Here is a 72089-nt window from a genome sequence, read left to right as displayed (position 1 = left end):
TACTCGTTTTAATGATCGATAGCGTTTGAAAGTCACTCTTGACAGCGCCCATGGTTTTGTGATGCGAGAAACGATTCCTATTGCGAGCTGTGATCATATTTCATAGCTAATCCGCACCTCTCACCGTCGATCTTTCAATGTGGTGACAAATCACGTGATGAATAGACGTAATGGATTGAGCGCCGGTTTTGGTGTTTGTGATTGTAATTGGTTGTAATTGGTTGACACTGATTTTCATCCGGTGCATCCAGCCCAGGTTGGTCTGCAAACTCTGATGACCTCAACCAAAATGAAACCTCGCTGATGTGGTCATCTGAAAGTATTCGTCTTCGGAAGTCATGGTGTTACTGTTGCCATTAGTACTAATTCGCCCGCTTAGAGGACAGTCTTTATGACAGCTTTTTTTTTACCAAATGCGAACTCCACTCTGAAAATCCAAGACAATAAATGACTAGTTTGGTCCCCAAGACCATCACAGAACGTGTGGTTAGCCTAGGTTCTTTAGTCCTCAGTTACGCGAAAAACCGACGTTGTCATAATTTGGTCTGTGCCTAACTGAATAAGTGGTTCACCATCTTAGTGGCTCAGCAATCACCTCACACTTATGATAAAATGTATTTACCTCAAATTCGGGTGATTTTACCGTTCTATCATGAGCTAGTCTGCTAATATTGAGCCTTCTTTATAACAGCCGAGATATAGCAAACACTTCTTTATAACGACCACCATCGTCCACGAAAACTGCCACTGATGAAATTCGCCATAGTATAGTTCCATAATGAAGCCAACGTGGTTTAAGCACCAACTGAAGTTGCACGATCTCAGTGTGTTGCGCGTGTTCCATCTAGTGCGTGGTAACCCTAGCGTGGAAATTGACCAATTCCATGTTAATTGCACACCATTGTATTGAAACTTTGGCGGGTGATAACAGTGAATAACATGGTGTGGTATCATCAAACGATATTCTAGTCATAGAAATCCGAGACCGAAGTCGTTCGATTTCGGCCGCCCATCTCTGTAATGTCTACTCTCACGTAAGACCACCTGTGAGGTCCATTTCAGTAGTAAACTCCCTACAACCCCCCCCCCTCAAGGGACAGTAGTGAGGGGAGGCCGCCCTCAAACGGTCCTTTGAACTGGCTTGTCGGGAGAAACGCACGACACTATCCTTTCAAAGAGAGTTCCTGACCAGGAATCGCCTCTACGCGGTCTTCCTAGAGTGAGGGTAATGAAGTTGCTCCATCTTTGAAACGGCCCGCATAGACCCGCCTATATTTCAACAACCGGTTTCCTACAGAAAGTACCGAAACGATCGAAAAACTCACAGTGGAACAACCATAAATGACCTATGTTAAAGGTGGTCTTTATAGAGGAAGGAAAGCTGTTTTCTAGTCTTTTGAGTTTGGATTTTGTATGTTCTATTGAATCGATTTCTTTATCGCAATCGGTCTTGTAAGTCTTTTGAAAACATGTCAAGGTGCAACCCAGAGGCTTAGGTGTGAACGGAGTAGTGACTTGGAAATTTCTAGCTAAGTATCCATTGCAAAACACTACGACCTTCACAGATTCCAATGAAACTGAAAAGAACTCAAGTTAAAGTTTGTTGCACACAACTACAGTTCAGAGGAACCAAAATTTATGATCTGAGAGCTTTCGCAAAAATGGTAAAATGCATAGAGGGTGTACATGCGAACGTAAATATCGTGGTGGTTCGAAAAAGTGCACAGTAACTCGGTGCTGAGAGAGCTCGGTGTTTCTAGTATATGGTAAAATGATGACGGGGGTTCAGGAGATGGCTTGGCCTGAAGAAGAAGCGTGTTGAACAAATGGACCTTGTACGGCAATGGCCAGTTTGTACAGTTAAAAGACTGGAAAATAGGTATAGAACGGACGGTGAACCCGCATATTTTGTAGCAGTAGTAGTAGTTCAAATAAATTCAGACAGGCTGCATCCCGATAATGAGAGTTTTACAGGCCATCCTTTTGAAAAAGTGTAACAATCGAGCGTATAGTTTTACGATGAACAGGGTTCATTTAGTGACGATAAGACAGTGCCTCCCAACTCAGTTCGTAATCTTATTTCACACAACACGTGCTTCGTGCTGTCTTTTGGACTGCCCTTTATTGGTCTTTCTGGCATGGTTGACCCTCTGCTAGTGCAGCTCATAGAGTCAGTGCGAAAGCGAATGCCGTAATGAACGGCGACTCCCAGAGACCGCGACAGTAATATTCTGGAGTGGAACAGATTTGAGCCGCGGTGTGCGCGAGCTTGAGATAAAATCCCACCATTTCAGAGCTAAAAAACGCAAAATCTGACCTCAACGAAACGGGAGAGGTTGTAGGTAAAAGGAACAAAAAGGATACAAGAAAGAGTGGGAAATAATCGTTGGTCCAGTCGAAATGTGGAGATTGTCAGGTAGCGATGTATAGCTTACCAGAGTCCCAGTGAAATCAGTGTTTCGGGCTGTGATGGCCAGTGCACGGTTATCGCATCATCGTGAGTGGCAGCAAGGCGTGATGAACGATGATGAGGGTCAGTGTTGTCAGGTGAGATTTGAATGCAGAGACGAAAATGAAACAATACGTTAATGATGCAAACAAAGAAACTAATGGAGAACCGTAGATATCCTCAAGGTTCTCCCCAGGTATTGTGTTCTGGATCCGAGAGTCAGCACCAGCATTCACATGTGAATGAAGTGGCCGCTCATTGAACTTCCAATCCATTTAGTCAGGGCGGAAAACAGCCTATAAATCGGGAGTTTTACGAGCAGATTCCAGGCCAGATAAAATTTCACGTCATCGAAATGTGAAAAGGAATGTGCTCCATGAAACTAGCACAAAAGTCCATGGTTTTGACACAAGCCCGTGGAGATGTCATACAAACCTATATTGATGATCACTTGGTAGAAATTCGTCTTCAGGTTCGCAAAAATTTTGTATGAAAGCCCCATAACTTTGTATAGAATAATAGTGATGAAAACTGTACAACGTTCGCTGAAATGGGGGTCGCGAATGCGTGATACGTGTGAGTCCTAGAATGACGTGAAAAAACTTGAAGATTTCAAACCAAGGGAGCGTTCTCGAATAGATTCTAGGGCGAAATTTGGGGCTCATTGTTGCAGAAGTGTCGGGAGCGCCAAAGGACGCTGAACTTACCTTGTGACAGCAGGCAGTGGATTGGTGAGAGAAGGTGAATATGCTGGAAACGTGTAGAAGAATAGCCCTCGAAATTCCGAGCGAAAACCACGCCTTTAATCGGAAGCGATTACCATCGAAACTGACGACGAAGGATGAGGAGTCATGGCTGCGGCCGGCTGCGCTGCACAAGATTCCGGACGATTCTGTTCCGAATAACGCTTTTGATCTTTTATGTACCTCCCTACCTATGAACAACTCTGACTTTAGAGCTGTTGGTGACAAAAAGTCAGCGCATGTTAAAGGGAATAACTGTACCCCTCATTGGCTCTTCATTTTTTCTTCACTACGCGAAAAAAGCGTGACGAGTTCGAATGAGTTATGGACCGAATTCTACGGAATCGGTGAACTGAAAGCTCATTTGACGAATAAGCATCCCTATGTATGGGTACTGAACCCGGTCGCGGAAGAATATCATAACATTATCTAATGATGGAATTGAGTGTTTACAAACTTTAAGATAGTGGTCGGAAAGACCGAAACAGCACAACAGCAAACATTGCGAGAATGCTTCGTGACAGATTTAGGTTTTGAAATGTACCGCACTTTTGGCCAGGCATGCATGTTTAAAAGTGAACAGTTTGCTTATTAGATGTTTTAGGAAGACGAGCTTGAATGAATCTTGCATGAATATTGCGGCCATTTTCCCCGATAAGCATTTTTTAAGATCTTTTTCGCCGACGATTTGAATTGTATCATCATCATCATCGACAGCATGACATCAGTGTTCAGCACCGATGCTTCACTGCCGTACAACCATGACTTATCTGAAAGCTTTACGGTAAAGAAAAGAGTAAAGGTGAACGGGGGAGGGACTTGTTGCTAGCTTAACACAATCATTCCGAGGTGCCCACACCTCCAGACACTCACTCAGGCAATCTGGATAGAAACTGACAACAAGAACGCCACTGACATCGGTTGGCAGCCATATCTTGTAGTGTCTCCAACCAGGCACAGTGAGGATCACGCGGTCCCCATCCTGGAAGGCGAGTAGCACCGACAGCACCCAAGCGTTTCGTCATCTCCTTCATACTCCTCTGCCAGGTCATGCTGTGGAAAAAGCATTCTCTTCGGCAAACGATGGTTAAGCATGCGCAACACATGTCCCAACAAACGCAGCTGCTGGCGTTGGACACATTCTTTAATGGAAGTTGCACAACCAAAACGTGCTTTCTAACTGCCTCGTTACGGATCCACCGACACCAACCCACACGAGCTATGGTTCTGAGATGATTGTCAAACACCTGAAGACGTCTCAGTTCCGCTGCTCTAACAGACCAAGTCTCACAGTTATACAACGAAACAGCCCGCACTGTAGCTTGATACACACGTCCCTTGAGATTCAGGGATAAACCACTTTGACGCCATAGGTGTCCCACATTAGCATACACCGCCCGAGCCTTGCAGATTCTTGCGCTGACCTGCGCTGTCAAACTACAATCAGAACCAATACAACTTCCAAGATACGCGAAACGCTCCACAACTTCCAATTCCTCTCCCTGGATTGTAAGTGGTGTGTTCAATGACTGCATGTCCAGAAGCATGACCCTACACTTTGTGGGTGCAAAGCTAGTTGCCAAGCCAGCTTCCCCAAGCGACCTGAAACCAACTACCTGGGGGGAAGGTTATATTTCACATGACCCATTCTTTTACGTCATCTCTCCCACGTGTTAGATTTGGATAACATGAACCTAAAAGTGTTATTTTCTCTATTCTTGTCCAAAATGCAATGTGCTGAGATTCCAGATATTCACTGACATAGCCCTGTCCAACTTTGCATGTGTTATTGTCACGTTATTCAGATTTTCGGCTAGTTCATAGCCGTTGGGTAACGCCTTAGTAACGTGACGAAATATACTCCCGTTGAGTTTGAATATATTTTGTTTGTCAGTGCCTAATTCATTGATTAATGAGTTAACAGCTCGCTTATTCGTTATAATCCCGTTAGTCCGTGTCGAAGTTCCAGCCAAACATTGCATCCGTAAATGACAAAACAACTGACCTAATGAAAGCTGATTTAAATGGAAAAATGGCAGGTTGGGAAATTGCTTAGAAGAGTAGGTAGGTAAAGCGTAGAATTTAGGAAATTTGCGAAGCGAAATCGTGGCGTTAGTTACCATTTCCGCTTTGGGAAATCCGATCGTGCAAATTGAAGCCTGAAAGTTCAGTGGAGTGTCATTCCGAATTTTTCGGTGAACTGTAAGAGAGCTGGAATGAGAATTAGAACGCAAAAAATATTTACCGTGCTTTAGACGATTGCACCAATTTTCAACGCTTGTCTGCATGTTTTCGACATAGCCTATACTAGCTCAGAAGGCTAGTGGCTGGAGGAGTTCAAATTCGAATATCAGTTTTGTTTATGGTTACTCATCAATTCGTAACCATTCAAAGTGATCCCCAAAACTTGTTTGTATTCTATCTCCACTGCAGTAACCATAGAGTTTGTGATTTGCTTTAGCAAATTATTCCGTAGGGTTAACCAGGTGTTCTAGGTATCTGGACAACGGTACTAACTGAAATTTGTGTGAACCACGCAGAAGGCTTACTAACGGACTTGTCATGCCTGGGCACTAATGAAATCGTAGCTAGGCAAATGTGAGGTTTTAGAGTACGCGAGTGGCACATCGACCTCAATAGTGCAACCGGTAAATTACTTGTCTGTTCGATGCATTCATCTCCAGTTTGAATTTTTCCGTGCTTAGAATTTTTTTGTCCCCCCACCGGCTCGCATTAGGTTGAGTTTCCTTAGTATAAAAGGGAAAATGGTCATCATTGGATGCGGCTTATCCAAAGTGCCGCCATGTCAACTAAGAGTCGTCATCAATTTCAGGAAGTTAACTAACTTGAACAGCAAATACCACATTATAATATTACCAAGAGAAAAGTACAAAGCCATTGTTTTCGATATAGTATAATCCAAGAATCTATTGAAACTCACAAAATGTAGCAACAACCTGTATTGTCAAAAGTGCCGTTGATCATAATGAAGTGCGAAAAATTCGACATAAAACCGAGAAACGCGGTTGTCTTTTCAATCAAAACGAAACCAGAGCAAGCACGAACGAGGAAATTTCCTACCCATCAACATTTCAACACAGAGAGATCCCAAACCACGCGAAAAATCTTCAGAATAATACACGGAGTTGAGGCTCTTCGAAGCTATCTATTTGTATTGAGGCAAGAAAGCAAACGGTACTACTTCTATTTTTGGGCATCAGGAGCGAGACGAAGACAGCAGAACTACGTACTACAATTCAACAAGGAAAAGATCTGAAGGTTGGAGACGATAGAAGTGAGTTCCACACCACACGGAGAATTCCAGTTTTCACCGAAGCATGATTGAACTAGGATATCTTCATCAGATAGATCAAGCACACTGCTTAAGTTCGTGAACTGTAATCCTAAACATTGTGACGTTTTAGAAGCGCAAAACACTACTCATCGGGTTGCCTAAAACTCACCAACAGCCCACAACCAGTTTCTCCTTCCTTGTGGCTCATCAGGTAGGCGCAGCACCAGAGTTTCCGTCAATCTGATATTGTACTTGAACCCAAACTGGCATATCGTACCAACATAAACATGAAGCGCCTGGTGCAGCACATTCAGTTAAAGAAGAACACCGTACCCGAGAGATCCATCTGGGTTCCATATGAGATTTCTGGGAAAACAAAATTGGTATGCATATGAGTGTGCTCGTCGAAGCAGCGAACTTATTCAAGATGATACTTCATGAAGTCGATTCCACCACACATGATCGATCATGCAAACGACTAACAAGCTAATCTGTAGTGTTCTGCATTTAGCATAAAGTTGAGCCGGCATCAATCGCCTGCTGAGCCTTTTCAACTAAAATGTTCGCATCTGAAAAGGAAAGTCCCTGTAAACAAAAGGAATCATACTGCGCTTGAGAATAATGGATGTTCGGGAAAGTAGTGCGTGGTGAATGTTGATGGCTAATGGGCTTCGTTTCCATCTTCTGGCTAGTGTGCACAAGATACGTAGTGCACAACGTAGATAGGATGACTGTAGTTTCTCGTCAAAAATGAGTCCTGGTATCCCAATACAATGCCCTGATACAGTTGCACATTTCTTTGACCCCCAATCGGAAAAACAAACAGATAGTTATACAGCGAGTTTTACTGCACATGCTCAAGTATATTTGTTTTTCCAAAAAATGTACTCCGTTCCCCTGTACACACTGCAACATTTTTCGAATATGCCTCGTCAATATTCCGTAAGGTTCATGGCAGGGAATTGTTCATCTCGCAGATGATTAGCTTCTTCATCTATTCCAACATCGTTGGTCTGGCTCCATACACATTCTTCTAGTATAAACACACCGGGGGGGGGGGTAAACCGAGCAAAGAGAGGTAAGATGAATGTGGTAGATATTGTCTGAATCTGCCTCAACTGATTCACTTCGCAGGAGGTTGTTTGCAAAAAATTGGGAACACGCAAGCAGTGTGTGAATAAGATCCACCGTCGGTGAACAATTCTACCCCAACTAGTATTTTTACAAACTTTTAACTCTGGCATCTTGAAAAACAATTCGCGATGGATGCTGGAGAGAGATCGAAAAGCACAGCAGTTCCGAAAATCCGTTTTGACAATTTTAGCTTGATTAATGATTGGGCACACCATTTCGCAGGAAATCGTTGACTCGAAATTGCGCTCAAACAGAAATCCACTAGAAAATCGGATTACTATCGTTGAATCAGATGTTTATGTACGGCTATTCGCAATTCTCGCGACCCAACCGAGAAGAGAAAGAAGTATGGACAAAAGCGTCTTGTGTGAGTCCGATGTTGTGAGACGCAACGTCTGCAGTCCCAACAAATACTAATTTGCAGGTCGATTTGTTTTTCCTCCACGCGAGATCCAACTGAATCTCTTGCTTATGATATTTGTTATATGGATGCTGCTGCTGATAACAAGTCCTCGGGTCACATTCTGAGTCTGCAAAATACCTCATACGGCGCTTGAGAATAATGGATTTTCGGAGTAGCAGTGTGTGGTGAATGTTGATGGCTAATGGGTTCCGTTCCCATCTTCCGGCTTGTGTGCATGCAATCAAAGCAAACTCAGCAGCAAAAGCGGCAGCTGAATGTGTTGCACGCAGGCCGTCTTGTGCTTCAGTTCGTACGACATTTGAGATCTGGCATTGTGTTTTCCTAGATGAAACTATCCACCAGTTTGCTGGAAACTCCTCAACAGCTTATGACCAGTTTCGCCGTTCTTGGTGAACATCAGGTATGCGTGTCGCGCGAGGTTGCCTCTCAATTCACAACCGAACATATGTCCTGATACGTTTTTTACCAACGGATTTCCCACCAACCATAACGTGGTCGGTTGCATGCACGTATTTAAGGACTACTTTCCACCCAACCATTCACCTGTACATTATTCCTTTTAACGGGCTTCCGTCCACTAGGCCCGCGCAGCTTCCGCTCCATTCATCATTCAAGCGCTCCATTTTCTTCCACGAACTATTCCCATCACTAACCATAACTTCTGGACAGAATGTTGCTACAAGCATTGTGCGGAAACTCCATGTTACCTACCTACATAGTGGAAGCCTGTTGGCGGGTATTCCTGAATTGGACTGAACATGCAAGTTTTCATTGACCACTTAAGGTATGCATAAAAAAATGTTGCTATCTCAACGCAGTCTAAGAGACAATTTGTGTAATACCATGATGGAATAAAACACATCCAGACCCTTGGCAAATTGGTGTTGATATTTCAAATCAAATCCTTACAGCCGACGATATCAGCCTTCGGGGTAGGCAGTTAAGTTTCCAAAGGGGTTTACTGCAGATGCTCGATACCGCTTTCATTGACGCGACCGTACGAGACAACGTGTACGTTATTCCGAACTGGTGGTGTACGTTTATGTTCTTTAATAAAACCTGTGTCTATGGTCGTGCTCGTATGAGTATCTGATTCCACATAGCATGGTTCGGCCAGCAAGTAAAACACATTGCAGAATAGTACAACGGACGATAACGAAATCGCTGCCGCTTTTGCTGCTGAGTTTGCTTTGATTGCATGCACACAAGCCGGAAGATGGGAACGGAACCCATTAGCCATCAACATTCACCACACACTGCTACTCCGAAAATCCATTATTCTCAAGCGCCGTATGAGGTATTTTGCAGACTCAGAATGTGACCCGAGGACTTGTTATCAGCAGCAGCATCCATATAACAAATATCATAAGCAAGAGATTCAGTCCCATTAGCCACATTCACCACACACTGCTACTCCGAAAATCCATTATTCTCAAGCGCCGTATGAGGTATTTTGCAGACTCAGAATGTGACTGACCGACTTGTTATCAGCAGCAGCATTCATATAACAAATATCATAAGCAAGAGATTCAGTTGGATCTCGCGTGGAGGAAAAACAAATCGACCTGCAAATTAGTATTTGTTGGGACTGCAGACGTTGCGTCTCACAACATCGGACTCACACAAGACGCTTTTGTCCATACTTCTTTCTCTTCTCGGCTGGGTCGCGAGAATTGCGAATAGCCGTACATAAACATCTGATTCAACGATAGTAATCCGATTTTCTAGTGGATTTCTGTTTGAGCGCAATTTCGAGTCAACGATTTCCTGCGAAATGGTGTGCCCAATCATTAATCAAGCTAAAATTGTCAAAACGGATTTTCGGAACTGCTGTGCTTTTCGATCTCTCTCCAGCATCCATCGCGAATTGTTTTTCAAGATGCCAGAGTTAAAAGTTTGTAAAAATACTAGTTGGGGTAGAATTGTTCACCGACGGTGGATCTTATTCACACACTGCTTGCGTGTTCCCAATTTTTTGCAAACAACCTCCTGCGAAGTGAATCAGTTGAGGCAGATTCAGACAATATCTACCACATTCATCTTACCTCTCTTTGCTCGGTTTAACCCCTCCCCCCCCCCGGTGTGTTTATACTAGAAGAATGTGTATGGAGCCAGACCAACGATGTTGGAATAGATGAAGAAGCTAATCATCTGCGAGATGAACAATTCCCTGCCATGAACCTTACGGAATATTGACGAGGCATATTCGAAAAATGTTGCAGTGTGTACAGGGGAACGGAGTACATTTTTTGGAAAAACAAATATACTTGAGCATGTGCAGTAAAACTCGCTGTATAACTATCTGTTTGTTTTTCCGATTGGGGGTCAAAGAAATGTGCAACTGTATCAGGGCATTGTATTGGGATACCAGGACTCATTTTTGACGAGAAACTACAGTCATCCTATCTACGTTGTGCACTACGTATCTTGTGCACACTAGCCAGAAGATGGAAACGAAGCCCATTAGCCATCAACATTCACCACACACTGCTACTCCGAAAATCCATTATTCTCAAGCGCCGTATGAGGTATTTTGCAGACTCAGAATGTGACCCGAGGACTTGTTATCAGCAGCAGCATTCATATAACAAATATCATAAGCAAGAGATTCAGTTGGATCTCGCGTGGAGGAAAAACAAATCGACCTGCAAATTAGTATTTGTTGGGACTGCAGACGTTGCGTCTCACAACATCGGACTCACACAAGACGCTTTTGTCCATACTTCTTTCTCTTCTCGGCTGGGTCGCGAGAATTGCGAATAGCCGTACATAAACATCTGATTCAACGATAGTAATCCGATTTTCTAGTGGATTTCTGTTTGAGCGCAATTTCGAGTCAACGATTTCCTGCGAAATGGTGTGCCCAATCATTAATCAAGCTAAAATTGTCAAAACGGATTTTCGGAACTGCTGTGCTTTTCGATCTCTCTCCAGCATCCATCGCGAATTGTTTTTCAAGATGCCAGAGTTAAAAGTTTGTAAAAATACTAGTTGGGGTAGAATTGTTCACCGACGGTGGATCTTATTCACACACTGCTTGCGTGTTCCCAATTTTTTGCAAACAACCTCCTGCGAAGTGAATCAGTTGAGGCAGATTCAGACAATATCTACCACATTCATCTTACCTCTCTTTGCTCGGTTTACCCCCCCCCCGGTGTGTTTATACTAGAAGAATGTGTATGGAGCCAGACCAACGATGTTGGAATAGATGAAGAAGCTAATCATCTGCGAGATGAACAATTCCCTGCCATGAACCTTACGGAATATTGACGAGGCATATTCGAAAAATGTTGCAGTGTGTACAGGGGAACGGAGTACATTTTTTGGAAAAACAAATATACTTGAGCATGTGCAGTAAAACTCGCTGTATAACTATCTGTTTGTTTTTCCGATTGGGGGTCAAAGAAATGTGCAACTGTATCAGAGCATTGTATTGGGATACCAGGACTCATTTTTGACGAGAAACTACAGTCATCCTATCTACGTTGTGCACTACGTATCTTGTGCACACTAGCCAGAAGATGGAAACGAAGCCCATTAGCCATCAACATTCACCACACACTGCTACTCCGAAAATCCATTATTCTCAAGCGCCGTATGAGGTATTTTGCAGACTCAGAATGTGACCCGAGGACTTGTTATCAGCAGCAGCATTCATATAACAAATATCATAAGCAAGAGATTCAGTTGGATCTCGCGTGGAGGAAAAACAAATCGACCTGCAAATTAGTATTTGTTGGGACTGCAGACGTTGCGTCTCACAACATCGGACTCACACAAGACGCTTTTGTCCATACTTCTTTCTCTTCTCGGCTGGGTCGCGAGAATTGCGAATAGCCGTACATAAACATCTGATTCAACGATAGTAATCCGATTTTCTAGTGGATTTCTGTTTGAGCGCAATTTCGAGTCAACGATTTCCTGCGAAATGGTGTGCCCAATCATTAATCAAGCTAAAATTGTCAAAACGGATTTTCGGAACTGCTGTGCTTTTCGATCTCTCTCCAGCATCCATCGCGAATTGTTTTTCAAGATGCCAGAGTTAAAAGTTTGTAAAAATACTAGTTGGGGTAGAATTGTTCACCGACGGTGGATCTTATTCACACACTGCTTGCGTGTTCCCAATTTTTTGCAAACAACCTCCTGCGAAGTGAATCAGTTGAGGCAGATTCAGACAATATCTACCACATTCATCTTACCTCTCTTTGCTCGGTTTACCCCCCCCCCGGTGTGTTTATACTAGAAGAATGTGTATGGAGCCAGACCAACGATGTTGGAATAGATGAAGAAGCTAATCATCTGCGAGATGAACAATTCCCTGCCATGAACCTTACGGAATATTGACGAGGCATATTCGAAAAATGTTGCAGTGTGTACAGGGGAACGGAGTACATTTTTTGGAAAAACAAATATACTTGAGCATGTGCAGTAAAACTCGCTGTATAACTATCTGTTTGTTTTTCCGATTGGGGGTCAAAGAAATGTGCAACTGTATCAGGGCATTGTATTGGGATACCAGGACTCATTTTTGACGAGAAACTACAGTCATCCTATCTACGTTGTGCACTACGTATCTTGTGCACACTAGCCAGAAGATGGAAACGAAGCCCATTAGCCATCAACATTCACCACGCACTACTTTCCCGAACATCCATTATTCTCAAGCGCAGTATGATTCCTTTTGTTTACAGGGACTTTCCTTTTCAGATGNCGTGCGTTTTTTTCGGGTCAGCGTTTACACCAAATGCAATTCCCCACGTATTTTCTTGTTATTTTCTTTTCAGATTATGCAGCATTTTCTTACAGTGGCATATAACTCGCACTGGTTTCGAGCACAGTAAATTTTGAATCTTCTAAAATATTGGCATTTTCTTAAGGCTTTATATGTGAACTCGCTTTCGATAGGTTTTCTGTCACGCGTTGAGTGAAGGGGCACAATACTCCATTTTACCCACTGTTTTATGAACCCTTTGGCTATCAAAAATGCGTTCAACGGATGCTATCTGTCCTATTCAGATGTGTGAAAGTAAGGGGCATCCCAACTGAAGAGGCGTTTCCATACACTACGGTTTTGACCGAACCATTGCTTTGGCTTATTCGGTAAAGATTGCTGTACTGAGTTATCATCTGTCCCTAAGAGAAAACACATCTCCCGGAAAGATTTTGCGACAGAAAACATTTTGTCTGCAACTTTACCCTAAGAATAGAACTCCTGTTAATCACATAAAATAAAAAAATCGTTTTGGATGTGATGGTAGAAACAGTACGATAGCCGTTCGGTTTGCCCAAAACCATGCATAAATATTGGCTGTCGTGTAGATTCATTTGTGCGTACATCATGTTTCTATATCCGTTTCCTGAAAATGAATTTGTAGCTGCGTGGGTGTTAGCGAATGCTAACACATGCGGCCCCCATATTTATTTTATTTAATGAAACAGACTGGTATTAGTAATCGTTCTTGACTCCTTATTTCTAGAGTACACCACAACTCCAGTGTGCACAGTTCCCACGCACTTAACTTTACTCGCTGTCTACTTGGGACTAGACAGGCACTACAAATTTGATGATTTAATGTTGACTACCTTGGTCTGCTCAACTGTTATTGTGTGTACGCCGTTTCTTGGTGGAGTTCTTTTAGAATACTGGATCTGTCTCACTGACCGTGCCTTCGCGCGTTTATTTTTGCGCTGACTACGTTGGAAAGTCGGCAATAAGAATAATCGGTTGGTAATGAATAGGACCATTCCCATTTCTTTCAACCCATTTCCGGAGTGCTCATTCACCAGTGGACTGTTCAATTTGAGATTTGCACTGAGAAGTGCGGAGCGAAGACCACCCGGAGGGTAAGCAGCTAACTGTTCCTGGTTTCGCATGGCTTACCAATCTTATGTCTGCAAAATGGATGGATGATACGTTATCATTTTGTCCGTTGGGCAGAATTAGGATGGCATAGCCTTGAATACCCTGCATTAACTAGAGTAATGCGTTCCTCAAAACAGGCGGCAACACGTTTAGCCTCCAGGTGTATATCTGCCACATCCAGTTTTCTTCGATGGAGCCAAAGGTTAGGATATCGGTATACTAAAAGGGATTCATCTTTTGATTCGACGTTGATTAAATAAGTCCATTCACTCCATTGCATTCAACCGTGTACCTGATTAGAAATGCACTGAATCTCCCGTGTCATGTTTCAGTGCTGACTCTCCTTGTTGTTGGGTTATCGTTATCGCTTCCTGTATGACTGTCAAATAGTATCATACGATGTAAATTCTTCCCGCCATCACCGTTCTTTTTGCAGCTCTTGTACCTTTGTTTCTTCGTCTCCCTGCCTGTGTTTTGAGGGGCAACCATGGTTTTATTATTCTCAGCAATACATGTAATTGTGCGAATAGCAAAAAGACTACGGTAGTTTGATTATGTAGAACTCGGAAGGCATGGTGATCAGGAGAATAAGGAACATCAAAAGGCGATAGTAACAATGAAGAAGCTTCAACTAGTAGTTAGGGATATCGCCAATCGATAGACCGCCAACACGAGTTTCACATCACCTGACACTAAATTTATGCATAGTGCAAACTACTTATGAGTAGCACGGTGAACTAGCACATGCAAAACTACAGCTTTCCGCACTCCAGAAACGAATTACGCGGAACCGCCTCTAAAATCAAGGGTTGGAGAACGAGCTTTCCTTTCTGTGCTTCGCACATACAGAACAGTATATGCAAACGTAGTAAATAAGACAAACGTTCATTGGGAGGCTAGAACAAATGTATGGATCACACCTGGAGGTGCGAAGATTTTTACGTACAAATTAATAATAATAATAATAATAATAATAATAATAATAATAATAATAATAATATCAGTAGCAGGAATTGGCGGTTTTTCGGTTTGCCTTTATGCTGCCTGGTTGTTGGGGATTTGCCGTTTCAATTGCTCTTGTGGACAAAATTCATGTCTGGGAAGCCTTATGGATATCGCTGAGAAAACCGCCGGTATTCATATACATCTTAACTTCGAGAGAAATGTCGGGACGAGAAAATGCATGAAGGTTTTCGGCTGGAATGATAGCATGATTAGAATTGGTTGAATTTATTTGAATTGAACTCTATTTGTTTTTGTATTCTTCGGGTTAAACAAACTTCACGGCCTTTCAAGGGAACTTTCACAATATCTGGTAGCAGCTTGTGCATACCGTAATTTCGCTTTCTGCCAAGAATGGGTTTAGATCGGAATATTGTCAAAAATTTCAAGCTAGTACAATACATATCAAAGATCTGCGTGTTTGGCTACAGGCTAACGCATGTAGACGGGTTTTTCTCAGCTAACATCAACACAAAAACAGGGTCCTTCAAACTCCGGGCCGGAGCCGGTCAGCTGATTAAGTTGGACCAAACTACTGGACCCATACTTTCTGCATGTGTTGCATGTCACAGGACAAAAAACGCGTGACATAGAACAGCATTTCACGTCATAAGCCTATCGATTAGTATATACATTAATAAACTACTCAGAGTTGCAATTCCGGAAAATGGCAAAAAACAGAGAAGTAAAGCCTGGAAAGTTAGCTTGAAAGAGAGCATGCTATGAGGCACTTCCTCCATGATATGCTCACAGCTGAGTTCTTCATGAGAATAAATATTAAATCAGGGAACTTGAAATACGTTAGTAAGGAAAAGTGTAGATTTTAACAACGTTCGATTTTCGTTTGCTCTCTGCAGCGGCATGCGTCTGTCTATTTGTTCGATCGCGCTATATGGTGAAATTCTCTACGCTATCCGCACCTATCGATTATTCGGCATGTGCAACCCTGCCAATGAGACACGATCATCTCGCTTCTAATTGCACAACTTATTTAGCTTCGCTAAGGTTTCGTCAGATTAACATACTATTGGCTCTCACACGTTCGTTCTTCTCTTTGCTTCATACATTCCGAGTGAAAGGCACTATCCAGGTTGTGCGTAGCACGAAGAACGACCCAAATGATGGCAAAATGCTAAGGTCGCTTTGACATGAAATTCTGTTTTTGCTGTTCATGAGTGTACATATGCCCAGCTAACTTCGGGACAAGCAGATCCAGACAATCAGACAGTCAGCCAAAACGGCAGCAGTCACTTGAAAACAGCACTGACTAGAATAATGTGCAAGAGTACAAATAACTGAGAATTCTCGTAACCAACTCTGATGATGATGAGTCCACTAATGTGACGAGTACCTTGCAAACTCTGGTGCTTATCAGCGAGGCGATCCTGAATGCTATGTTGATGTGCGCCTGACATCCATCCGCGGTACGCCAGAAAAGACAAAGGTATGTTTTATCTTCAAATAATAGCATAAACATGCTAAAATAAAAGGCTTATATCTGATGATGATGAGTCCACTAATGTGACGAGTACCTTGCAAACTCTGGTGCTTATCAGCGAGGCGATCCTGAATGCTATGTTGATGTGCGCCTGACATCCATCCGCGGTACGCCAGAAAAGACAAAGGTATGTTTTATCTTCAAATAATAGCATAAACATGCTAAAATAAAAGGCTTATAAGAGTCAAATTTGTGGTTTAATGGCGGATGGCAGAAGAAACTTTTATGATTAAGAGAGGTGTGGTTATCCACCTACAAACATTTTGCAAGAAACTTTTGGACCGAACTTCTACTGCCATCATCACATAGATCAAAATAAACGCCGACATTGATGCTTGACCCCCGTACAACCTTTAGGTTTATTTAAGTATGTTAGAAGCCTTGAATTCAAAAGAAGTAAACCAGTCATCTTCACACTGAACTCCACTACATCCCGAGCATTCCATCACTGTTAGTTTGGGGCTTCTCTTCTAGTGACCGCTCTTGCAGTTTTTCTGGTCACCGAGCTATGTACTTTGAGTAAAAAAAGTTTTATCACCAGCAGAGATGAAATCATCGGGATCAGCCCAAAATGATTACTATGTTGGGATAAATGCTGTAGAACAATATAGAGTAAATGAGCATTACAGTATATTTGTGTCAAATTTGAATCCGTACCATTAATGGAGTTTGGAGGTTAGAACAACGACAGGTGGGACCTTGAAAGTTTCAGGCAATGAACTAAGCAATTACTGAGTGGATATCATAAATTCTAGGTCATGTTTCGAGGCTATGCGGAGCCGAAGTGATAATATACAGTATATACGATAAATCCGCTCACCATGCTTTCTTTTACCCTTGTTTCCTCCACTTCTTGCCTGAGCCTGCATTATGTGAATCAGAGGTGAACAGGGGCGCAAGCATCTTTCGCCACAGACTACACGCACTACAATACCCCCACTTTATTACACTAACACCGTGACAGGGATGTTTACACTGAACACTGTAGTACTGTTTTTGCGGTGACTGCACCATCTGAATGCGTGCTGTGCGCAAATCAGGATCTGTGGTAGAGCACAGCCACCGGGGCCCGCTAGTGACTTGGAAACGCTCAAAGGCTCTGGTGCTTTGAAGTACAGATCCGCGCCATTTATAAAGAACTTTGTTTTCTTTTTATTTGTCTGCATGTTATTGGAGGTGCATCGGCACTGATTGAAGCTGCAGAAGTGTTCATACAATCTTCGACGGAAAGCACATACGGGACAAACTTCTCTAGGTTTCATGGCGCTGAAAACTGCTTATGAATATTCTAATCATCCTCAGGGAGCTGTATTGTATCGCTGTTTATTGTATATGTTATAAATGGCATATTATATTATATGTACATACAGTCAATAACTGCTCGAAATCATCAATTGCGATGTCAGAGTTGAATAGGTGTTAGCCACGATAAGATACGCATGTGTGAGACCCTGATGCCCGTGACATCACATCAAGCGAAAACATTCGCGATCTTTCACACGTCAACAAACTGGATAGTACTACCGAGGTTATATTTAGTAAATTGGCGTGCAATAGGTCCCTCTCTTCCAGCCAACCATTCAGTAAGCGCTTGAAATGGAAACTACAACATACCTAAGGTTGCTGATGCATCAAAAAATATTGATGACCTAGGTGAGCTCATTGGATGCTGATCAGGTGGTTATTAATCTGTAAGCGTTTGGTAACCAAAGGTTGGCAAGTTAATCGCAAAACTCCTTGAACAGGCCAATAGCCACCTGAACAAAAATCAGTTCCATTGGCGAATTATTCTTATGTACTTTTGATTGCTGCAGAAAAGTTGCATTATGATTTCAATCAAGTATGATGCTTAAATTGACTTGTGTAAGTTGTAACATCTCGAGGGGATATATTCTGCTGAGCTTCAGCTCATCAGCCAGTAATTCTATCATTTTCTTGGTGTGATCAGTTTTTGCCGCTACTATAATATGTGTCAAACTTGAGAATATGAATATTCTTGCTCTTTTAAAACACAACAGGCGCAAACGATGCTTTCACTGAAATCCCATCGAACATCTGGTGCGAAAAGTAAGATATTGTTGGTCAGAGCTCAAAAGAAACTGGGTCTCAAACGATTCCTTTAGTATTTCTTAGAGAAGAGTCATTGACCAGACCAGGTGAAGTCAGCGATTTTATTCGCCAGCTCACAAATGCATATAACTAGTGTTGTGAGAGCTACAAGCCATATTGCTCGTATCACAGGCGCCGGGGGAATAATCTACATCATTCTGGATAAATCAAACGTTAACCTCAGCTCATACACTTTGCCAAGACGTCCTGATGTACAAATATGTTCCAAAATCAATATGGTCCAGAAACAAAGTGATAGACAGTAGTACGCTCAAGCTGACTACCTACAGAGCCAATAAACCGAAATCTCCGTGGGTTCCCTTTCACATTTTACGGTCCTTATTTTCTGTGCAATACTGACGACTCCCGACCGACTCCAGAAGACTGCAGTGGTTTGTTTCGTTGACTTTGTTTCTGAGGCCACTGCGGGCGCTTCTGCTTTTCACTGCTAGTCCCCTGAATTTCTGTTAGCACATTTTCAAACTACCCGATCAAATGATATGCCTAATTTGAATGAAAGTAAAAATAATAAGTCACGTGTGAGGTTTTCTTGCTAATTAAGTCCTCTCTCCCAGCACCGGTATTTTGGAACGGCAAAGTTATCCCTTTCGAGTGATAATGTTTGCTACAGCGTTGTTTTTAAAGTTACTTGCGCGTTCTTCATAAGCCTTGAAACACTTATCTTGGTCAGATTACGTTATTCCTGTATGCTAAACTATGAGGCTTATGTGGGGATCAAGTACCTTTTTAGACGGGTTATTGAGCCTGAGATGATTATTAGGACTATATATGAAGGTGATATCCGTTAATACCATGCCGTGGAATTTCGCGTCTTGTTGCATCTTGAGTGGTGAATTTAGCAAATGAGGATCCGCGCCCTGTTAGCTGTCTTCCCTCTCAAAGAGATCACAAAATTCTGAGCCGGTGATGAATGAGATAGTTAAACTCTCCAGCTTCTCATCAACTGTGTACTTTTTATTTGTCTTTCAAAATTCGCACTCTCCCTCAGAAGACCACGAACTAATCATCAGTAGATCTGAAAATATATCCATGATCTGAGCATCCGATTGCTCCTTTCCGGGTGAGGGTGGCAGATTTACCGAGGTGATCAAAATGTGTTGATTTGTGTTCCCCTTAATATTGGATTAATTTCCAAATGAGTGAATAATTCTACTCAAGTGGGAAAACTTGGAGACTATCTATTTGATGTGGCTCAAGTTGAGTAGGACTGGTGCTGAGATGTCAGACTTTTTAGCAATCTTCTACAAGTAGTGTTAAGTCGGGTAAATTTAAGCCATATTTGTGACTGGGTTCGTCAGTCAGCGGATAAGCCTGCGGCACGATTTGCGTCATATCGCACGCAGATAACAATATGTGCCCGAGGGGGTATCACAGAACTACCAACCGCTATAATCTGGACTTTACAACAGCCCATCCCTCAGAAATATTAAACCATAATGTACACTAAACAATGTACACAACACAAAATAGTTCATACAGTGGCTACTAAAGTGAGTGCTTGCCTGTGCGCCTGCAGCCAAAATAACGATGCAATGTATAGCAGTGCGAATGCTTTGACCGAATGATCTCCCTCAGAGGTGAATACTATGTTCTGCACTTCAGCTGTTTTGCAACAAACGCATTATAACAAGTCAACATATCATGATGCTGTATGCAGTCCTGCAATCTTTTAGACCCGGTAGATTTTTAATGAATACGGTACTAACGAAAACTAATAACTATGGGCATTGGATAGTACGATGCTGTGCTACTCATTTCCTCAAAGTTGCCCATATTATTCTTATCAAGAAATATCTCAGTGGCAATAGTTCCTCTCAAACAACTCCAAAAATTCAACACGGGATACTGAAAGCCTAATGCCGAGTGTGTGATATGCCTCAAAAAAGACGAGACGGAATTTTCGCTAAGACCGTCTCACCTTAGTTGTTTTATATTAAGCGCACATAAAAAGAGATAACACGGCTCTGAAAAAATCTGATGGAAGAGTGATCGATTAAAAAGGCCAAATTTGTAGACAAAGTTGCTACAAGGGTCCCAGCAAATTGCATGTGGATAATACATCATCTGTGTCAACTCAGTATAAGATATGTGCAAAGAAGGAAAATTGCGCAAACAAGAACGATGGCTAGTGAGCAGCAAAAATAGTTCTTGCATCCGATGGGACTTGTGGGAAGTCTGGAAACAACCGGCCAATTGGGGTAATCGAAAATTCACAGCCGAAGGCTAGTTGCCAGATTTCACAGAGACAGCGAGGGACCGGAACAATACACAAAGGGATGTCAACCTTCATTCAGTGTCGCCCAGCTGGCAACGGATTGATTTTCGGAACCAACAACAAACTCGGGTCATCCAGGTTGCAACGTCTGATGGTAAAGGTAGCTTGCAGTTTGCAGTCTTTCAATAGCTTCAGTGCTCTAGGTGAACAGAACGAAAGTGGACTCTCATGAGAAAGAATACTAGGATTTCTCAGACTTATAGAATGTACAACTATAGCCAACAATTCCCACATGTTATTGGAGTAATTGCATTATCTATGCAAGGCGCGAGGTATAACATTTTGTGCGCTGCGATCCTGATTACGGTGAGTGCCGTCGCTAAGCTTCTCTAATCTTCTAGAGATGGTGTATTAGGTGGTAGCTTGACTGAGTAGTGGAAACTATGCGTAGCAAAAAGGGAATTATACTGACAGACTTTCTGGTTGGAGTTCACTGTGTAGTCTCCATTACACGAAGAGAGACTTTGCGAGCAATGCGCTCAAACGCATAAAGCAGGTGAGTCGAAATGTGAGTTTCCAAATTCATTAAAATAGATGTGAAGGCAAATTAGAAATAAAATGTTCCAGTTTAGAAGAATTTAAAAAAGAAAAAAGTCAGTGCAGCAAGAGAATAATCCCATTGATCGTAAAACCGAAAAAGTTTCGGTTCAAAGGTAATTTTTTAACTTGTCCTTAGATCTAATTGTGCAATCGCTTTTTCAGTGTGGCTATCAGTCTTACGCATGTGAATCGACTTCCTTTTGGGATGAATATTAATACAGTACACATGTGTTGAACCGTCAATCGTTATGACGGCGCCATAACCTTGCGTCATCAACTGATCGACAGAGTGCACTCATACTATTTCCGACGTTATACCGGGCTCAATTTCGTCACAAGTTTCGTCATAGGTGATCTGGTGCCTAATAGCTGATGGTAAGTCTCTGATGACCGCACCTCTTCTATTATTAATCATGTTACTGGATTTCATGAATCACTGCAGACAACTCACATCACGATTTTGGTCAAAGAATTTAAATATTCACTGACAGCCAAAAGGTTCATCGATCGACCACCCAGAATTTAACTGCGGAACATTTCTGTTCGTTTCGTCATACCTAGCGGATGGATCGGTCAATGTGTGCAGGTGAAGTAGTTATAAGAGTTAACTAGTCCGGCTCTACTGCGAGGAAAACGTGCAAGTGACAATCGTTGTAACATTATTCTTAAAGAAAAAACGGATTGCTGGTTGGGGATCAACGGGCAAGGATTTATCAGTTCATCGCAGAACGGCAGTCTACTACCGTCGGCTTTTTGCGTAGATAGGCGTAGCAGTAAGACTTAAACAATTTTTCAGTGGCACTAGTGGGTTGTTCAGATATTTCCTTGGACGGCGATTATTGTGACAGAAATCACCAAGCAGTCTATGATGCAACAAACTTCCTTCAAAAAGCACGCGTAACGCTAAGCGAATATGCCATTTCATTTGGAATGGAGCGCTCAAAGAGTTAACCGCAGTGGCAAAACCTAGGGTATATAAAATGCTCATATCGCCCACTAGATAATTCCAATAGTGCTCCGGCAAACCACATCATTCTCCCTCTGCAACTTCGGATATACTGACACAGCACGAATTCACTGAAAAATTTATCCCCGCTTTGAATAGGCTCCACTCCGTCAAGATATCAGTCCCACTTTCTGTCATTTTCCCCCAGAAAAACAAGACGCTAGAATAAGGAGAGTCTGTACTGATCCTCGAAAGTTAGTCACTGAAACCTGATTTTTAAGATTTCAATGACGATAGGTATAATCATTGAATACCAGAACATAAAAGACACCAGCAAAAAAATGGATGAACCAAAAGGCGGTCCAGAATGACATGGTTCCTTCTCCTTGCACCTGAACCTATTTCGGGTTGTTGCCCTCTCATTCCTCCAGATCAATCACGTTACACCAGTGTGCTGAACCCTACGAGGAAGGTAAAGTTTTCGGCCGAGAAAAAAATAGACCGGCAATCATTCAAATTATAGGGGTTTAAAACCATGCCTCTTGCGCCATGGAGATGCGCCTTACAAAACTACATCATATTAGACACAGGACAAGACAATTCGCACAGCTTGGCTGGTATCATAAACTGATTTAGAGGCTTACGATACATCAGTTGAGTGCTAAGAACGAAGCTTATCAGGCGGAAGCTCCATAGCAGACAACTAATAAGGCTCATTTACAGCCCAATATCTAATAGGCTATTTTTGTATGACTGAAAACATCTGGCCCGTAAATGTTCCTATCTATCGTTAACTATGTGCATGGTGGCATGGAGGGTTCACTGCTGGAACGAAGCGTGTGGTAAATACTTTCAAGAATAATAGCGCTGTTTACTGTCAAAAGGAACAGCCTTTTCAGTAAACTCACTGATATTCAGTACACACATCTCAAAATGAAACCGCTGATTACATTAGCCTGAAGTTCACATACTCGTCATATGCAGCAGTGCACGCCATTAGAGCTTGTGCTAAGTGAGGGTATTCTGCATGACCTAGTTTCGTGCATGTTGGCCACGTGTTCTACTTTGAGGGATGTATGTTGGAGCAAATGATCACAGTCTGGTAGGCAGGTTGATGAAAATTAAGGTCCTTATCGATCGAAAGTTGATAATCGTGGCTGTTTATTCTGTTAGCACACACAAATGTCTATACAATAACAGAACATATGCACAGAAATAACGCAAACAGCGCATAGATATGAACGACCAGAGAGCAGAGAAAATACTGGGACGTGTTATGTCAGAAACCTCTATCACATGGGTATCAACTCACTCTGAATAAGTTTTCTGGGTCAAATCTTGACCGTTTATTGCGAGTATCTGATCTCCAAACTTGATTTCTCCCTTCTCTGATGCTGCACTGTTTGCAGTGGTTGACTTGACGAACACACCAGGCTGGTCAAGAGAGGTGCGCTTCAGGAAAGACAAAATGGTAAAAAAGACGCTGTATTAGAAGTAGAGTCTTGATTAAAATCTCCGCACAGGGTGATTTCATTGAGCTTCAAAGTGCCAAGTTGGAAAAGTTAAATAACCTGAGATTGATTAGCTTCTAGGCTCATAGAGTCATTTCCAGGGAACTAGTGGCACAACGGCGGACTGTTTGCAGGCGTCTGTGATTATCGTTCAGTTGAGTTGTACTGAGGAACTTAACAAATTTTATCTCTATCACTTAGACTGTTAAATGGTCAAACTAGAACGATTACTATGATCCGGATCTGTTGTTACCCTGGCGGAAATACTCGGCGCGCTAACGATTCTATAGCCAATTTTGTCGGGCACCATAATAATTTTTGTTGCGTATATCACGTAAGCTTACGAAATACGGAGTGCTGACCGGAGTTAAACTGGGATAGAGTTAAAGCCGTATAAAATAATAGTTCTTACTTATTTACGTTTAATTCCTTCTGGTTATTCATCAAGCCTGCGTTGACAGTGTGAACATCTATTAAATCTATTTTCATCGGGGAAGAAGCGTCAGTAAAACTATTATTCCATGCTCACTCTATATCTGGCTAAGAATAGATGCTTTTTAACAGAAACATCTTGATCACACATTCAACAGCACTCCACATGCCTGTAGTGGCAAATCTTATCCAAATGAGGAGGATGCCGTATTCGTTGACCACGTTTGTACACTGATATTAGCGCCTGACTGATCCCAACGTCATGGTACGTTCCCAAATGTTTCTTTGAGCTTGAAGGTAAATTATCCACCCTCTACGGCACATGATTACTCTCACTATTTGAAGCACAAACGCGTTAAGTTCCTTGTATAGCGCTCACTTACCAAGCTCCCATAATACACGATTATCAAACTATACATATCGTTACCAATTTACGTTATGATTTAAAATTATTGCACGTAACAGCACCTGAAAACCTGATTCATTGAATTCTCCCATCCTCATAATTAGCACCCTTCCAATTGAAATCATGTACAGCGTTCTCTAAGACCGGTCTCCCTCGAATAATCATTGTGCTGCAAAATCTATAGGTAACCGATTGTGTAGCTGTACTTAAATAAATTAATCAGTGTCATCCTCATCAGCAGGCGGCAACACCAAAGGGATACCGGTGCTTCACCATCTCATAGCCATGACAATCCATTTGAGTAAAGCTGTTTGATGGTGACCAAAAGGTTAATTGCGGTCAGCGCATCACAATTCTTCAGGAGCCTTTACATCACACATTCAGTCCAGGTGTGGAGAAGCTGATGGTATATATGCCATTGATGTGGGACTGTCACTATATATTTCATTTTTTCCGCCAAGCAGAAGAAAGGTGTTGTTGGTCCCATTGTGGAGGGCGAGCAGAATCGAAAGCACTCAGATTTCTAGTTGTATCATAATCTCTCCGTCTCTAGAACTCCTACACCCTAAATTAGGCATGAAATACAGCGCCCTTCTCAACAGATAGTAACTTGGCATGCACATCGCGTGATCTAGCCACTTCAGTTTGCAGTGCTGCACGCACTTCTTGGGTGGATTCCATTCTGCTTGACCATAGACCCGTTAACTGATCAACTTATTGCCAATCCACAGGTGCAGGCTGGTTTCGATGATAGTTTTTGAGGCATCCGTGTTCAAAGACTCGAAGATACCCCCGATCCCACAACCTTCATGACAAAGACTTCAAGCCACTCAACAATGCAGTTTACATTTAATCCAATGCAGGCATCCTTTGAGACCCAATCGTGCGGTTTTTCGAAGACACAATTGGTGCAAATCGGCAAACGCGAATACGACCTTTGAGATTTGGACGTTTAATTCGTCTGTTGCACTACCGTCAGGATCAACGCAAATCCCAAGATAAGTATTCCATAACATTCAGTTTCCCTTCTAAGATTTTAAGAGGCATGTCCAAACTGGCCGAGTCTGGCAGAATGATTTTGTACTTTGAGAGCGCGGATTATATGTTAGAGAACTGGACGACATCAATCAGCACTTCTAGCAAAGCTTGCTCTTCCATTTCTTCTTTCAAAAATGGCAATATTATGGTCTACATATTTCAATCTAAGGAGACTCTGGCTCGGATAGATCTGAACATGGAGATATCGGAGACTCTCTAGAATCTGTCTCCTTCACTCATCAACGGTGATGTCAAACGATAATGGAGAGGGTGGGCACCTTTGTCAAATATCATGGCTTGTGAAAATGTTTCCGAGAACTATCGGTACAATTTCAAGCGCCCACAAGTTTGCGCATACAAACAGCGTGTGATATTCACACATTTCTGCAGTATGCATCGATGCGCAATGTGCGCTGGTGAAACAGTAGTAGCACGCCCGCTCCACATACCAGTTGTCTGCAGTCCCCATTCCTGAGTGAAAAGCACGCATTGCTGAGAAAGTATCGAGCAAGTGGAGCAGTAGTATAGTACGGAGAAAGTATAGTTTAGTGCATCCCTTTTTCGGCTGGAATCACCAGAACAACTAAACAAGCACAAGAGGAGGACTGCTCAAATGGCGGTAATTTTATTATGAACTCCATGAATCCTCTAACCATCTAAAACTAAACATCAAGAACTTATGACGCCTCTTTGTATGCTGTCGTTATAACACTTGGAGTTTGAAGATGTAGTCCACACATCCTCTTCCCTGTCACAGTCCTGTTTCTGAATCAGGTCTTCAAGTTCGCCCGTAAGGCAACGTAAAATAAACGATACAGTGTCTAGTGGAGGAAATCTGAAATATGTAGTGAACAGCGGTTCTCTTTAAAATATCCTCAATTTAAAATTCCAGAAATGGCCTCATAAATATTTAAATTTCCAAAATCTGCGTCGGTTGCTGCGTTTGGTTCTACCAGAGTGCCCTATTCATAACGTAGAAGGGGTATGAATCTCTGCGCAGCATTTTTGTTCATAAAGGAAACCAAGTAAATGCGGCTTATGTATCAAATTATTGCTCATTGCATTCATGACTTAAAGCACAGCGTATGGTATTTTTAAGGTGCTCCTTCTCATTTCTAAATGTATTTTTTATGTCTCATACTTGTGCGTGCTAAGCAGAACACGACATGATTATAAGCTAACAACAAGACTCTCGGGGTACCACAAAGTACATTCAGAGTTATGCATGGGGCGTATATGAGTAATTCATCCCGAACAGTTAGGAACTTACCTCGCCATCCACAAGCACCAAGCCAAAGCCAGTATCAGCTGTTCGCGTGAGAGTTACATTGACGACGGTGTAACCTTGCTGAACGCGTGACGCAACATTTACCAAATCGTCATCTCGGTACAATCCGTGCTGCAATCGATCACTTACGGATTCCGCTCCTGAAATAGAACTTGCATCCCGAGAGCCTTGAATCCACATTTGAGGCACTGACAAATTTCCCAGACTTCCGCTAACTTGTGGTCGAAGGGGATTGTTAAGCCCAAATTGCTGTAAGGGATCTCTTAGTTTGCTCATTCCCTTTCCAATGGTTGACATTCGAAACTGTTCATAATCTTTACTGACAAGAAGTAGCTCATTAGGATCCGGTGCATTCAAATGACTTTCCTCGTTTTCTCCTAATGGCAGCTGCAGCATACTTTTTGCCAATTTGTTAGTCGAAGAAGCTTGATTGAAAAATCTATTGGACTGGGTGAATACGGGTGAACGAGCGGCAATACTTGCTGGCAACTGCCCGTTTGTAGCCAGAGGCTCCTCATCGCCTTGTTCAAACAGTGAGTTCATATTTGGTTGACTCTCGCACAGCTTATTTCGTTTTCGTGTTCCGCGCGCGGAACTTTTTGCGCGGTCAACTGCGCTTTCAGGGCGCCCGTTTGTCTGCATAAGCTTTCTCATATCGGACTTGGATAGCGAAGACAGAAGTTGATTGAGATGGTAGACGGCATCTTCACGTGCGTCGGGCGGGATTTCTTGCAAGACGGCATCAAGGGAAGTGCGCTGTAAGTAAATGAAAATAGCATACATATTATTTGACGGTATTCATCCGTACTAAAGGGTGCTTACCCAAAGTACTACTTTTTGCAACTTCCAGTTTCCAACTTACTTATCATTACAGGTCGCGGTCTCATTTGGCAGCTGTGATCATAGGATATTAGAAGCCAAGAAGCACTGTACGGCCGTTTCATCCTTAACGGAAACCCTAAGCAGAGCACATCTAAAGAGTACTCGGCAGATTCAAAAAGATCGGTTTCTTGGTAAGGAACAGAAGACGCTACTGTTGGATCAAGATTGGTTGATGAGCACTGCGCTTGACCGGCACCCGAGGATATACAAGGCCGTTGTCCTACAGTGGCATTACTTACATTACGTGCCTTAGTATTGACTGTTTCCTCCAGATGTTAAATATATATGAGCCAAACCAGGATTCAGTGATCTCGCAGGTCAAAAACATCAGGAGCATCGGGTTCACTTTGGGCAATTGTAAGTTTAGGTGGTACCTCTGGAAAAATTTCCTGTTGCTCTATTGACTGTCATGATAATTTACCCTTCTGTGGGAGAACAGCAGGCTACACAACCTACCGGCGCTAGAGCTGCAATACTATTTTTCGTACAGAAGCCACTTTGATAAAATTTCAGTGTTTTTTCAATGGAGATTTTGCCCCGTAAGTGAAGTTTACTTATATCAGAAGGCCTGGAAGCAGTGTTCAGCTACCTCGTTCTCATTAAAAAGACTCAGTAGTGTGCATCTCAAAGATAACCAAGGAGGTTGAAAGTCGCACGTTATTAAACACATTGCTGCCTAGCCGATCATGATCAGACAGCTTAGTTACCACCGTTGATATTACCTAATAAAGAGAAGATATCTGATACAGCATCTCCTGATTTTCGGTATAGATTGGCTCCACCAATAGAGTGAAACCTTAGTTCGAAATTCTGGGATCTCCGCATACTAGCAAATTTACTACCCATTGACTGTCAACTGATTATTCATGAAGAGTCAGACTCCTTTAACAAATGTTGACATCAAGAAGACAGCTTTTGTTTTCACATACGCCATCAGTACGCGAAAGTTTGGTGGCAGTTTGCTGCTTAAGACTTGAAATTCACGTGTCCAACTACTTATTCATCGACCTGATGAGTCTCTTTCAACAACAAAGGCCTGTTTTTCCGTTTTTCCAGAGCTGACTCTTTGTGCTCCATAATTATCCCTTGTATAAATTTCAATCCTACTATTTGACAAATAGCAGATCTCTTATGCCGATTAGGAGAACTCAGGAACCGTTAACTAATTCGCCACTGACAATCAGCTTCCTAACTATTCAGCACATGTGGAAATCAAATGAAAACCTCCTGAGCAATCTTCTTCACCTGGAAGAGTACCCTTAACAAGCTTCGTATTCATGGGGGGGGGGAAGGAACCCAAACGTTTTGTTTCCACCCAGTCGTTTCAAGTAATATTGAGTAAGTCTGATGCAAATGGGGCCGAGGAGACTTATTCGCTGACCTCTTGGGATGGTGTATACCCTGGAATAAATAGAAAAGGTGATTGTAAAAAACCCTTGACCGACTGTAGACAATTGCAAACAGTTGACCACAGAAGTTGGAAACATTGGCTTTCACCATGATCGGTTGGCGATTAGTGCACAATGAGGGCTCTGTGGGAGGTCATTTTAGATTCACTGGCAAGGGCTAAGTGATGGACACACAACTCAGGTTACAGGATTCGACCCCATCAAAAAAATGCATTAGCTGTAAATGGTTATTTACTCTTAATGGGGAGGATATTCAGTGCTTCAAGCATTTACCCAGTGGGTTAGGCAAAGAGAAACCAAATAATTCAGAAAGCTGTTCGTCAGCCAAATCCCTTCCATGGTTTGGATGTCCATATGAAGAATTCCCCCTTATGTAGCGGACGGTGAATTTCCCTAGCATGGCCATCATGAGGCAAAAAAATGGTACACTTTCGGTCCTGCGACAATAATGTATTCAGGTGTGGGACTCTGAAACACATGGGAAATCAAAGCCTAACGACAACCAGTGAGCCAATCAGTGCAAGGAAAGGAAGCCACTGAAAATGGAAAGCTATCCAATCAGTTAATCAAGCGGAACGAAATCAGACCAAAAGACAAAAAGAAAACTGTATGATTATAACAGAGATGCAGAACTAACGAAATGAAAGCTCCCAACGAATCAATCAAATGCAATGAAATGATATCACAAAGCAACTCAGATTCCGAGCTAACCGACCAAATTACGCCAACTCCGGATCAACCTTTTAGTTTGGAGTCATCAGATACAGTCTAGAAACCGCATAAGCGACACAGGCCATTATAGATAAGCTCCGGGCTCCAAATTAGATCGAGGCGGCTGCCACGTTTCTTTGCTTAAAATGTTTCCAGATTTATTTTGGCACATCGATAAGTCGACAACAATCAAATGTTGAACTCATTAGTCAATATCGAGTAAGAACCAAACCGAATGTCGTAATGTAAGGGATTCCGGAATGATTCTGGATCAGTAAAACCCAGCACCAATAGTCTGTTTTTAAAAGAATATCTTTGGTGGCATCATCACAATTTAAAAGTTTGTTCATTGCATATAAAAGTCCCAGAGTGGAACTCGAAAGAATCTGTCCTTTGCATACAACCACATCGCCACGTGTGCGTCACTCGTTCGAATACTCAAAATACGGAGGATCTTTCTTTACATAGATCACACACCACTCCTAAGACGGATGAAAGATTTCCGATAGCTCACCACTAGTTGCTCCACTGTGGGGTCCATGAATTTCCATCCTAGAATACCTCAATGGACGGAGTTGGACACTGACGCTTTAAGAAAGTAGTGTCAAGGTGAGCTACAAAAGATACCATTTGTAATGTTATCAGCAGCGAACTGCTGATAAGTCAAGTTTTACACCAAACTATTAAGTTGGCTATGGCACAAGCAACGCGCCTTAAAATTTAGGCCAGAGCTACATAGGTTTGAAACAGGTTATTCCACGGAAGTTAAAGCTGCTTACCGTCTGATTAGCTCCGCGCCCACGTGAAACTCTCGTAGGTTCTCCTTTGGATTGAGCAGGTTTGTTAAGTGTTGGAAGAGTTGAATCTACAGGTGGTTTTACTTTCATCAATTCACTGTCTGTTGTTCTTCTGTTACGTGGAGACATCAATAAAATATCCGTTGTCGGAGTTTTTCGATGGTGCATTTCATCCTCGGTAGTAGTGGAGGAGCTTGTGGCATGCTGACTTTGGTTGCGCTTAACAATTAAGCGTCGCTGTCGACTTTCCGGGCGGTTTATCATGATACTTTCAGGCTCAGGTGCCGCCTGGATTGCCTGTAGCGGGGAAAATTGTTTCAAAAGTTCCGTCCAGCGAAAACCTATTTTTTGTGCTGTTTGAGAATAAGAGAAAACATGATGGTTTCCGAATGGTTACTGATTGTAAATGGGGATTCTCTAATCATATTAGTCTGGATAAACAAATCAGTGGAAGATTCGTGTAAAAAAATAACTAACACCTTTTTGGCTGGAACAAAAAGCCTGAAACATTAGCATCTGGGATGCGGAATGTTATGCGGTGAGATGGAACCCGGGCCGGGTGTATGTATGTCCACGATGTGTATTACACTGAGCGACAGGGCTATAGTGTTGCCATCTATGGCATATGTGCAACTACAAGATGGTTACAAGTTACCTGAATCCGACATATGGTGAGACCTAATCCATAACGTGAAATGGAAACACCGTTTTTGCACGCAGGTCGACAATTACTTCCCAGGAATTGGGGAAGAAATATTTGCTGATGAAATCGGAGTGCACATGCTGCAAGGCGATGACAGGATTCGAAATGCTTGCTGGGGAGGTATCTAGAGAACTTAGTGAAAAATGCTGTTTCTGTGACCTGGCAAGAGAAATCCCTTCATGCAGACGACTTTTATCTAATGAAGTATCATTGGTTTCAAAAGCCCCTCGAGGATGCACCCCCTACCTAACCAATTTTGGGGGGATTTTTGGCTTCTCATTTACCCCACACAGAAGTTCATGCATTGAAAATATCATGTTCTGTAGCACGTATTCAGAAATGCCAAAGGTAACTACTTGTTACCATTAGCATCGTTGCCAAAATAGTTAAGGGTAATAGTGGCTAAAATCGGCTTCCTTGAAGGAAAGCGGTGAGTTTCGGTAAATTCTGAAAAATTAGGGTAATACTGATCAAGGTTATTGACTATAGAAACTAAAACAGAGCACTGGATTATTAAGAACTAGCTATCTAGATCCCACTATTCAGACTTGCGTTAGCGCATCATCCTTCTGGTTAATATTTTTCAGCTGTTTAATTTCTCTTCTTTCCTCTATCTGTGGCATAAAAACATACTTCTGCATTTATTCGGATGACAAACACCGGTTTTTGCGTTATCCGCAGATATCTTTATTCGCACCATAAGGCAACTGTGGAAAGTCTCATATTCAACTAAATTTTCGTTTGCTTGATGAAGGAAGTGCTTGACCTGCTTCTACCAACGGAATGTAGACAACATTTCAATAATGTTCTCCAGAATTATTTCTGTCTAAGAGTTCTTACGTTGGTGGTGTGCTTCTCACAGCATCAGGTAAGAAGCCTGTATAGTAGGGGTAGCTCTATCTAGCTTGCTTCTCTGATACTTACTTGCAGTCAATGCCTCACTTTTTTTCTCAAGGTCAAAATGACGGTCTGTACTGGTGGCACTCAAATATGTGTAGCTGATAAATCATCGGAAATAACAATGCTTATGTTTTCTGGTTTGTCCCTGCGTACTGTTTTCTGCAGTTCGTATTAGACATCCAGCGGACCTCAAACCTTAGTTCATCCTTTTGGGAACCTCGGATCTGGATCAATCTGGTCGATTAGATGATATGTACTAATTTCAAACTAAAAGTTGTGTATCTGAGTTCTCCGACTGAAGTAAATGATCTCGCATATAAATACACCGGAAGTCAGACTCATTCACCTGACATTCATCTAATAGGTGAGGTGCATACATTTTGGCCCCAGATTCCTTTCATCATATTCAGTTTCAATCGTGGTGAAGGTTTATATCATTACTGTTTTAGTGGTTTCTTCTGGTGTGCGTAAAAGACACCCTACCACGCTTGCCCCAATAAGCACTTTTCAATGCGACCAAAAAACAGAGAAACGCAACTACCTTCTAGTCGTTGATCCAGCCTTTTTAGCAGCTCTTCAGTTTCGGGCATTTTGAACACAGTCCATGGATCTCTTGGTCTATATGTCGGTCCATACCGTTGATGTTGGTTTTGGTACTGAGCGCTCTCCTTGGAGCGCCAGCCTTGTAAAATCTGCCCAATGACATCAGGTGCTGTGGATAAAAAGTACAAACAAATGGATACAACTTCAAACTGAACGTAAAAACGTGCAGTTCAAATAACTTTTGTTCACTTAGTAGGCCTGGGGCTTTTAGCTTTATTTTTCTCACCCTACTCAACCTTGAATGTCTGGGAATATTTAGGTCCAATAACTGCAAAACAACAAATTCATGAATGAAAGAACTTTCCGTTTTCCACCATCTATGGTCCCATTTGAGGTCGGGAAAAGATAAAAATTGTATGACAGAACACGAGAAACACCAATTATTAGCAAACTTCAAGCAACATGACTCGAATGCCCATGATTAGCAGATGAAAATAAGTACAGTGACAACCATGGTAGCGAACTCGTTGGTGGATTTTTAACCAACAAATATGTACTCTGTCTGACGGTCATTTCAGTATCTGATGTTCATGTAGTCTATAGGGTAATCTTGTGCAAATTAAGGTCGTGTAGAAAGCTGAATTTGCGCATTAGACCGGTTTCGGTATTTTAAATGGTCATGATGAATATGACTGAGGACCAAAATATGCCCGGACATATTGCGCTGATCCTAGATGAGAATCGTCCCACAGGCACATGAGAAAATTAAGGAGGTATGGATGATAAATCTAGAAAATATTATGTTGACTGAATAGTGGTGGCATATCGGTTCCATACGTATACCCAAAAGATTGGAATAGTGGTATGGGTCAATTGAATAATGTTAGCTGGGCAGGTAAGACTGTTTAGTGGCGCCTACTAAGCCTTGAACAAGCTAATTTAATTCGTTCTTCAGAATGAATCGGAATGTTGCAATAAACTTCGGGTTAGATGTCTATGTTGCAAATCTCACGCACACAAAGCCGTTTTGTGACCAGTAAATAATCTGTTTGCCTTGTTTTACTTAAGCAATAGTCCGCGAAAATTCCTTGAGACCATATTTCTGGCAGCTGTTTAACGACGATACCTAGTAAGTGCAAAAATGTGCACAAAGTGCCAAATAGTACCAAAATAGTACTTCAGTTTTTCATAGATGTCTTTTGTCTCTCTGGAGTTGCGTAGTCCGAAACCTTTGACCAATTCGCCAAAACATATATCTATTTGTTTTGTGAACTTCAGTCCTCCGATGGTTCTGGTACCACAAGTGGTAGTATGTTAAGAAACTCTGGAAAAACCGACATTTGAATGCAAAGTATTAGTCTTTCTGGTCCTGTTGCTACTATTCAGCACGTACGAGCCTTAAATGATTTCGTTTTTATTGGTTATAGATAACTGAATCAACACCCAAATACTCACGGTCCTCATTTGCCGCAGTGTCATCGTGCGCATCCACTTGCCAAATAGGGTTTGTTATGTGTTCGTCGTCAACCATGTACTCATCCAACATGAACTTAATTAGGGCTGGTGGTACTGAAGGAAAAGTGGAACGTATATTTGTCCAGGTCATCTGAAAAGAGAAGATGAGCAATTACATATCTCAGTTTCCAAACACTTGTTGCTTCTTTTTGTTGTCCCAATTCAACTGACAACCTAAGATTTTGGGGTTGTAACTTAACACCGATTAGTTTCCTAAGACAAAACGAGTGCTCCTGTGCAAAAGGCCGGAAAGTCGGTGTGATTTTTAGCGTGGGTGTGTCAGTCTGTACTTTTCAATCAAACCACTGAGCTAGAATTCTTATTTGATGACTTTCAGACTAAAGTTTGTCTATGCACTTGTCAGTTGAACAACTTATATGTGAATAAGCATACAAGTCCTACAGAGTTGACCTGCAACACTTTTTGGCTGTTTCAGCAGTTGCATCAATTTCCGTCAAATGCCTCATATGAATCAGCGTTCTAATTTCAATTTCTCACTCGCAGTAGATTTAGAATAATCTCGAAATTAAGCTCCGAACCGATGATTCGTCAGTCAACAAGTCAGTGATGAAGGGCGCCGAGATGTTATAGCAACTTTACTCCCAGTAGTGAATTTCGCGCACAATGCGTCATTGTTTCCTGCAAAAATCTGAGTGTGCGCGGGCAAACTGGTTTAAAAGCTCCAAGTGTATGCTTAAGAAGTAACATCAAATCCTTACGTGCTTTCATGTTATCTCAAAGTGTTCTAAACACCGAAAAGGACCCCAGATGTTGCAATTTGATGCACAAGCGTCAACACTCACAAAGCGAACAGAGATATAAATCTTGGTTATAATTCTCTCACACAAGTGAAGCTACTATATGCTGAGAATACGGAAAGTCATATAGAAGTGTTTAGTGGCTGAGTCATATATCTTTCGGTCACGAACAGTTAATCAGTGGTGTGACTTAATCTCACTTAGACAGGTCAAACCGCAACCAGTTCTGAACCATACATTTCATCTCGCATAATTCGATGTTGGTGGCGGGCTCTTAGAGGTGGGCTTTGTGACCTGTAGAATTGACCCTTTTTTGAGCAGACTACTAAAATTTTGTAGGTGGTGAGAGGATCTGAAATCATTCATGGTGAATCCATCTCACAACTGAAGTTACTACATGCTGAACTACTGACAGAGAAAACACAATAGTGCTCCCACCTGTCTGAGGGTAAGGTAATCAGATCGTTGAACAGTCTCTGGAGACCATATAGCACATTGTTTAAATACTAACCAGAAAGTTGCGGGTTTGAATCTCTCGAGTGGATTGTGATATAATGATGGTCCCCAACAAGGAGGTAATAGCGGCACCGCCCACTTTTTTCAGGAGGCTAACTGGCCTTGATTGTTATAGAGAGCTGTATTACTGCAGTTTGCCTAAATCAGATGTAAGATCACTCATTGATTCCCACTTCAGGGGGAAACTTCGTCCGTTAAAACTTCGCTATATGAACAAGTCGGTTGGAAGGAAATTCATAATTAGTGGGTTGCTAGAGTTCGCACTGTTTTCTTTGCTTCTGCTCTCTATCACTTCACAAGAAAACAACTTCTCTTAAGTTGACACTCAAAAGTGTTTCAAACTAACATCTACATCAGTGTACTCCACGCGCTCCAGCCCAAAGCCAACTCCTGCCAGTGAATCCGCTCGGCTACTCTCTTTGCCCTAAACATCTCAAGGATTTGGGTCAAGTCGAAGTACAATGATTTCACCGTGGATGTTCACATTCATCCATTCATCTAGACTACAGTAGCCCAATGACATGACCTTTCGGGTTCCCTGTTGTCCATTTGTACTTTTGACTGTGGGTAAAGCGGTGCTTTAGTTCAGAACTGATGACCTTAATCAAAACAATACCCATCTACCGACCTGCGCCATATAGATGCTCTGAGAACAACTGAAACTCAGTAGGTGTTTGGGACATTCATACCGTTTATTCGAGGTCACCCAGGGGCCGTTCTAAGGACGAGTAGTCAGTGAAATTCATCTAGGCATGTCTGTGTACATATAGATAATTGATCATAGGCAAGCATAAGCCAGACCTCACTAACTCTAGCACCGCTACCGCAGTTTCTTACTTTTTAGGTTATTGTTTAAGGGTGGGACATATGTCGCAAGTTAAAATCATCGTGAAGAAAGAATGAAAGAAAAAGTCAACAACAAGTTGCTGATTCTCACGTGGAGTAAGTCTTCATGGTGCGTAGACATCAGTTTTGCAAACTCCATTATCATTGACAAAGGTCGTCTGTGAATTTCTAGCCCATTATCCTTTAGCCACGTTTGCAGCCAATCGAAACCGGATAACAGTAAACGGCCGGTGTGTTCGTCAATTTTAATCGATGCTGTGCAAAGTAAAATGATGTAGCGAAATTGAGCCGCTTCAAAAAATAATGTTCATGAATAGTCATAAAAGCGTCTGAATTTCATAGTCCTGTTGAAAGAGAAACAGACAGGTACTATGCACCTGAAATGGTTATTACTTCAAGGTCAGTGCGCTAAGATCCTCATTGTCTACCGAAAGTTTCACGTCCGGAAAACCCGAAGACGTTGAGAAATGAAATCTTCATCGAGTGATTTAGTAAATAGTCAAGATTCAAACATCCAGATGTAGGTCATACCCATCAACTCAACACAGTTGACCGATAGTGCATTATGTACTGTCCGCGATGAAAATAATGAACCGAAACTTCGAGGTATAGTGCACCCTCAAATGAATAACACGATACATCGCATGGAAACACACGATTTCCATCAGCTATCATCTCAAGAGGGCACCTCATGCTCATCGCTTCTCACTGAAGCCGTAGTGGGAGCACACCTTTTGGTAATCAAAACGCATGCACTCTAGGGACTCTACGCACTTACTGTTCCACTAAAACACAGTCTTCAGAGTTAAAATGACTCAAGTGAAGTACATCAGAAAATCTCTTGATGGCCAGAATGTTCAAAACAATGGTACTTCAAACTAGAGGTTCATAAGTGCTAGTCCTGCAAGAATTTGACCAAATCCTGTTCACCTTTCATATCGGGGTTAATCAAAACCTCAGACTTTGCTGGGGATGAATTAGAGATCGTATTAGTCAAACACTTCGGTCACCACAAATCTGAGTCAGCTGGGTGAATTATGGACTTTCGGACATTCTCGTGTCAGTGCTAGTTAAGTTACCAATGGACAGCAATTTTTCAAGACATGTTGGATAACTGTAGAGTCATTTGACAGAAGACACTAATTGATAAGAACTCCGCCTTTTTCTAAATCTTTCCTTCGTAAATTCAGTGACAATGAACGCTTATTTACTATCAACCTGCTTCTATGTTGGAAGAATTTATCTCTGCAAAAAGCAGCAGGCAAACCTGAACTCTGATACCAAACCGCTGACACGTATTACAGCTGACTGAACTCATCATTGGACCAAAAGCATATGAAATGAATGTCATTCCTGGCGATAACTTCTTCACCTGTACTTCGGTTATCTAAGAATGTAAGGGCCATGTGGTCCTTAGGGAATGTTGTTACGATACCTATCGAATTACCAAGGTTTTAACTTTTTCCAGGTTTCTTTCTAAAATTTACCCCATGTATTGTACGTATCTACAAGTGACAAAGAGGTCGAGTATGGTTTGTACGGAAAGACCCACCGGTTTGAAGAAGATGGTATTCTAGTCCCGGTTTGTTAGTAACACAGGGAGATGGTACAGGCTGAATTCAAACTAAAAGTATTCGTGGTGAAGTCTGACCCAGGTATGCAGTGGGGTCGTTCGTGGAAAACAGTGGTTGTCTGAAATACTGCACATACACGTCAGTCGACGTAGGACATCTTCAGATGGTCGGATGGTCATGCAACCGAAAGCTCACTTCACCATCATCGTGACTCAACTGATAGAAATTTGTAGTGGTTCCAGCTGGCAAGTCTTCCGCCAATAGACATTGGGGTTGAAGGAATTAGTCAAACACGACAGGTGATAACTGTAACTTCTATCGTTTCTATACGGTGGTGGATGTGCATTTGTTGAAAGCGGGTGTGTAAAGGACGATTGCCACATATGTATGGCTCCCACATAAACATGTCGACACAAGCAGTTACTACACGGTTACACCACACACAGGAGAAAAGCTCGTGTGAAAGAAGTCAGCATGTACTCTGCCAAAAGCATAGTTGTCAGAAGTGCTGTCAGATGATTGCAGACTTTTGCAAACCTAAACACAGTTGAAAATTAAAGGGAATTTGCCCGTTGTGAATCCTTGCATGTCGCTCCAGAGTTATGTCTTGTGTGTGCATACACAACAACCGTAGAATTCCTTAGTGGAGCAATTTGTGTAGCAATTTGGCTTACCAGTTCGTTCATCGTGACGACCGAGTCTTACTCAGATGTGGACAAGATTCGAACCGGTGATTTGATCTCCTATGAGATACGCCAGGACTTTTCAAAGCACCATTTGCTGTTGTTGTTCATGGTCTTTGATTTGCTTGCTGAGCTGGGCTGTTTGATTGCGAGCGTTTCATCACCACTTGGGATGACATCATCAGCGCGTTGTTAAGGAGTGTAGCGGTGCGTAGCAATGGGTTGGTGGTTGTGGTTTACTTTGTCACCTACTACTTTACACTTATATTAGCAATAACGGGAAATCTCAACTTCAGAAGCATTCGAATCTCTCCCGATTGAAGAGTCACAGAGCTTATGTCCATTATTCTAATCTGCTCAGAGGGCGTTTGTGTATTTATCTGGTGGTGCCTGTATTAATTGTTTGTGCTTCTCTATGATATATAAACGCTCCCAGCGGGGAACGTTAGTTATAACCAGTCTAAATCCATATTATATGTTACTGCTATGAGTTTCAAGTGATCTTTGTTATTTTAAATCTAATTGTGAGAAGCATTCTTAGATCTTCCTGTCTTCATCATCATACGCTAGCTTACAAAAATCATGAGAAGAAAGTCAGATTTTGGCCGCATGAGGGATGCCAAAGCCGCATTCCTACAACCGATCAGATGTTACACCAGTGCCATATGAATGTGTTAACCATAGCTAAGTGGCCTATTCATTTCTCTGTGTGCCCAAATCAGCGGATGGGCCTGTTTGCCCACCATGTCGTATTTCCCAGTATAGCGTTCGAAAGAAGTCTGAGAACAGCTTGTTCCTTAGGTGCATAATTTCAAGTGAGGAAGTTTGTAACAAGCAACTGGAAGCCTTTGCCACAGAAAATGGTGTCTAACAAGTGTGCATGTTTCTCCCATCGACGATGCTGTCAGAGAAACGGAGCGAAGTAAAGATGTTCCTCATATGCTAAGGATGAAATTGTTAATCGTGGAAAAAGTGTTCATCTGCATTGTGAGGTTTATGCCATACAACTCTTTGAAAACAAATGATAACATAAAACTTCGTTAGATAATTTATTTACCAAATCAATAATTTTCAGTATGAATTTTGTCATGCTTCTAACTACGCAGCTGCTTGAGTACTCACGATGGGCACTGAGGGGACCTTTACAACTATGCTGTGCGCCATCACTATGAAAACTAATTAGTCGCAAGTGAGCAAGTTCGAAAACACCTAAAACTGTGACTAGCATCCTTGGTTCTCGGCTGGACACGCCACTAACAAGTTAATCGAGGGAATACCGAAGGCTCTGCAAAAACCCGCTAGCTGTTTTGTCATTTTTCGGCATCATGAGTTAAGTATAATACATCGATTTCCATCAAACTTTTGTTCCTACCTGAAGACCAAAGTGGATGCAGCTGGTGAAATACAAACAGCTCCAATTTGCATTTGTGTGCCCGTTTATGTTATCCTAACTCAAACACCACTGTAATCCACAAGTACTCGTAGGCTGACATTTGTGCGCAAGTTGTTACCCGAGTAGGACGTGAAGTCGGCACAATCTTAGGGATCACGCCCAAGTGATGAGACTCGAGAATGATTTTGGGCCCTCGAAGTGTTTTCGGCAGTCTCATGCTTGGTGTGCTGTTATGAAAATATGCTGTCATATCTCAGATATCGTGCCGAATGAAACGTAAATTGACCTTCGTGCAGCATATCTGCTACGGTATACCAAAAACGAGAAATCTCATGAAGGCCCTAGTTAGCACCAAGCTAAATTGCAAATACTTCTTTCGTCAGTTGGTTAAAACCCACTTTCACAATACATACACATGAACAATAATGTATATCCTGGCATAGAGCAAGATTTTGCCTAAAGGTACTTCTAAAACTCCACAAAATGGAGAGATTTTCTAGCGTTTTACCAGGCCTTTTCCCAACTTCTATGAAAACTCCAGTCCAAGAATATTAGGGTTTCCGAGTACTTTAAAAACCTCATTGGTAAGCTGGAATTCATCACTTTAGTTAACCACTGGAAAGGGTAGAATAAGGCTCCTAGAAAGAATGACTTCCTTTACTGTGGGATGGTCGCACACTTAGGTATTCTTGAGTTCGGGTGCTTCTGTGTATTCTTCAGGAGGACTTGCTTCTACAGTACAAAACCTGATAGAATCTCAAACCTCGTTCTTCCTTCGGGTAGCATGGCAGCTAGGAACTGAAAGAGCGTTACTGATGAACGGCTTTTTATACAAAAAGGAGTGGACAGTTACGTTATGAATAGGTTGATACAAGGAGTGAAAAGACAAGGAACCCCTGCACTGGGCTGTGAACTCCTAGAATACATGTTCACATTCACCGATGTTTCTTTGGTTATGTGGCTGTGAAATATTGGGATTCACGGTAACCGTTTGCGCCAGCATGATTCGGGTTAACCACTCCCGGATCGAACTTATAGTATGCCCACACTGAATGTTGATGTATCGTCCAAAACTATGGGTGCTTAGTCCAAGGGATGATTGCCTAAAAACGTGAGAACACAACAAAAATTTCCCGGGAAAACTCTAGATTTGTTAGTTGTTCCGAAAAGTGAAGTATCCATTACTAATACTTGGCACCGTGGAAGGTGCTTCAGTGGAGGGTATCCAATAACAATATGATGGCGAATGAGGAAAACTCCAAAGAAATCTACTCCTAAAACTGATATTCTGGCGAATCCACCTTGCGTGCTTCATATTATTAGAGATCGTTTGGCCAGTGCAGCAGCTGATAGTGCACGGAGCTGGCTAAAACACTGTTAACAGGTAAAGGCAGAAAAGCTGTTGGTCATGATAAATTGCTCACAAAGATACCTATTTAAACTAGTAACTGAAACTTCATACCACTGAATATGACCCATTTTCAGTATTTCATTCAGTATATCAAGTCTCTAACTGTCTCACCTCTCTCAGTCTGCTGTTGGTGAAACTTGATAAGACGTTACTGTGACTGGAATTACCCGAGAAAAACCAAACGGGTTAGATTGCTATCGTATAATGCCACAGAATGCACCGATCTCCCTTCGTCCCAAAGGTGTTAAAGTGGTGCAGGTTAAACGTCACCACAATGCTTGAACCAGCTCAAGTGATTCATTTTGTCGCCACTCCTTGTTTTAGACTGGTGCGAATTTGATGTAAGCCTGATAACCATAGCCCACAATGTAGTCCCCAAACTAGATTTTAAGTGATATCACAATCTGAACAACGCAGTGTGAGAAACACCACACACCTATGACTCCATCATTGTGATGAAATTCAAGAATAGCGATGACATCCGAAATTTCACTCTTTAGCCGGTAGATGGTACCTGATTTACTCTCCTCGACTCAACATGCTTCGTCTGAGAGGTTGATGAGAGAGAAAATGGTTTTAAAAAGTGGTGGCATCAGCCGTAGCAGGCCTCTTCAATAGATGTATTTTTATCGCCGTTAAACTTACAAACATCAGCTTGGTCATCATCACCAAGGAAATTCTACTAGCACATGCACTTTCGCACAAGTCTGTGAGAAAGAAAGGAAACTGCTCCCTCCTAACTGGACGACTTCAACTATGCGGAGCAAGTTCATAAACTGATCACTCCAATTTGAGTCTGCTGATAAGTTAGGATTGGTCAAGTTGAACCCTTCAAGGGTGAGAACGAGGAAGACGTTTACAAAAAGTGCTTCTTCCGTACCCTCATTCTTCGGGCTTTCGTTAAACCCCGGAATACAGCAAACTTCTACTAAAACAATATTTTTTGACAGTCTATAGACCAAAAAAATGACAATGTTGACTCCGTGTGGATGGCCCAGTTGTAGACACTTGTCTAGATTTAAGATAGACTTGCCACCGAAAGATGATTTAGACTGTTTTGATTTGGTAAGCGTAATGGAGGAAAGTATGAGCCCCGATACTTACGTGTACCCAGTATCTCGTACAGAGCATTGTGTGACAGTGAGGCTAATAACTGCCGCCAGATAATAGCTTCCACTCGCTGCGCCGTCCCAGTTCCCTTCGACTCCGAACGACCCTTCAATACCGTTGACTGGCGTCTCGCCCTAGATACCAATAACCTGTGGCCTGGGCCTCCTTGATCACCACTTTCGCTATCTGTGTCACCAGATATACTACGATCACTGCTATCAGGGAAGCTGTGATCAAAGTTGCGGGAGCGACTGTGACTGCGCTGCTTTGCAGATTGGAAAGAGTCGTCCGTGCTGCTAGTATGAAAAGGAGATGAGGCAGTAGACGCCGGGTGTTCATCATGAAGATCTCCGCACAGGTTCAGTGTGTTTGTAAGGCAGGAAGCAAGTTTGTTCAGCCGGACGCGCAGTTCTGGATGTTGATCTTCCACGATCCGTGACCGACCGGACGCAGCACAAAAAGCTGCATCTTGGAAGAAAGGGGTCGTTAATGGAGCTAGTTCCTGGAAAGCGAAGGTGGAAAAATTATAATTTTTGGCTGTTCAATTCACAAACTATATGACAACATTTCCTATACGTTACCGATATAGAATCATCACAGTCTACTCTCCGCAGATATATTTACAACGGAAACGGGGATCCTGCTTACTTCAAATACGGTCTTCACAACCACCATCAGTGAATCATCAGCCAGACGGTATGCTAAATCCCTCAGATCCACCATCACCGGCAGCGATTCGACCAAACGAAACAATCTTGGCGTATTGGACTCATTGGTTCCCGAATGTGGAATACGGTCAACCGAGGTAGATGCAGCTCCTAACCAACCAGGAGACAGTAGAACAGCCAAGTCGTAGCAGAATAAACCAAGCCAGACATGTGGATAGATTAAATCATTGGCCGCCTGCAATGGACGAAAATAAGGAAAACAAATCTTATTTCCAGGGCCCAGACTGGCTTCCTCAGACAGTTAAAGTGAACCAAACGTATTACGCATCGAAACCTGAGTATCTTCGCTTTTTAAGATAGGCTAATCTCACTTGGTTCCTGATGGAATTCCGGCTGGTTCACTGAATTGCAAGGAAAACGGTATCATTTTCTGATGTCGGAAGGTAATAGCGATTAGTTAGGCGGTAATGGAGCGCCAGACGTAAAATGGGTCTCAGAGACACTAATACTAAGCGGAGCATTAAGGGGCCTGTCATAGTATCACCATTTCTATAGAGTTCGCGACGCAAAATGCTGGACAAATCCAGGAGACTAGGGTGTACGTCACTTTCACTGAACAGAATTTAACTGAGGTGATTTGCTTCAATGTCTTGCACTACTACGCATTTATACCTAGCTAATAACACTGCACCGTGATACCGTACCTGGTAGTTTACAGTGCAAATGTTGAAAAACAGCAGGATGTAATGTTTGCATCGTTAAGTTACCGCCCCAAACAAAAAGTACGATGAATGGTAGCATAAAGTGACCCGACAGTCTTGTGGGAACTTGAAGTTATGTAATGACTTTTAAGTTGTTATGGCCACTTGAAATGCTGTTAGTGCTTGCTAAATACGTTCCCAAATTTCTTTTTACTGGATTAATTGTTTACATTTGTCCAAAAACGTTGAGGTCTTCATTTCCAAAAACTAGCAGAAATCCGTACGGATACTGGCTTGGAATCATCGCAGTGAACTTCGCTACATGTGGGTTTGGTCGTCATCTGTGAGTGAGTTGAAACTAACTCCCGTAAGTCTGACAGATCACGGGTTTTTCATATTCAAATGGAATCTAGGAAGTTGTTTTTCGTAGACCATGCGGCCAACGAGATATATTACACACCACCTTAGAAAAGCAACAGAATAGCGCATTAAGGAAAAATCTCGGATCAAGCTCTCCTGTTCAGGATATATATGTTCTGTTTTCCTCGGTAACATGTGCATCAGAAAAAATACCAATTTTCGTTTCAACCAGCCCGATCGGTTGATATATTAAATTTGTACAGAGTATATATATGTATATCCCAGATCCCCGAAAGCGAAATTTCGACACGTTAAAACAAGTGCACTTCTTATAAGCTGCAGTAAGCGCTGTATTTGATTTTTCCTTTGGTACAAAATTATCAGGATAATTGGGTTGAAAATGGGACCATTAAAAGACGTGATCCAGAGGCAATTAGGGAGAGTTTCCACTCATACCTACTTTATATCTGTAAAATCCGCGTTTGTTTGCTTTCGAACATAGCCCTTGAAACCTGTTGCTACAGTTGTTAGTCTTATTTCATCATGTATGTAAAAAGTTGAATATTATTTCCATAGTCCAAAGATATTCTCCAAAACACATTGTGATAACAGGAAACGTTGTGAATCACGTTTTTGCACTTGATTGTACTCTCACGAAAGCTATTTCAGTAATGATCAACAAATTTAAGCATATAGTTGCTTGTTTTTTTTTCACTGTCGACGCGTCTTGCATTTTTTTTCACTGTCGACCGCGTCTTGCACGGATTTATGCTGAAACGCTTCACGTTTTTTATTCATCTGTAATCAACCAGGTCGAACTTGGATAACAACTGCTATGATGCATATTGTGCTCAAGTGCCAGCCTATGTTGAATCACGGCCAGCAATAAGAGCTTTGAGACATCCAGCGTACTCCGACGTTCAATCGATAACCGGTAGTGTGTGCGTCCATGACCTGACTTGACGGTACAGTGCATGTGGAACTACGGTCACTGATCCACACAAAAAATAATGGATGAATCGCTCTACAGTTGTGCACCATCAGCGTGATTTACTGTTGTTCATATGCCTTCGCATACCACACCATATATGACAATATATATGTTGCAGAACTGTGGTGCTGTTATAAAAACCTTTATAAATTACAAGGCGTTCACTTTAAAAATATGAGCACGCAATCAAGTAACAATAAGAAAACGAATATATTCTGAGTAATATAACCTTATGCCAATCGATAGTGAACAAGCCAGAAAAGAAACTGATAAAGAAGGTTAAACTCCCACCACAAAACCCGTGAAGTCTATTCCTTGAAATACTTGTTAGAAAAGGGAGAAGACGTAGAAATACATATAGAATATAATTATCCATAATCTTGCAGCTAAGAGATAGTAGATAAACCATTAAAGTAAGTGCAGAAAGCACGTCTGAGCCCTCAGTTTGTGTCACTAACGTTAACCAAGACTATAGAACCAAATCGAGGGGATTTGATGCGTCACTATCAGCAGTATGGTTTTCACTTACAAATCGATTTATTTTTGGCTAAGGACCAGTAAAGGGTATTTTTAGGCCATGCCATTATCGCAGGCGACAATGTAAATTTCCTTGAGCAATGACAACTTAAAGGCCATTGGCTGATATCGTTTTCTAAAAGTAGCCGCGTTAAATCTGATTTATATATTGACTTACCTCCTCCGTGAAGGGGTAAGGCACATAGGCTATCAATCTTAATGCTTGCTTCGGAGATTCTAAGAAACCGTAGAGTCAAATGAAGAAGATGACAGATCGCATGTGATAGCCGTCGTTTCCTCCATCGGAAACTGGCTTTGAAAAATACGATTGTTTAAACGCAATACGTTATTCATACTACTGTCATTTGCATGCCAATTTGGTTTTGACGTCATAAACGAGAGATCTGGATGGGTTCCGGGTGAGTCTCCTTTCAAAAGCAAATTGGTATGCAAATGAGCGTATTTCGCTAAGATCTTGTGGAGTTCATCATTTGAAACTTTATAGTTCTACTTCGGAAGGGAGTTGTCAGCTATTTTGATGGGTGGGCCAACAACCTAACCATAGTACTGCAGTAGTTGCTTCTTGTTTGCCAGAAGAGTTACACTCCAAGCCCTTCTTACCCCCTACACCTTCCATGGAACAAACAACAACTGTGATACCAACAAACAGAACTCAGAGTACTCCTCATGTTTTCTCAAGTCAATGTCATCAGCTGTTTTCCAAGACTGTCTTCTCACCAAGAAGCAATCAGCTTATACTTAGAGAATTGGTAATGTAATTTCCAAAAATTAAGGACATATCCCATGATTTGTATGCAAGATTGTGTTTGTAGTAGACGCCATAATACACCAATATTTTCCGAATTCCGCATATCTACTTCTGTGAGATGGCTCAAGTGGTTAGGGCACAAATTTCCTGACCGGAAGGTCCGTGGTTCGAACCCGACCTCTGCCTCTCGACTTCCCTGTCTAGGTTTGGGCAACCTGGCGGTATCCCAGCCCTCGTGCTTCCTTCGAGTGGCATGGCTACTAGGCACCGGAAAGATGTTACAGCTGAACGATTTGTTTTTATATATTACTTCTATGGATGTTGATAGGTTTCGGCAACTCCCACTTCTCTAATGAACACCGGCATCTCTTTGGAATTATCTAATAAAAAGCCGGCAACGTTCCACAGGGTTTTGGTGATAGCAGTTTGATAGAACGGCTAAATTTGACCTTCATGAACCGTCTGGAGGAGTTGAAGTAGTAAAAAGTCTGTAATCCCAAGCGTTTTACCAAGGTAAACCTGCGGAGCTTTCGGAAATGTATTTGGAGGAGATCTAACTGCTACGTCTGTTGCTATCCTTTTTATTTCGGCGTCTTCTTGTGGTGGCATTCTAGCTTGTCCAGATGGCGACCTGTTACCTTGCCAAACGCGAGTCATTGAGAATGGGAAAGAACAGCTATTTGTATCTTGTCGAAGAATACTACTAACAATTTGGTTAACCATTTGATTATCACCAAAAATCCTCAGGAGAACCAGTCACCAGTTTACTAATATCTTTTTGTTCCTCATTTCTTGGTAAAAATTTCTAGTCCCAGAATCTTAACAACTAAGGTATCAGATTTACATTCTGCGCCAAATTAATAAGGTACCGAAACCGTAGCTCATCAGATTAACAAGAGTAAGCAACCACAGCACAGCCTTACTACAACCCATTATTCTTGTTTTTTATTCGTCAGTCACTCACGGCTTATTTCCAAAAATACCACAACAGCTAAACTCCCTTACGAAATACTTATCAGTCAACTTGATATGCCTGTACAGTTCTTCAACCACAAGTGGGATTGATAAAACCTCACAATTTCTCATGTATCCAGAGTGCCACCCTTCGACTCTGATGGTTCTAAATGCATTCTCCACTAGGTGAAACTATGCAAGAGATGTCCAAAATATGTGACTGGCTCTGAGTAAAACGGCTACATTTAATCGATTAGGAACGCATCATTGACCATACCTGTGCTATTGAGTATGTGCATTTTATTGATGTGTGTGAATCACCGTCGAGAACCCTTCTCAGCATAAAAGTTTTTGTAAATCCATTAACCCGCAGTTCCAAATAAACTTGCAGGTCGTCTACATCCAGAACTTTCCATCCTGATTGCGGAATGAACTAAATAAGTGCGAGTGAACCGATATCAATTTCTCTCAATTTTTCATACCGAACCATCAAACAAGTGGTATGGACAAGATTGTTTAAATTAAGGTAGCCTAATTCAAACCTGTAAGATTGCACCAAACGTTTCAAGGGTTTTCAGCTTGAAACCACAACAAATACCAACAAATGTTCTGCAAAGGTTGTGCACACTATTAGAACCACTTGCGACAAGTATGCTTACGGCTCTCAAAATTCTTGAAGTTCTCATAATTTGCCATGATCACTGCGTTCTTCACGGCATGCATGAGTTAGAAAGGTTCATACACAACTGTTTGTCTGATCATTCGATAGAATTAATTGATTATCTTAGTTAAATGTCGTGCAAATACAATCTGGCCTAATAACGGCGCAATCAACCGTAAAAATTAGCGAAAAAATGTTTGTTGAAATAGGCGGTATCACATGCGTTTGAGTGAGACGCTTCGGCTTAACGAGAACTGGTCATTTCCGGGAGCATTCGTCCGTTTGTTGAGAATATCCGGATCTGAAATTCGACACAACGAGTTAAGAGCATGCGAAACCTTAGCCAACACAGTTTCATTCTCTTTTGAGTATCATTTCGCAACCTGACTAATGAAGGTTTAGCCTATGGTGCAAGTTTGCATGCCATAGCAAAAACGTTTGTAATCACGCGGAAAGAAGCTCACGTGATTTTCACCCGAGAAGAAACGAAAATCCTACAGCATCTAGTAAGATAAAGATTACTCACAGGGCCATTTTATCGCTTTAAAACGGGAACTGTCCTACAGCCACCGTAGAAGTCATTATGAAATGAATCCTACATAAAAGATATCACACCAGAAACAGGCAATCATGTAACCAACTTCCATCTTGATTTTATTTCACAGGCTCACAGACGAATTTCTTTGATTTCGGTGTGCTGGATAACAGACAAAAAATACCATCTTCGCGAGACTTTCAAACTACTTATTTTTTAAATATAGGAGCAAGGTTTAGTCCGAACAAAAATAAACAATTGATACTTGTCTGTTTATATCCTACCCACAGTTCAAGAGCATGAGATGTGAGAAATTAGTGTGCATTGTTGAGTGGTTTATCGCGCTTCAACCACAACCACCTCAATTTCGTTGGTCTTTTTTCGTGAAACTGTTGCAATAATACACTTAGCGAGATGTCATTAGTCTGGATGTCGGGCCCTGTGTACTTCTGATACCCGCACGGCATGTATTCTAGTCTCCACATGTTTAAATAGGGTGCTGCTCTTTCATCTGAAGCTACATATTAGATCGAAAATTCTTGGGCAGAGTGCCACCGGTTCTACGTCTCATCAAGTAGGCTCAGTGATTAATGATCTCATTTCTTACCAGAATCCGGAAAACTTAGTGTCTGGCGACGTTCACAAACCAAATTGTTGACATCCGGAGACCTAGTTAAAATTTAACCGAAACTCTCGCTCGTGTCCTTCTTAAATGTCATAACAGACACATTCGTTCAGAAGTGCTCTCATTCTTCCGTTAATTTCTAGTTCAGGTGCAAACGAGTGTTTATCACAAAACCGCCCATTGTGCTTCTGTTAGTGCAATTTGGCCTGAAGTTACTGATCCAACTTAGCACTGTGAACCGGTTCTCGCAAGATGCTATAAATTCTGCACCACCGCTGGAAGCACCGAGGAATCGGCTGGTGAGCACACACGTCATTCCATGCTGAAGTGCTTGTGGAAACGCCTCGATATGCCATAAGAGCACACAGTAACCTGAGTCTCGATCATCGGTAAACCTGCCTTGGCGTGTACCAAGAGCCATTGTTTACTGTGCGTATTTCCTGGTGTGACAACAAGACAAGGAATCTTCTCTGAACCACACATCTAAAGTACAAAACCAAGACAGAGTCATGTAAGGTCGCACCTCCACTTGTGTTGCGATCCAAGTAGCCCCCGAGCTCCCTATGTTTCGCAACACCGCCAGCAATCTGTGTAACATTTGACTGCCTGATCATCCAGTTCACTGAGGAAGTATTTTTATGCAGCTAAACTGGACTAAGAAGGACTAAACAATATAAGTTATTGAGAACTCGACTATTACAAAGTTGACGTGTGTCGCTTCATCTTGACATTTAGCTACAGTAAACTCGGTTTGTATTTCATCTGTTGACTTTGCTGTACGCGTGTTGTCTTGCTCAGGTCCACTAGTGTTCGCTTGTGTGTTTGGTTAGTGTATCACTTGAGCTTATGAAATTCCTTGAAATGATAATCAACCAATAGATTCGGATCGATGGCATAGAATTTTCCTACTGTCTTACCTCTTCTTGTGAAGCACAACTCGATTTCGGCAGCAATGCCGCGCCTTATCCTTGTTTGTCTCAAGGGTGATAGCATCGGAAACATTTCGTGCACCAAAAATTGTTCCCCTATGGAAGTGGTTCCTCCTCAGAAATCTCTTTGAAAAATATTGCGGTGAGAGAAATTGCTGAAAAAAGCAACTGTGGAGAGAGACTGATCAAGCGGGCTAACGCCAATCGGGGCTTTGGTAGGTTAAGCGGTTTCTTGCCGCCTGAATGCAACTCATTTTAGTAGGCCAACGCTGAATCCGTTTTGGATGTTACCGAATGAGTCGCAAAAAAATCCACTTTTTTCATTCAACATTATATGACGAAAACCACAATAATCAAGAAGAAACAGCAGTCAACCCTGGATAACTTCAAGGTAGCATCGCACACAAACTTAAGCAAAAGAGATCAGGAATCGCTTTGGCTGATGTGGATTAATTAGACGTTTGTCAGCGTGCTCTAATCTCATAATGATAGCTTGTTTGTGAACATACAATTCAAGGCAAGATGAATGGGCGGTAGACAGGGGTGAAAAAAGATGCGTATCAGAAAGAACAAGAGCTCCTTAAAACAACAAGTTCATGCACCTGGTAATTTAGAGGAAGCTAAATACACCAATGGTAGACTCAAATCCGCAGCAATGGTGAATTCTAAACGACAGAGCTACGCCTAACCTAATGAATTTGCAGGGATGTACGGTTACTATTATCTACGGTTCTAGTCTGTTTTAAAATTCACATTATTACTGCTGTTAATCTAATCCTTTTGATGAGTTTATGGGCACAGCGGCATTTCTAATGAAAACACATTGCCTTCACTCTTCAGTAAATTATATCCTCATAACAGGAATCTCTTCCTTGTATGTTCTTTCAACAAACAGTAAGAAACTTCTTATAATAAACTTGAGGGTTATCAGTTAAACAGGCCAATGGAACTCCAATTTTATACCGCTTTAATGATTAGGATATCATGTTTGTGTTATCAGAACCGAAAGATTCACGAATCAGTGAAAATGTTATTAAACTGATGAAGAGTTTCAATAATTAAGGAGTAAGCGCAGTATGAACTAACGCATTTGAAGGGGCAAACCACGCACCTTCTACTTGGCCGTAAGGAATTCAGCTCCCCACAAGCCATGCCTGTTTTAAATAATCTTTACATTAAAATAACACGCTCCTGACCATCCTTACAAATGACAAGACTGTTAAACAACTTTTCTTTGCAGGATAATATTTGTACAGTTGAAGTTAGACTTTTTACTTTATATCACAATGCGATGCGGCCGTATGGCAATAGGCAATAAAAAAGGTTTCCGAACTTCCGATTGCCATACCAAGCCACCCAGCAATTCCCAGGCAGCTTTTCTCTGAATCTAACCTTGTAACTTGATCACTTCCGACAACACAAAGTGTCAAGCTGAAAAACAACGCATAAAGCACACTGAAGTCCAAAAGTGGATTGAATTACAAGTCCTTTGGCAGCTTGTATCAGAGGGTTATCCTCATTGTAATTCACCGTGAAACTCAATCCAGATCACATGTGTACACTGAACTTCAATAGGGTTAATAAATATCAATATATATAGAAAATCTACGTCTAACTGGAACATGCCTCGTTGGCAATCTTTCAGTAAAAAGAAATGATTACTAAGTAAATAGAATTGTTATATTCCAATATTATCTCACTAACCCGAGAAATTGTTTCGGCGTGTACGTCATGAGCCAATAAAAGGCTTACTGTTAAGTTGTAACTGGCAGTATTACCTACAGTGGTTTACTAAGACTGTTCACTGTAAGTATATTGCTTGAAACTGCTTAACTCTAGGTGAACCCGCTCCAGATGACTAGTTCTCACGGATACTCCTCTCAACAGAGGGCAACGTTTAATGGATTCCAGTCGAAATGACCTCACGCGTGATTACCTTTATGTCCGTACACTGCAGGCAAGCAAATATAGCTGTGATATGGTACATGCAGATAGAAACTTCCCTGTTAATTTCATACTCATCATCCTTCATCGCTGTCTGCAGGCTGTTTTCAGGAACTGACCCGTTGATTTGCTAAACGTTGCTGCTAAAACTTACGAGTATACGTGATGTGGACGGTACGGAGGACAACTGCGATAAAACAAATGTACATGGCAAATTTCACTTTGGACTTAAGTCAAGTTAGTTTCCATGAATGGTGCATAATTCTCCCGGCTAGAAACAACCTGCCGTCCAATGCAGTAGCAGATTTCCGCTACAGTGAAAAAAATCTGTAATCACTTGCCACCTGGTGTGTATTTCGATCAACTATGCCCTTCCCAATTTAAAATGCGCTGGCAGGCAAAATATATTTTGCTAGTACTGAGTTTAATGGTCATTAATGAAACAAAAAATGATACGGAGCAAAAGTGTGAAGCGGGATTGAAGGAGAAAAGGACTGTTTTTAAGTTCTACAGACAAATATCCGTTTGGATACGGAAACTCTTAGGCAAAAAGCATTCTCAACCTACTCTAGCACATCGGATAAAATTACGGTGGATTTAACTAGAGGACACTTAATAGGCAGACCAATAACCAGTACCCCCGACCGCAATCCACATTCGGAGAAGCTCTCGATAAATTGTTTTGGACTGAAAGCTCGGAGTATCAGGTGTTCTGTAATTTTTTGTTCGCCTGGATATTCCCGGTAATGAGAAACGGCTTCTTTTGCCGGAACCTTCTGACCCTAAAAATGTTATAAAAATGGAGCGAAAATTTCAGGCCTATGGGTTATGAATCTTGCACTCTTGCAGACCGAAAGCAAGGTACACATCATGAAAAAATGCGTTTGGATGAAACTTAAGCCTTCTGACTAGTAAATGAGCTAAAGAGGACTGCGCCTTGCATCGCATACATGCACTTGAGTTCTGCCATGTCTCTGCGTATCTGCCACATGGATAGAACAGCTGATTGTACAAACCCCATTTTCTGTAAAACCCAGATAATGGCAAGTCTGACCAACTAGGGAAGTCAAATAAGTAACACATTTACGGCACTGATGGATATCAAACGTACCTAACACAGCCAGTGGAGTTTACGTGATTCTCTTAAACCAATTTGTGAGTGTGCACCCTAAAAGCTTTTAGGCGACCTTTTTACCGTCTCAGTCAAGCACCGGAAAAATAACCCGTGATACGATTCCACGTTTAACTGCAATTAATTAATAAGTAAAATAAGTGGAATAAAAATACGCTGGTCTGGACTCAACTTTGGTATTTATCCCAAAGATTTTTACCGCTGTGACCATCCGTAAATCTCTATGAGCCCCATCTTATCCTTGCATATTGCATCACGGATTTCTCAAATTGCGTCCAAATATAGAGCAGTAAACATGCATTCAAAAAGTCATGTATATATCTTTAAGCCATAGCTGGTTCACCACATGTGTAGTACCTTAACTTGCATGCACATAGTTTATTCACATAGTTAACGGTCAACCGTAATTTAGTTTATTCCTTAAGGGATTGGGGCTCTGATTTTTATCACAGTTTGCGGAGTGAGCACCACCCCACCATGGATGATTCAGTTTTACAACACATTTTTTTCTTTTTAACACAGGTTATCTTTATCCAACACTGCGAGATCAATTAATGGCAGATGAGGTGATACTTCCGCTTACTTATAGTGCACTATATCCCACCGAATAAAGCACCTCTGACCAAGTTCGGAATGGTTACACAATTCACAGGAAAAATACAACTGTGGAAAACTCAACAGACCTCACAGCGGTAATAAACTAGGAGAACCTTCTCGATCAGACTATCCCACATCAATAACACAGTGCTCTGCAAGCCGTCACAGAAGACACAGATGTCTCGGTCTTCAAAGTTAATGACACATTCAGACTTAAATTGACCTGCGCGAAGAACGTATGCAATTAGGATCTTGGTTGAAGCAGCTGGGAACACAACTTGAAAAAGAGTGCATTGATTTTTACCGTGAATACAGAAAGAGATAACGTTGCACTGAAGCAGTACAGAAAGAGCGGTCGGACAATTCTTGCCGGCGGACGAGATGATCGCAAACCTAGTATGCGTTTTGAAAGGAGGGGTAACGGAAAAAAGAGCATGTCTAAAATCTACGGATGAGCAAAAAGTCGTTTGCCAAACAAGCAATCTGGATTTATATTCAACCTTTCGTTGTTTCAGATACTGCTGCACAAACGTCTGTCTATTTCCGATAGGGATAAACAGAGCACAGTATGCGATGATATACAGGCCATACCAACAGAATTCAGACGCTTCCAGGTGGGTCACGACGGATTAACTGGACGAACTTCGTTTGAATGCATGTATCGGACAAATTGATACACTCTGACGTTGCAACTATTCATTCATCAACAATACACGGGTTAAATGAGCTTATTAAAACGAAGCCAAAGAAGATATTTTAACTTCGTTCCCACGCAATTTTGTCCCTCTTTTCTACAACCAGTTGAGGCAACCGGTGTCAACCACAGCGATCGTTGCCTGAAACTCCTATCACCAACCAATAAAAATACACAATCAGCTATAGGATCACCCATTGATCAGTGAAAACAATTTTAAAAAAAAAAAACAACTTTGTGCTGCTGCCTGTGGTAGTGAAATGGCTTAGTTCTTTAAAGCTAGAACTGTGTCTCAGCACTGAACGCACTCGACAAAATATACAAAATATAAAATCACTCACTCGTGAGAGGCTCAACACAGAATATTATTCACAATCACACATCAAATAGAATTTTAGCGCTACTGACTACCAATAATTCGTAGCGTTGCAAACAAGAAATTCAGCATAGATTCAGTGGAGTCTTCCAAATTGGTGTTTAAATGAGTGTTCAGCGAATTACGTCTAGTTTAAGTACAGTTAAAGTATGTGGCTGACTGGTCTTCATGGACTGTGCATACCTGATGAGCTTCAACAAGAGCAAAACAGGATTGGAACTATCGAAGAGTTTTCAGCAACATTACTGGTAGTATTCCGTCGAAAAACCTAATCCATATTTTTATTCTATAGTACACAAATGTTCAACGGCGAGGAAAACTTTCGTTTGGGCCTCATCTCCAGATTCTGTGCCGCGCAATCGCCATCACATATAAGGGGCCATAAACTCCCGTAAATCTGGAGCGGTTTACACCTTGGGATTTTGCTTTTTCCTTCTCTTTCAAATGGAATCCGTCAAAATTATTTGTCGCAAAGTCGTTGATGCCGGGTCACAATATAACGCCTTTCATTGAAGTGATTGCTAGTGTCATTCGAATGGTTTTATAACAACACGCGATCATATTTATGTCACACTCTATGTTATCCGCTGTTGCTTAGCCCCCCTAATTAACGTTCCATTTAATTATTGTCTTATGCCAGTCAGGACCAGGTGATTGAATTACATACTTTGAAATCTACTTGACATTCCATCAACGAGCAGTGGAAATATGCTGGTCGATATTTGTGAATGCATCTTCCGTCTGAAATGTAGCTAGATAATGAAAAAGGGGAGCATATGGTAGCTGATGGGATATCAAAACCGATCCATGGCCGTTAGATTTCCGGGCCGATAAAATCCGTCGTTTTATTGAGCAAAATACTTTACCGCTTCCACGTATAACTTGCTCCTCGCTCTATTGAATTTATCTGCTTTTTAATGTTCGTGGTGAAACAAATCCATCATTTTTCTCAGTCCCTTCAAAGTTAAATTCCTTCGAATGTTTCCGCACCAACTATCCACCCCGTCGGATACAATGTCTAAGTTATTAAGGCGAACCCACAGCATGGTCCTCTTTTTCTGTTGCTGACGTACATTGTTTGGGCGCAACTAAATTTAAAACTATAAGCTGACATTATGATAATTGATTATTCCAAGAAGAACATACATGGTCCTGTCAGGGTTTACTACCTTCTCACGGATAGTTTATGTCGGCAAACATAGTAACCACATATATTCGACGCACTTATAGTAATGCCCACTAAACTTATTTTAAAGAGCAAATTAAACTGACCAAGGTGGTTGATGGATCACGGTGCACACTGATCAACTTAATGAAACCCTCTTCAATGAATTTATTTCACATTGGTAAGACTACTGTAAACTAGGCCAAGGTCATGCGATTGATGTTCTTTATAAATCGATAAATGGCTTCATTAAATTCTGCTCACGAAGTCCCGTGTATGCTCTGTGAGAAAGTTTAAAGAATATTTTAGTATGCTAGTTAACTTTGCTTGCGTAGGTTCAACTAGATTATAAAAGCCAGGTTACCCAGTTAGCATTCACGGAACTTTTATTCACTAGTCGTTTAACACTGCTGCAAACTCAAGAAACGAATAATCCAGAATAACTAAACCTATAGATGGAAATAATTGCACAGTCGCATTTCGTAGAACGAGTGCAGTTTTCAGACCACACTATTTATATAGCCCAACATGACCTTTATGGAAGCAAAAGGAAGTTCGCTTGAAATTTCCGACCCACATGTTCTACCTCAAAAGCAGACCAGCTCACTAGACTATGACTGCTACTAACCTACTCCTACTAAATTCTATAGAATACACTGGAGCATATTATACCGTAGAATAGCTCATCAGCTTCTGCTGAAGAAGCTAAATATTCGCAAGCAATTTTTGTCTGTTGGGTGGCTTTTTCTGTAAGATGAATGAAAGATCTAAGTACCAGGATTACGAACCAACGAGCCACTTGGTGGCAGCTACATACCCATCTGCCTGACTGATGGATGTTTGACACAGCGTGAAGCAACACATACTGGCGACAACCGCTACAAATATACACAAATATACAAATGACAACAAAAAGAAACAATCTTCTGCTTCTTTCTTCATTCAGGGGATAAGCTAAAGGAGTTTGTAAATTACTTTAAACTCTGAGTTTTAAGATGTAGACAACTGAAAATTTGAACCACGTCTAAAAAAATAATTAAGAAGACGAAGCAACTAGATGAAAAAAGTTGTCTTCGGCGTCAGTATAAGAGAATCATGAAATTGTTTAACAAATTCCAATGGTACTCGCCTCTGAAAAAGTATAACGAAAAGTGTTAGTCCACCTGGAGAATCTTGAAGTCAAGAAACATCGACTGTTTTTGGTGCTTAACAAGAATTGATTTATGGGCGTTAGGAAACCACCTCTCGTCGACCCAAAAATCCGTTTCCTCAATAGACTTTCGTTTATTCTCCTAACACTTTGAGTGAGATACAAACACGGAAAAGAGTTGTTCAGCATCAGTGAAATAATTTTTGGCATTTGTCACATTTGTGAAAATCGTGGTGTAACAAAAATCCGCAAACATCGTCGTTATCTCCAGCGCGTCTGCCGACGGGAACTCGCACATCAGTAGGCTAAAGTAAACACGACTCTTCCTGTTGGAGGCATAACAGAACAAACATAAGACAATCCAGGATGACACTGCAGACTGCAAGGTGTAGTTGATATCTGGCGGACCTCTCCGTTAAGGAACGATAAACTGAATCATAGTTTTTAACTACCCTCCCACAAAGATGGTCTCGTTAGTTATCCACCAATTTCATGGCAATTAAAGGGAACAACCAGGTAAACTTCACATTTTGCTTCACATCAGGAGAGTGGGACTTGTGAACTGCAAGGGCCAAGCGGGAAAATTCACCTTTTCTATGGAACAAAGGATTGAAAAATGGCTTGACCCATAGACTACATTCAAGATGCCTAAACAAGTTCAGGTTGGTATACAGATAATTATGAAGATATTCTACAGAGAAGAACATGGAATAACTTAGCCAGTCTCTGTAACAGGACGAAGAATTTCACATCAGTAGTGGCGAGGGCATCCTTTAGAAGCATCGAATTTTAGCTACATTGCAGTTCCTTTTCCCTTGTAACAACTCTAGGTTACCACAGTAGGAGGGTAATTGTCTAAAAGAAACTTTTATATCCGATGCAAGGAATTAATAAAAGTGGGGAATGGGAAATAAACTAATACATCTGATAAGCCCATTCCTTAGGATAAATTACGCCCTCTAAATGTAACTATCTTATTCCGGGTCAAAGGGGTTTGGCTTCAAACTGTGGCGCGAAATCTCTGTTAACAAAGACAAGGCTTAAAGTTTGTGAAGAGATTTTCCGTGTATTGTGAATAACTTTGTACTTCAGCCATAAAGTCAGGACAAAATCGTTACCCGAATTAATTAGGGGATTTATAAAATGGTTTCCATCTGTGCAGAAGCCAGCCGCTACAATCTCCCTCGGTAGAAGTCTATTCATTATACCAGATCACTTGAGGTTCATTCCACCTGTGTTTTGTCAATAAACCAATCCCACTATGAACAGATTGCACATTGGAAAGAATCCCAGAAGCGATCACTCAAAGATGAACTGCCTTAGTTCATTTTCTTGAAATAATTAATCAGAACTGATGACCTTAGGTGGCTGGTTTCCTTAAAAGAGCGGTTTAAAAAACTTCATCTTTTGAGGAACTACTTTGATAGACCAAGCAAAGCGGTCATTTTTGCGACTTGCTCTCTTGGGAAAGAGAAATTAGAACTGCAATAATCCAAGGCTGCCTGTCATCGGCTTTTTTTCCGATGGTACTCTTTCAAGAAGAAAGATACCACATCCTGAATGAATAAAAAAGTGGACAGAGTTTGCGTCAACATTTAAGTCTGTCAAAACAACGCGGCAAAAAGCCATCATAGTAATGTCGTGTCAAAACCACGAACTCGTCGTTTTGGTGAAAATACATACGAACAAATTTACTAATACCTGACGTTTGTGAAAATAAGAATAATTACAGTGGGATTAGGTACATTCTTTGGTCCAAAGAAAATTTAATTTGTCGCTTGCGACTTGGTGGCCTTCTACGGGAGTCTTTATCACAACGATGGTGTTCGTAAATGATAAAAGGTGATAAATAAAAGCTGTTTGTATGCTTCGGGCTTTATAGGGAAGGAATGCGATACTACTGAAATAGCTGTGGTGTATCAACGTATCATCATCGAAAACTCCAGGTGGTTACATTATTGCCCATTCGTACGCCTAACAAAGGATATTCCCTTCAGAAGGATTGACAGCCACCCTCAACAAATATGGACCATTTGACCCTTCCGCAAACGTAGTCTATGTTCAAAAGATATAGCTTATTTAACACATATGAAAGCACAAAATGCATTTAGACTTCTATGCGTCACTTTTGTTTCAGGGTATAACTTCGCTCTATTAGCTATGAAAACTCATTAGTGGCAAATTAGGAGATACTCTGACTTTCAGGACGAGAATGGATCATGCAATAACTAGAGAATCAGCGGTATTGCTAGGCACACTGCTGCTGAGAAATATATGTTTAATTAGAAAAAACTTGCACGTAATCGTACCACCTTAAGTGCTACTGCAACTGATCTCAGCCGAAGCATAACAACCTCACAAGTAAGTCATGGTTTTAGCAAGTGACGGGTCTGTTATTCTTGCCACAGAGAAGACATTGCACAAAGAACTGAGAATAGCTTGCAAATATGACATAACAATTGAAAAAAATGTTTTCTGTGTCATCTAAAGAAATACCTGAAGGACAAAAAAGAAAGATAAACGGTTAATACAGCAGACAGAAAATGCATCACGCAACTGTGAGAGCAAATAATACCCACAGGAATGGAATGAACCAAGATGAATCTGGTCTTTTAACTAAAGAAGGGGTTTCGGGTGTTAGCAACCAAGAAGACAAAAGAACGGGTTGAATGATCTAAACCTGGTTTGCTAAGGCATGGCGCTCAGTACCTCATAAGTACAGGTGAGCTACCCTGGCAAGCAGTAATTTGATATTTCCATCTCCTTCCAGTAAGGTTTTTGTCGTGAGCCTCTAAGAATTCTCAGTGAGGATATGAAATTCCCCATAGATCTGTGGTGATAACCTAAGCTACACATTCTAAAACCCACAGAAGCACTAGGAAAATTAATGCGCAGTTCTAAAAGTGAACCAACTGTAAGGTATTTCCGCGTCGTGCGGATTAATACGTAACATGCAGACAAAATCTATCTCAAACGGTGACTGATTTAATGTAACTAGGTTGGTCAGTATGAGCAGATCTTACTCAGCGAATTCGCTAGCCTGATCTCAACTATGGAAGTCCACATACTGTGTAAGATAATTAATAACTCTCATTATGTGCTTGACTGTACGGTACAACTCTGAGCAGGAAGAAAAAAGCTCAAAACTATTTCGTCCCCCTCCCAAACAGCGTGATGTGACAAACACTACTTCACTTATACCAGAAAATATTCCTGTCTATGATATTTTTGCTAAATCGAATCGAATATCACTTCTGCTCAGCTTTTATCAAATAAATCTCCGGGGACCAATAATTCCACCAAATATTTTCCCTCATTATTGGATGGACAGTGAAACCACCTTGCGGCTGCGCCTCACAGGCTCCACGAAGAGCGAAACCGGTATGTCGAAGTGTTTTCAGCAACCTTATGAGTGTAGAACATCGATAGGGTGTGCTGCAATAACCCTAATATTGCCTCAAATAGGCGGCTTTTGACCAGCACGTCCAGTTGAAAACGTCACAGAAGACAGATCTAGCTGGGATCCAGGTGAGTCTCCCATGGAAACCAAATTGATGTGCAGGTGATTAGCTCGTAGTGTTGCCAAGCAAAAATCATCCCTCAGTGTTCTTCATCAAGCAGATTTTCACGTAAGAAGGAACAATGCTTGATTTCGGTTTGGCATTTCAAGTATGCTAAAATTGCCTCAATAAAAGGAGTAGCCAAGCCCGCCAGATACATCAGCAGACGCTCACAGCTAAGCAGCCATTCAGTGTTCAGTAACATTTACCCCTTCATGGTAAGAAGTTAAAAAGGACATAAGAAAAGAAATTGTGGCACCGGAAGAATGCGGATTCCTTTTTAATCAGCATCAAAAGTTTTGTTGTTGTATTCCGGACCAGCTGACTACAGTTGTCATTCAACGTGGTTAGATTTGCTTCAAAAAGGAAATGGCACACTGGGGCAGATTGTCTTACATGACTGTCGACAGTGTCATTCACATGATTTTCCGTGAAAACTGAGCACTTAGCGCTTTTGTCCTCAATATTTCACTTCTAGTGTGTTTCCCCGCCAAATTCCATTTTCACAAAATTCCACGCTTGGCGGAGAATGTAGGTACTAAAACACATGGTGTTTACACACCAGCCATCCCTTCAGATTTATCTGGCCAATCTGGCCAAAGTATTTCAACAACAAGTATCATTAAAACCTGGGGCTTTATCCCCATTGTGAACCTGCATCCATATTTCTGAGATGGGCCATTCATTAATCCGGTTGGGAAGCGCTGGCCTACATCAGTCTATACCTGGTGAGTGTTCAACTACTCTGAGCCCCGAATTGTGGGCTCGTAGTGTACGGATAAGTGTCACTGATACGAATAGACACATTGCACCACTAAGTATCATACATCTGAATGTGCTACCCCCATCAATGGCAGTCTTTTCTATTTGATCTCTCTCACCTTGAGAATTACTGTCCAGAGTCACTAAACTTCGAATAGAAAGAACTTCAGCAATTTTCGGCCCAAAACTCTCACGTGGAAGTCTTCTTAACAAAGTTCTATTTGCCCTTATTTTAAGTTGAAGAAACAGAAATGAGGTCAGTAATTTGGACCTGAAATGAAAATTGATCCTGAACGCCCATGAAATCCTGGGGTGTTTTTCGAGTGACTTCACAACTTGTCTTGTGGAGTCTGTGCGTTTGTAAATTCCGCAGCATACACCAGTGACAGTTAACGTCCTGACGCCTACAATGGTTTTAATTAATGAGTGAGACAACCTCTGTTGAACAAGGCGACCACCTGAAGAACAGAGGTCCACCGACAAATCCCAGCTAATACAGCTTCAAAGAACTTCTGAGAAAAGTTCGCTTTAAATTTTGATTACCTTACATGTAATCCAGCCCAGCAATCTACAATTCATGGACTATTATCATCCTGGATTTTCATGGACTAGAGTATACAATCTGGGAAAAGAACATAAAGGACTTCGCAACAGTCTAAAACCGTGGGATTGAGATGCCCAAAATATGCGACTGTTTGTCTCCTGAAACAGACTATGCATACACTAGCAAGTCATCGTTATTTTTTTAGCAAAAGCACATCACGTCAGTTTGAATAAACCTGTGTTCCCGAATTCCTGTTTTCCCTTCAATATAATGCCTGAATAGCTGTTTTTCAAGCTTTCAGAAAACTCGTTTGACGATATTTCGAAAATATCAAAAATACTATCTCATATATCAGATTTTGTCACCAATTTGTTACTGTCCTGTATCCTTATCTTGATTTACCCGCACATGCGCACGGTGAGCGAACAAGTGCATTTCACGTTTTCTCAATTCGCAAACTCTTGCGTGACGACAGATTGAGAAAGTTCACTTCAGGTTTTAGTCGTCCTTAGCGCACTCAACACCCAACCACAACAAGTTATGCATCAGCAATACAATACGTTCCTCTAGCTACTATCAAATGAATCGATATGGTTGCTAACATACTCCGATATGAGCCACTGATATTCTAATGAGCTGGTCTAGAAAAAGGCCTTTTCCTTTAGACAATTACGTCAGAATCCATACAGTGCAAGTTCGAAGTCTAGTCGTTAATACGCGTCAGTAGAATACAGGTCATTGCTTATGTGGTTGGATTCTCCACTGACACGTCAGTTTCATATTAACTTGAGTCTAAACTAGTGAAAGTGCATGCCAGGCATCTCAAATTATCAAAGCCTAACACAATCCACAAAACATCAACATTTGTCAAATTTTTCCCATAGCTTTTTGGACTATGAGTTGGTGATTTCAGTCATTAATGACCCATTGTTCAACATTGTTTCTGGCGTCTATGCGGATTACCTTAATAAGTTGCACAAGAAAGTTGAGCTGAGTAACAATTTGTAAACGCGAATTTTACGTCTGACAGGGCTCAAAGAGTGTTGAAATTCAATCATTTTGCTAGGAATTATAACTCATCAGCCGGATTTTTCTCTTCATGGAGAAAATGTTGATAATACGGTCAAAAGAGGCCACACACAAAGTTTATCCACGCTGTCTTAGTTTTTGAAGAACTCATATGAGTATGGACGATTATTTCCAGAATGTTGTTTGTGCAGTGCGACGCGAGCTTGGGATATGACTGCACACCAAAAATTATTTCGCATGTGAAGTTAGACCGCCCTGAGATGTGACCGTTTTTAGATTACTCAGCCGTCGACCGCGTGGAGCCAAGCTGGTGCAAAGTACAAATTTGTGTTTCGGTGTCTCCTGATCTGGCGGTAACAGCGACTTATATATCTATGTTTCAATTAGCCAACACGCGAGAAACGATTCGCTATATGGTGCGATTATGACAGTGAGTGTTTGAACGAAATATGATCGATTTTATATGTTTATTTAGTGATTCTCGTGTTCACCAAACCCTTCCCAAATATTTTTTCGGCTGATTGGGAAAAACCACACCTCTTCAAAAGCAGCGTGGATTTTATCTGATTATCACATTGGACTAGTAGCAATGTTGCGGTCAATGCAGTTTTCTCTGCATTTTTTCCGCAAACGGATACAAAATCCGCTTTTCGAGTAGTCTTACAAAATGTCAGAATTTCTCAACTCACAAACTGGACTGTTCGTGGGTAAGTACTAAGTAATGCGGCTTGAAAAATTGGTCAAACGCTCGACGCGTGCCCCTGGTTGTAAAACAGAAATCTAGCATCATCGATCAAATTGTCATCATTCATTCTCCAAGTGTCACTATGAAGCCACTATTGCTACGAGGTAAAACCACCGTCGTTCCACAGTAAACACGCGATTCTGACGTCCTGATTAATTCGCACCATTTTCTTCACCAAAGATTCGTGTGAATTCCTCTCCTAGGTCAATATCGTTCTCTTCAAGTTTTTTAAATCAGGGCTGAGACGAGAGACGTAAGTAGACCTATTTCAAGGCGGCAAACGCTCATTCATGCCAGGCAGGTCGATTATACTCCCCCGATTGTGAAGCAAAGCCGGCTACATTTAAAAGTTTGCGAATAGTTTAGCGTGCCATTTCGGTCATCAGTAATACTGATTAGGCCACTCGATTTTGTTCTAAGTGAACTGAAGCATTAGTTTCCGAGAAAGTTTGGTAACAATCGGCAGATCTGTTGCTGGACAACTTTTCGTTGTTGACACAAAAGCTTCGTTAGGCCAAGACTACAAAGTTGGGTGAGATTTGAGGAGAAAGGAGAACCAATCAGCTACATCATTCTAAACCTGTGGCAGGTTTCGATCAAGGGATTTTGTGTTAGGGTGGGTCTCTGAGTGTTAAGCCGATGGGAAGCCCACATGAATTTGGGTCCGGCTTAGGGTCTAGTTCTTCCAGTGAACGTCGTTTGCACTTTTCGTCCGTCAGTGCCGATGCGTGTGTCGATCCTGTGAACTTCAGTCCGCTTAATATCTCCACCCCCTGTTTTTCAAACGATTCTATGTGCATTGACAACCACACTCAGTCACGTGTCAACTCGGCTCACCTGAGACTGCTTTCCATACGCTCGTCAGTTCCACACCCAGATTCTATTCACGCTGTGATGCTTGGTAATTTCCACCGCCTCGGCAATCAGTGAATCGCAGTTCCCTTTTTAGGACTTCCACATTCTCCAGATCTGTTCTCTTTTGTGTCTAACTTGTGTACTACAATCGCTGGATCTTTGACTAGCGTTTGCTATTCTTCCATATTTCTCGTTGGTTTGTTTATCCTCATTTTATGCCCACCATTTCCGGTATACAATTGCCTGGCAGTTTATAAGTTCGCGTTATCACGTTCATTTACAACAAAGGTATCGTCAACATAACGCCAAAAGACTCGGTGGACAAAGATATCTGGCTAAGGCTAAAACTGGGGATATTAGAGATTCCATGGCAAGACCCTGCTCTTGTGAATAAACAATTGTGTCAAAAACAAGCTGATCGAGATGCAAGCACGCTCTTATGCCCCGAAAGCTCTTATCCACTGAAAGCTCTGTCCGGTCCTTAAGTGTCGTGTCTGCCAGTAACAACCTCTTAGTTACCTCAAAAGCATCCACCTCAGGGATGTTTATGCACAATGTGATTACGTCAACCCGCACGAGAACTTCATCCATCTCCAAGGAAAGCCCGGTGACCTTATTGGCAAAGTCGTACGAATTCCTAATGAAGGTGATTGAGTCCCCCTGTGAGTGGTTTTTATATACAAGCTAAGAAGCTGGCAAGCGCATGTGGTGGCGAGCCTATACCAACTACTATCGGCCTTATCGGGACATCTACCTCGTGGACTTTCGGCAGTCCATAGATTCGTAGTTGAATCGCACTTTTTGAATACAACCGATACCACTTGCAATAGATGGTTTATCATTGACCTTAAATATCTACCAACTTTAATCTTACTTTTATATACCGCTACTGATAATTTGTCGATAGGATCCATTGGCGAGGTGTTGCCTGACCCTTTGAAGGTAGTCATTCTTGTACATTACTGCTGTGACTTTACCTTTACCGACCTTTGTAATAACAATAGTATCTCCTGTCTCAGGGTGTTCAACGACCCCCCCCCCGCTCTGATGATGTAATATTCGGAGCTCCCGGCTGCTGGAGTTTTAGGACAGTGACAAACTGTACCAGTAGCTTTTCAGTTTCCATTTAAAGAAACTTTTTAAACACCGCAGTGAAATCGCTTGCGTCTGTTCATCATAGCGCAGAAGAGCACCACACTACTGATAACTTCCTCGATTCACTGGTCGGAAAAATTGATAAAATTGGTTTCTAAGATCATGAGGGTTTTGGTATTTCAGCGCTAGATGTTATTTTATTGCAACCTATGTATGCATGGGCATTCATATTTTAAGCACCAGAAAGAACAAAAACCAATGGTCAACAAGAAATTCTAATGGTAAAAAACTCACCAGATTAAGGTATAGTTTTATCGCGTTCTAAACCCAAGAATACTCCGTAGTTTAGAAATATGATCACAGGAAATGTAATTTTTTGTGACTGTGCCTAGACCATTCATTCACAACAAACAATCGATAATATTTGTTTGCCCGAACAGCCGTTGATTTTTCTCGTCTCGAATCGGTGACTCAGTATGTTTGCCTCCGTTACCATGGCGTCGCAACAGGCGAGAGAGGAATTACACAGAACGTTTCTGTAGACATGTACTTGGAGTTTCAGGTCAAAGGGTTTAAAAATTTGGTTAAGAAACAGGCTGGAACAAGTACCATCTTCCCGATACATTTTAATTTGCAGTTGAGCCCCGTGGTTAAACGTATTTGGTACCAGTGTAAGGTGTAGCTGTTGAATTATTCATGTTTACTTTTATCAAGTCTCCATAATGTCATGATTGTAGCCAGTGATAAACAAGTTTTCATTTAACTTAAACCTCAACTGAGTCTCTAGTCTTTAACATTCTTTATATAAAGGGAAATAAACTGATGTCTACAAAATCCTATCTAATGAAGCGGCCCAATCAGCTGAGTAGCCGTTTAACGCTATCTCAGTTTGCAAGAGTTTATCTACGCTTTGGTCAAGTGTGACAATCAAGTACCGTATGCAATTCACGAAACCCGAGAGACTAAGGCAGCTTGACAAGCCCTCAAAAGCTTGAAACGGTAGTGATCTATTCAAGAGGTTCCATCAACTTTACAAACAATTTTGTATGAAAGGCTACTTTTCATTCTCAGTCTTGTACATGCCAAAAAACAAGGCCAAATGCACATTATTTAAGTAAGCTTTTCATTCAAACATATTTGGATACAAATGTGAATCAGATATTTTACCGAGAGTAGTCGTGGATATATGTGTAACTGTTAGATGAATGTCACTGCCTGAATCCAACGTAGAGGCGTGTGTGGCGAAGTATAACGTTTCACCCGAAATTATTCAATGACCTTGGATTGTCATCCACCAAATGCGTTGAAGCTCTATCAGGATGGTTCGTTGGCTGCTTTCAACCATCTTATAAATCTTTCTCGTGGAAAATTTTCAGCCCTCGGGCAAAAAATGGTGCAAATCGACTACAAAATTCGCATGCAGCATAGTTTCGAGGACGGATGGTTATGTGACAACTTTTGCTACAGACAGAGTTGTCGACTTCGTCGTGCTGGCAACCGTAACCACCATTCATTGACCTAGACCACGTATGACGAGTTGGACGGTATTCGCGGTTCATGGACCTACGTCTACCCGTGCCATCTGCATGATGGGTGGCGTTGAGTGCGTACATCACGTCGGTAACACAGCAACCAGACGGATTCATGTCTGGTGCATTCCCCTGCCACTAATCCACTCGGATAATCAGGTCATCATTTCTGTCGAACATCGCCTCCTGGGGTGTTGAAATGATGTTACATATGCACCCACGATTACGGAAGAATGGCTCCAACGACGCACAGAATTCTCAGTGTGTGACGACAAGTTGCATTAGACGATCTGTGAAATTGTCTGGCTGAAAATGCGTATAATTTGACTTCCGGGTGGACAACGCTTTCACCGGGCTAACCGAAGTCTTTCGTTATTTTACAGCATACAGGCGCATTAACCGTACTTTCCCCTGGAAGAAAACTTCTTTAGGCGTACGACTACAAGAAGTCAACTTTTTGAGTTCAACAGGTGCTCAGTTTTTACCCCCAATTTGACCTGACACTGGTGGAAGCTCACAGACTTTTTGCATATTACTACCATGTATTTGGACGATGAGAAGTGTTCACTGAAGTTTGGGTGCGAATTCTTGACGTAAATAACCGCTGACCAGTTCAGACAGAAGACTCCGCCTAATTAATCTCCACTCCTCGCAGAGACCCTGAGGTATGTTGGAACTCTGACCGGATATTTAAGATAAGGAAACCACAGAATGCCGAAAGGTTGAACTTTCTGGCGTCCGCTCACACCTCTACCTTGTGCACAACATCGTGTCGTAGGAAAACACCCCAGTTAATAGAGTGGAGAACATATTTGAGCTTCGCACTTCATGTCGCGCCTCCAGACGATGGTCAGTGATTGACGGACAGATGGTATTAAAAGTGGTGTTTCTTAGTGCCTGAACCTGTCGCCAAGAAACGATGAAAGTTTAGCTGGGTGCTAGCTTTTTCAGACACAGTCAACAAAACTATGCACCAAAATCAGGTGTATAAATGACTTTTGAACACAAAAAACCGGATTCTCCAAAGTGAAAACAGTTTTTGCGTTGCACTCGTCTAACGACTGTACCATACTTATTAGCCATATATGGGTCGACTTTAGATGACCCGGTAAATTCAGCACCCAGTGACGAAACAAATGGGCTGACATCAAGATGGCAGTTTCTCTAGCCTGGACTGCATGAAGGAAGTTAGATTATTTTCATGCATTGCAAAGTATCTGTGAATCAAGAAGGCAATGAATGATAAAAAGTAGTGTTGCTCTCTGATCTTATCATTGTTTGTGCAAACTTTATTGTCGTTGTGCCGCGCAAGCTGCATCTAGCAAATGTACTGTCGTGACAAGAAAGAAATTGAACGAAAATTGTGGAGTAATATTACATCTGTTACATACCCCCTAGCACTTTTCGAAAACAGCTGTACGCCAGACAGGACGGGATTCATTATTGCACACGCTGTAGGACAACGTCAACCTTCAACAAATAGTTCATGTGTATACATATAACTTTATTACGGAGACAACATCAAGTCGAACAGTGTTTAAACTACGCGAAGATAATGTGATGAGGGCTCTCAACGGTAGTGATGGAGATCATGGCTAATATACTCCCGTAGAAGTGAATGACAAAAGTAATTCCCCTGAAGAATTTTTTCAACTCAGATATCAACTGTGATTCGGCAGGTAATAGCTGTATTCTTAAACTGTAGCGAGAGGAGGCGGCCATTTCATCTGAGGAAAAACATCCGAATGACAGGTAAAAATCGACCAGTTTTGTCCAAAATTCACCCTGAGCCCAATTCGGCGACCACGATCACAAAAGCTAAAAAATTAAGACCCAGTCTATTCGTTCTGCTACCCGATCAATTCGTTTCGTATTAGAAAAGTTTGGAATTTTTTACCCTTGGAAATGATCTACTTACTATTGCCTTAAATTTGGGGACGACCGGTTTTGATAATCGAGAAACATAACGTACTAGTTGCCTCTTTCCAAACGGGATTTGCGGAAATAACCATATGCAGAGTTTTTGTTTTGTAAAATTATTATGACATTCGGATGTGTGCCGAACAGGATTCAGGACTTACGTTGGACACATTCTGATGACATTCCAGAAGTAGTGAGCGCATATCCTTTATTCGGTTGATGGCATACTCACGAATGATTTTGTGATGCGTTTCTTCAACATCCTTGTTTGGTATTGGACAATTAATTTTTACCACAAACTGAGCAGTAAATCGCAAAATGTGAGAGAACAGGCAGGCTGAACGCCAGGGCTCAATTTTCGACCAGGGAGGCAGCTCAAATGGGTCCATTGCCTGGCGGGTGTTCTGTGAGCAACCGGGTAATGGGTGGGTAAACAGATCGATAATAACCTGGCGTAATGACGCAGCTCTAGGAATTTGTTCTGGAACTTGTGAGGACAATAAAGTCTTTTGTCTCAAAGATGCGGAAAGCGAGGAGTCTGTATCGCTTGAGCGGTCTGAGTTCCGTCCTCGGTACAATGAGCCCAATGTTCCGCACCTTTGAGGAGTTTCTGTTCCAGCATCGTAAACGGAACTTGTAAGTGCCAGTTCTAATCGATAATCCGGTATCCATCTAGGATCTTTGAACAGAAACACGTAACCCTGCTTACTGGAACCAAAGTAGATAAAGTCTCCAGGGTGCAGCATACGCCTTTCGAACTGGAAACCATCCGGGCCTGTCAGAATCTCGTTATTGATTGAAATAGGTGTGAGAAGAGGGGAGTACCCGTTGTTCATATTACTACCGGCAGATTCAAGATAAATAGCTCCACTTAAGATGTTTGGCCCATCAACTGTTAATGGGATGTCCTCTCCGACTAACTTCGCGATAATTTGTAGCCTCTCTGGTGAGCATGTAATGTTGGGAGCAGAAAAAAGTCGGATATCTGCGCTAGGATGAAATCCTACCGTTTTTTTGTTGGAATGATTTTCACTATAGATGAGCGGACCAAGATCGTGAAATAACACGTCTTTAGTAGGGTCATTTCCTCTTAACAGAAGCAAGTATGGTCCACCTGGTGAATGTTCGAAACTGGACTTTCTTTTTGCACGTGAGTCGCGAAAAGTGAGTCTTGTGCTTCCGGGAGTCAGAGATCTCCTCAAACCAGGCTCATCAGTTAGTTGGGGAAGACTATCTTGACTTGATCCAACACTGTATCGGCTTCCACCAGTTTTGTTCTCACCAACGCGCAACTCTATACGCCGTGTGAGCCCTGTGCCAGGGTGTATGGTCGAAAATATTTCCTGGACCGTTTCGTGTGGTTCTATTTTACGAACCTTCACTTCCTTGAACAGTAGACCATCTCCAGTGTCTGTTTTGACGCCGACTGCCTGTGAGATACTTCCCATAACTTCATAGAGCTGATACATTGAGGGATCACCAAATTTTATGTAGTAGGTTTCTATTAAATCTCTGATACACTTTTCGGCTGTCGTGCTGTTGTACACCCTGACTGTCTTAAAGTGGTCGCCACGTCTCACCCTCTCGCAATACACTCTGAGGAATATTAGCGAGCCTCCATCCTTTGTTGCAACCGATTCATACGACAATTCTGAAGGTACTTCAATGTTTTGTGCCGGCCGAATTGCACCTGGAGAACCAATCGATCCCCTTTTGTCGTTTTCCTCTCCTTGTTTGGTTTTGCGTTTATTAGAACCAGACAAAAATGTCATTTTAGTCTTTCTCCTGCTCTTTCCTGGGTCCGCCGCTTCCGAAGCCATTGAGCTCCGTTAATGTTAGAACGCTGCGTTACCTAGAAAAATGTTGGAGCGGTCCCCAACATAAATCCAAAATATCCACGAGAGTGACACTCAGAAAGCGTGAATTTTTTCGCACCGGAGGACAACAGCCACAAGTGTGATGTGCACGTGAGTGAGCAGCCTCATGATTGCTCAGAGAAGGCGCAACAAGCCGCCGCACCCACGCAGAACATTTACCACTCTCTGATTGGTTCACTAAGATAGACACGTGCAGTGATTCTTTATCTCGTGATTGGCTGCAATTCAGAGCAGCCGCCTTGATGTCTTACCAGTGGATACTAGATCCATGGTTTACAGGTTGCGATTCAAAAAGCAGTTTATAGGTTTTCAAGCTTCTCTGAAACAATGGCTTCTCGAATGGTTCCAAGTGTCTCCCAACTAACTGCAAACCTACGTCTCCATTGCCGTGAAGCAAAATTTCAAATTCGTTTGGGCTATTTTGATCAAACATGTATAAACCATAAGAAGCTTTGCTAGCCAGGCATAAATGTATCTAAGCTTGAATGAACGCTTCTAAGTGAGTGCCTTTAAGACACCCCTATTGACAAGTAACCAGCAAAAAGTGGATGGTAGATATCAAAAGGGAGGGCGTGATTGCAAAGAGCATGCCAAGGAGATTCATAAAGGATATTGTGGACCGTAAAGAACGAATAATTCCTGAAGAAAATAACGCACGCAGAATAGTCTGCTGTTGGTGGC

General features: G+C 41.7%; 1 protein-coding gene across 1 annotated transcript; it reads right to left on the bottom strand.

Moving 5' to 3' along the window:
* Positions 1-20486: 20486 nt before the first annotated feature.
* On the bottom strand, positions 20487-71424 carry T265_09513 (hypothetical protein; the record flags this gene model as incomplete). Its single annotated transcript, XM_009175607.1, has 10 exons — positions 20487-20952; positions 23612-23751; positions 26957-27730; positions 30756-31126; positions 32918-33088; positions 34375-34525; positions 36646-36809; positions 42720-43227; positions 43374-43628; positions 69651-71424. 9 exons carry the CDS (start codon positions 43446-43448, stop codon positions 20829-20831), a joined length of 2478 nt encoding a protein of 825 aa, XP_009173871.1.
* Between the last annotated feature and the right edge of the window lie 665 nt (positions 71425-72089).

This window comes from Opisthorchis viverrini (assembly GCF_000715545.1).
Source record: "Opisthorchis viverrini unplaced genomic scaffold opera_v5_279, whole genome shotgun sequence".
In the NCBI taxonomy this organism is placed as follows: domain Eukaryota; kingdom Metazoa; phylum Platyhelminthes; class Trematoda; order Opisthorchiida; family Opisthorchiidae; genus Opisthorchis; species Opisthorchis viverrini.
Note: the sequence above shows the minus strand (reverse complement) of the source record. Positions and strands in the feature narration are given on the sequence as shown.